At 42.3% G+C, this 60,948-nt stretch overlaps 1 protein-coding gene, 1 non-coding gene and 1 pseudogene across 2 annotated transcripts; all 3 read left to right on the forward strand.

The window, feature by feature from the left end:
* Positions 1–11,281: 11,281 nt before the first annotated feature.
* Positions 11,282–12,641, forward strand: LOC136332257 (acidic leucine-rich nuclear phosphoprotein 32 family member E pseudogene; annotated as a pseudogene).
* A 19,249-nt stretch (positions 12,642–31,890) lies between these two features.
* On the forward strand, positions 31,891–35,808 carry LOC136330194 (insulin growth factor-like family member 4). The gene is made up of 4 exons (XM_066266688.1): positions 31,891–31,942; positions 34,296–34,453; positions 35,304–35,546; positions 35,722–35,808. The coding sequence occupies exons 1-4, from the start codon at positions 31,891–31,893 to the stop codon at positions 35,806–35,808; spliced, it is 540 nt and encodes a 179-aa protein (XP_066122785.1).
* A 1,683-nt stretch (positions 35,809–37,491) lies between these two features.
* TRNAA-AGC (transfer RNA alanine (anticodon AGC)) lies at positions 37,492–37,567 on the forward strand. The gene has a single exon. It is a non-coding gene; the product is annotated as a tRNA-Ala (tRNA).
* The last annotated feature ends 23,381 nt before the right edge of the window (positions 37,568–60,948 follow it).

The following is a 60,948-nucleotide window of genomic DNA, read 5'->3' on the forward strand; positions in this document are numbered from 1 at the left end:
ATTGAGGGTCAGACATGACCGAACTCAAACAATAGGCTCCCCAGTGCCAAGATATTGACAGAGAGTTATCTGGAAGAGGGATTTGTGTGCTCTTGGGAGAACAGTTACTGGGACTGAATCCCACCTCAAGCTTCCCAGGACACATTTGGATTTGCTTCCATATGTCTGCTCTCTGTCTGTTTTGCCATTTTTGTTTATTTTTACAGGATATCCTAAGAGATATCTCCTGGTTTGGTCCCTCTTTGGGACCTCCTTCCTGCTTCTTCTCTGGATAAAGGACTTCTATTTTTAAGGGTCCCTCTCTGATTTTCCTCCTGCCAAGATCTCATTCTTCACTTTTGTTTTATTATTCTGTCTCTATGTTGAGAGCCCCTGAGTGAATGTGTAAATAATGAGCTCAGGTACCTGAGCGAGTTTTCAGTTTGTAGCTCTTCATGAGCACCCCCTTCCCTTTTGTCTGAAAATTCTTTGTCATTTGATTCTCCAGGATATGATCTAACGGGGGACATTTTAGAAAACTGGCACAAACCTTGGTTCATGATCCCTTTTGTAATCTTAGGAAGTTTATTTGTTCTCATATTATTTGTAACAATGAGGGAAGAGCAAAGTAAGAGTCAAACTCCTCTTGAGTGTGTTCTTAAGAATTTCAAAATTGGATTTTCTGATGATTATAGTATAAAACTAAGCAAGGGGAGACTTCAAACTCTTTGTGAACTAGAATGGCCATCCTTTGGGGTAAAGTGGCCAAAATGGGCTCATTAGATCCTAGAAATGTCAGAACTGTATGGAATGTAATAGCTAAGCCTCCAGGCCACCCAGACCAGTTCCCATATATAGATCAGTGGAGGACTCTAATAGAAAATCCCCCTCCCTGGCTGAAAGGCTGTGCTGTCAGAAACAGTCATCATGTTTTGCTAGCAACAGTCCCAAAATCAGAAAAGAAGGTCCCTGTTTTACAAGCTGTTCAGGAAGGTTCAGGATTGCCCCCTCCATATCTTCCTCCTCCATCAGCTCCATTGCCGCAAAGAAGCCTCAGGCTATAACACGACTGTTAGAATCTGTGCTGTACACACATTGCTTCACCTGGGATGATTGCTAGCAGCTTTTAGTTACTTTGTTTACTACTAAAGAGAGAAAAAAATCAAATCAGAGGCTAGAAAAGTTGTCATGCTGGGGAGAAATAGCTCTGAGGAGGACAATCAGGACTGCCTTGATAAGGTGTTCCCCATTGTCCGGCCTAAATAGGACCCTAACACTACTGCGTGATGAGAGGCTTGAACACTTTTCACCAGTTTCTGTTAGCCAGGATCAGGGGAGCTGCTAAGAAACCCAAGAATCTATCTAAGGTGTTGAGGTTATCCAGGGCCCTCAGAAAACTCCCTCAGCTTTCTTAGAGAGACTGCAATAAGTTTACAGGGTCTACACACCTGTAGACCCTGAAGCACCAGAGAATGCTAGAGCAGTTAACTTAGCTTTTGTGTCACAGTCCACTCCAGATATCAGGAGGAAGTTACAAGAATTAAAAGGCTTCCCAAGAATAGTGATTTTCCAATTGTTAGGAATAGCTCAGAAAGTTTATAATAACAAAGACACCCTTGAGAAAAAACAGACTAAGAAAATAACAAAGGTAGTTGTAGCTGCTTTAGAACACCAGAATAAAAAGAAAAGGAAGCCTAAGTTAAGCAGAAGTCAATGCACTTATTATAAAGAAGAAGGACATTGGAAGAAAGACTGTCCAAAGCTGAAAGGAAAGTCACAGCAGACCCCAAGAATTCTTAATCTAAAGGAGAACTAATGGGGCCAGGGCTCCATACCTGTTAGCCTTTACAAGTACGAGGCTACCTGGTAGACTTCCTCACTAACACTAGAGCTTCTCACTCTGTTCTCATTGCCCTCCTCAGACTGCTCTCAGGGGAGCAAGTACTCATATTAAAAGACTGTTAGAAGCTGGTATTCTTGTTCTTTGCCAACCCCAGTGGAATACTCCTTTACTGCTTGTCCAGAAGCCAGGCATCAAAGACTATCATCCAGCCCAGGACTTACAGAAGATAAATGATGGGTTGGAACAATACACCCAACTGTGCCTAACCTCTACACACTTTTAAGCCTATTGTCACCAGACTTGAAACTTTACACAGTCTTAGATTTGAAAGAAGCTTTCTTCAATATTCCCCTGGCCCCTGCAAGTCAGCCCATCTTTGCCTTTGAGTAGAATGACCCAGAGGCAGGCACTTCAGGACAACTAACCTGGACCAGATTACTACAGAGTTTCAAGAATTCACCGACCCTCTACATCAGGACCTGCTCACCTTCCACCAGGAACATCACAGTGCACGTTGCTACAGAACATAGATGATTTTCTTCTAGCTACAGAAACAGAGATAAGCTACTGCACAGCAACTGAGGGACTTTTACAAAAACACTGAAGATTCTGGGGTACCAACTCTGCACCTCTAAGATGACCTATCTAGGCTTCCACATTGGGGGAGGAAGCACACTTTCTCCTCCAGTCATATAGAGGCAATCCTTCTAATTCCAACCCCCATGAGCAAGAGACAAGTTTGAGAATTTCTTGGGGCAATTAGATACTGCAGGTTGTGGATCCCTAGGTTCGTAGAGATAGCCAAGCCTTTATACTCCTATACAGCAGAAACCCAAGAGTTAATTTGGACAGATGAGGAACAAGAAACTTTTAAACTCTCAAAAAGGCCCTCACTGAGGCTCCTGCCCTGGCTTTGCCAGGCATTACCAAACCTTTCCAGCTCTTTTTTCACAAAAGTAAGGGAATAGCAAAAGGAATTTTGACCCAAACTCTGGAGACATAGTGGTACAGGCCTATTGCTTATCTCTCTAAGTGGCTAGACCTTTTGCATCTGGATGGCCAAACTGTCTCTGAGCCATGGCAGCCACTACCATACTAGTAAAGGAGGCAGATAAACTAACCATGGGGCAAGAACTGTTCCTAACAGCCCCACATGCGTAGAGACTTTGCTTAGAGGAACTCCAGAAAGGTGGATATCTAATGCTAGGATCACACAGTATCAAGCCCTGCTTATAGATCAGCCTCACATTAAGTTTGTTCAGATGCAGGCTACCAACCCAGCAAGCCTGATGCCTGATGAAGAACTGAGCATCCCCTTGTATAACTGCTCTAAGTGTTAGACTCTGTTCAAACTACAAGACCAGACCTTACTGATGTTCCTCTATTTAATGCAGAAGTACAGCTATTCACTGATGACAGCAGTTTTGTCCTAGATAGGGTTCAATATGCTAGAACAGCTGTAGTAACTCCTGATGAGACCATATGAGCCCAAGCCTTGCCCCACAAGACCTCAGCTCAGTGGGCAGAACTTATCACTCTCACCCAGGCATTGAGGTAGACCAAAACAAAGAAGGTCAACATTTACACTACAGTAAGTATGTTTTTGCTACTGCCCATGTTCATGCAGCAATCTATAAGGAGAAAGGATTCCTAATATCTGCTAGTAAAGACATTAAAAACAAAGAAGAGATTTTAGCTTTACTAGAAGCTATTTGGTTGCCAGAAACTGTAGCACTTATTCATTTCCCAGGACACTAGAAAGGGGACTCAATAGAGGCAAAAGAAAATCGGGCAGGCAGCAGATAAGGCAGACAAAGAAGTTGCTTTAAAACCAGTAAGGCCTTGGAGGTCCCCAAGATGGCAGCAGAGTAGGCAGATGGACAGACAGACAGCTCCCACCACCACACTATATTACAAATTAATATAGAAACAATCATCATGAAAAACCAACTTTGGACTAAAAGAACAGGTCTCAAAAACCAAGGAGCACAGAAGAATACACACTGATCCTGGTAGGGAGTGCGGAGATGTGGTGGTGGCTCCCCTGCTCCCAAGAGAGAGAAGAGGCTGAGGCTGAGGGTTCAGAATGGCTCTAATTACAAGGAGAGAGGCTCTGAGAGATGAGGGCCTTCAGTCTCAGAACTAGAGACCCAGCCAGGTAACCCAGGAACTGGGGGAGACAGCATTGAGTGAAGAGAAGAGTGACAGTCCTGCATGTGGAAAGCGGCTGGGGTGCCTTAAAGCAACAGAGAAGAAAATATTGCTCACAGCCACTTGCCTGGGGCTCCAGGGGCATGGAGAGCTGAGAGGACTGGCCTGTCTTGCATGAGGAAAAAAGGAAGAGCGAGACAAACTGAGATGGGGAGAGCAGTTCCTGGGCTGACCTGAGTTAAGCTGACTCATTCTCCAGTGTGGAGGCAGCCATAGCTAAGGGAGGGGTACCATCTCCAAAAAGCTCTCCAGCTCCAATCAGTACAATGCTCACAGCTGAAAGGAAGAAGTAAAAGGGAGAGACAGTAACTCAGGTTTCCAGGAAGACCTGAGCTACACCTCCCCCTTCTGATACCCAAAAATGCACCCCGCCCCCAGAGAGCAATTGGCAGAACAAGCCTTTAGTTTCTCAGAGGTCACACCCACCACATTCCTGGATACAGTTCAACTAAGCTCCCTGCTGAGATCAGAAAACAAGCTCCCTGCTGAGATAAGCAAATTAAAAGCAAACTGAAAGCAGGCAAATTAAGACTTTAAAGTGGCTCTACTAGATAAGGAGAACACAACTCAAACAAGCCTACATGTCACACACAGAAACAATGGGAAGACAAAAAAACTTAAGCCGTATAAATCAACAAGAAAAATCCCCAGAAAAAGATCTGGATGAAATGGAAGTAATCAAATTACCAGATGCAGAGTTTAAAATAATGATTGGTAGGATGCTTAAGGATCTCAAAGCTACAATGGATGGACTTAATAAGCACCTAAATAAAGAAATTGTAAGCATCAAAAAGGACACAGAAATCATAAAAAAGAACCAGATAGAAATGACAAACATAATATCAGAAATTAAGACTACACTAGAAGGAATTAAAAGCAGGCTGGATGAAACAGAGGATTGAATCAGTGACTTAGAGGACAAGATAAGCAAAAGCACAGAAGCAGAACAGCAAAAATAAAAGAGGATCAAAAAGTCTGAGGAAATTCTAAGAGAGCTCTGTGACAACGTGAAGAGAAACAATATCCGCATAATACAAGTTCCTGAAGAAGAAGAGAAAGAACAAGGAATAGAGAACCTGATTGAAGAAATTGTAGCTGAAAATTTCCCTAAATTGATACAGGAAACAGTCACACAGATTCAAGAAGCAGAGAGAACCCCATTAAAAAAGAACCCAAAGAGACCTACACCAAGCACATCATAAACAAAATACCAAAGTTAAGAGATAAAGAAATAATACTAAAAGCTGCAAGAGAAAAACAGTCAATCACCTACAAAGGAGCCCCCATACAGATGACATCTGACTTTTCAACAGAAACACTTGAGGCTAGAAGAGAATGGTAAGAAATATTCAAAGTAATGCAGAAAAAGAACCTACAACCAAGACTTTTTTATCCAGCAAAGCTATCGTTTAAAATTGAAGCAGAAATAAAAAGCTTCCCAGGCAAAAAAAAAAAAAAAAAAACCTCAAGGAATTCATTACAACCAAACCAAAGCTGCAAGAAATGTTAAGGAGCCTGCTGTAGACAGAACAAAGTGGGGGGGAGGGAATCTAGTAAAAGAAAAATGTAGTTTTTTTTAAATGGCAATAAACAATTACATATCAATAATAACCTTAAATGAAAATGGATTAAATACTCCAATCAAAAGACATAGGGTAGCTGAATGGATAAGAAAACAGGACCCATACATATGCTGTCTACAGGAGACCCACCTCAAAACAAAAGATATACATAGGCTGAAGGTAAAAGGAGGGAAAGAAATATTTCATGCAAATGGAAACAATAAAAAGCTTGAGTAGCAATACTTATATCTGAAAAAATAGACTTTAAAACAAAGACTATAGTAATAAATAAAGAAGGTCACTACATAGTGATAAAGGGAGCAATTCAAGAGGAAGAGATAACCATTATAAATATCTATGCAGCTAATATAGAAGCACCTAAATATATAAAGCAGACTTTGATGGACATAAAGGGCAAGATCAACAGCAATACTATAATAGAAGGGGATTTCACCCCACTAACATCACTGGATAGATCCTCAAGAAAGAAAAGTAACAAAGAAACAGCAGAATTAAGGGACACACTAGATCAATTGGATTTAATACATGTCTTTAGAACTTTTCACCCTAAAGCAGCAGAATATACATTCTTTTCAAGTGTTCATGGTACATTCTGTAAGATAGCCCACATGTTAGGGCATAAAATGAGTCTCAACAAATTAAAGAAGATTGAAATCATATCAAGCATCTTCTCTGACCACAATGGCATAAAACTAGAAATCAACTGCAATAGAAAAGCTGAAAAACACTCAAACACTTGGAAACTAAACAGCAAGTTATTAAATAACAAATGAGTCAACAATGAGATCAAGGAAGAAATCAAAAATTTTCTAGAAACAAATAAAAATGAGCATACAACAACTCAAAATTTAAGGACACAGCAAAAGCAGTCCTGAGAGAGAAGTTCATAGCATTACAGGCATTCCTTAAGAAGCTAGAAAAAGCTCAAATAAACAATTTAACCCTGCAACTATAAGAACTAGAAAAAGAACAGCAAATAAAGCCCAGAGGAAGTAAATAATAAAGATCAGAGCAGAAATAAATGACACAGAGGCTAAAGAAACAATACAGAGGATCAATGAACCCAGGAGTTGGTTCATTAAAAAGGTAAATAAGATCAATAAACCTTTAACCAGAGTCACCAAGAAAAAAAGAGAGAGGACTCAAATAAATAAAATTAGAAATAAGACTGGAAAAGTAACAACTGACACAGCAGAAATACAAAGGTTTGTAAGAAAATACTATTAAAAACTGTATGCCAAAAAATTAAACAACCTAGGAAAAATGGACAAATTCCTTGAAAAATATAATCTCTCAAAAATCAATCTGGAAGAATTAGAAAACCTAAACAGACTAATTACAACAAAAGAGATCAAAACAGTTATCAAAAAACTCCCAACAAACAAAAGCCCTGGGCCAGATGGCTATACGGGCAAATTCTACCAAATATTCGCCTAACCTGTGGTGGCGCAGTGGATAAAGCGTCGACCTGGAAATGCTGAGGTTGCCGGTTCGAAACCCTGGGCTTGCCTGGTCAAGGCACATATGGGAGTTGATGCTTCCAGCTCCTCCCCCCTTCTCTCTCTCTGTCTTTCCCTCTCCTCTCTAAAAAAAATGAATAAATTAAAAAAAAATTCTACCAAATATTCAAAGAACTAACTCCTACCCTTCTCAAGCTATTTCAAAAAGTTCAAGAGGAAGGAAGACTTCCAAGTTCCTTTTATGAGGCAAGCATAATTCTGATTCCAAAACCAGGCAAAGACAACACAAAGGAAGAAAACTATAGGCCAATGTCTCTGATGAACTTAATGCTAAAATTCTCAACAAAATATTAGCAAACCAGATACAGTAATACATGAAAAAAGTCATACATCATGATCAAGTGGGATTTATGCTGGGGAGGCAAGGCTGGTACAACATTTGCAAATCAACCAACGTGATTTATCACATAAAATAAAGGAAGGGAAAAAACCACATGATAATATTAATAGATGCATAAAAAGCATTTGATAAAACCCAGCACCCATTTATGATCAAAATTCTCTGCAAAGGGGGAATACAAGGAACATACCTCAACATAATAAAGGCCATCTATGACAAACCCACAGCCAACTTCATACTCAATGGGAAAAAATTAAAAGCAATACCCTTAAGATCAGAAACAAGGCAGGGGTGCCCCCTTTCACCACCATTCTTATTCAAAATAGAGCTGGAAGTCCTAGCCACAGCAATCAGACAAGAAGTAGAAATAAAAGGCATCCAAATTGGAAAAGAAGAAATAAAACTATCATTATTTGCTGATGATATGATACTGTACATAGAGAACCCTAAAGTCTCAGTCAAAAAAACTACCGGACCAGATAAATAAATTCAGCAAGGTGGCAGGATAAAAAATTAATACACAGAAATCAGAGGCATTTTTATACAGCAACAATGAAATGTCATAAAGAGAATTTAAGGAAACAATCCCCTTCCGTGTTGCAACAAAAAAAATAAAGTACCTAGGAGTAAATTTAACCAAGGAGGTTAAAGACTTGTACTTGGAAAATACAAAACATTGATAAAAGAAATCAAAGAAGACACAAACAAGTGGAAGCATATACCGTGCTCATGCTTAGAAAGAATAACATCATTAAAATGTCTATATTACCCAAAGCAATTTATAAATTCAATGCAATTTCTATTAAAATACCAATTACATACTTCAAAGATATAAAACACATATTCCAAAAATTTATATGGAACCAAAAAAGAACATAAATAGCCTTATCAATCTTGAAAAAAAAGAATAAAGTGGATGGTATCACACTTTCTTATATCAAGTTATACTACAAGGCCATTATACTCAAAACAGCTTGGTACTGGCATAAGAACAGGCATATAGATCAATGGAACAGAACAGAGAACCCAGAAATAAACCCACACCTTTATGGACAATTGATATTTGACAGAGAAGGTAAGAGAATACAATGGAGTAGTCTCTTTAACAAATGGTGTTGGGAAAACTGGATAGCTACCTGCAAAGAAATGAAACTAGACCACCAACCTACACCATTCACAAAAATAAACTCAAAATGGATAAAAGACTTAAATGTAAGTCATGAAACCATAAGCATCCTAGAAAAAAACATAAGCAATAAGCTCTCCAAAATCACTTGCAGCAATATATTTGCTGATTTATCTACACTGTCAAGGGAAATAAAGAACAGGATAAACAAATGGGATTATATCAAACTAAAAAGCTTTTGTACAGCTAAAGACAATGTTAACAAAATAAAAAAAACCACTATGGGAGAACATTTTTGACAATACATGTGATAAGGAGTTAATAACCAAAATATATAAAGAACTAGTAAAACTCAACACCAGGAAGATAAACAATTCAATCAAAAATGGGCAAAAAAAAATGAATAGACACTTCTCCAAAGAGGGCATACAGATGGCCAATAGGCAAATGAAAACATGCTCAACATCACTAATCATTAGAGGAATGCAAATTAAAACCACAATGAGATACCACCTCACACCAGTCAGAATGGCCCTCATTAACAAAACAACACATAATAAGTGCTGGTGAGGATGTGGAGAAAAGGGAACCCTCCTGCACTGCTGGTGTGAATGCAGACTGGTGCAACCACTGTGGAAAACAGTATGGAGATTCCTCAAAAATTAAAAATCAAACTGCTTTTTGATCCAGCCATCCCACTTTTAGGAATATATCCCAAGAACACCACATCAATGATTCAAAAGTAAAAATGCACCCCATGTTTATAGCAGCATTGTTTACAATAGCCAAGATCTGGAAATGGCCCAAGTGTCCATCAGTGGACGAGTGGATTAAGAAGCTGTGGTACATTTACACAATGGAATACTATGGGGCCATGAAAAAGAAGGAAATCTTACCTTTTGTGACAACATGGATGGACCTGGAAACTATGTTAAGTGAAATACCAGGCAGAGAAAGAAAAATATCATAGACCTCACTCATTTGAGGAATTCAATGAACAATATGAACTGAGGAACAGAATAGAGACAGAGGTGGGATTAAAGGGTCCATAGGGAAAGCAGACAGAGGCAAAGGGGATGATAGGATGGGATCAGAGGAGGGAAAGATGTTGGTGAAATTATATAAATTATATACACATAACACAGTGTTAGAGCAGAAAAGCAAATCCTGGAGGTAAGGGGGGAGAGCAATGCGGGAGGGGGACAAAGGGGATGTTGAGGGGAAGGGGGATGCATTTGGAGGTATACTAGAATCTATGTAAACACAATAAATTAAAATTTTAAAAATCCATAAATAAATAAATAAATAAAGCCAGTGGGGCCTTTAGAAATCTTAGTAACTTTACCAGAATGCTTATTGCCAGAGACGGCTTTTTATAACCAACTAAAGGAGAATTTTGTTGTAAGAAAAAGAATGTCTAAAAATAAAAAAGGGTAGTTAAAGTTGCCAGACAAAAGACCTTTTTTACCTGAAGCCTGGGATAGAGAGGTTATCAGTCAGCTACATCAAGCTACTCATTTAGGCCAAACTAAGCTAATAGAATTATATAAGAAAAATTATTACTTGCCAGGCTTAGAAGCTATTGCAGAAAGCATAGTGTCCAAGTGTCTAATTTGTGCCCAAGTAAATGCTAACTAAAATAGAAAAGTCATAAAGAGAAATGGGGATAGAGGAGCATTCCCTGGTGAACATTGGGAGATAGATTTTACTGAGATAGTCGCCAGTACAGGGATATAAGTATCTGTCTTTATTGATACTTTTTCAGGATAAGTAGAGGCTTTTTCTACTAGAAATAAGACTGCAATAACAGTTGTTAAGAAATTGCTATATAAAATTATTCCCAAATTTAGCTGGCCCATTAATATTGGGCCCAATAATATTGGGCCCAATAATAATGGGCCTGAATTTGTATCTAAGGTCTCACAGCTAGTAGGAAAGGCACTCAACATTATTTTAAAATTACATTGTGCTTACAGGCCTCAGAGTTCAGTTCATTCTTTCAACTTGTCCCAAGCTCTGAAGTCCTAACTAAATTCATTTTAGAAACTGGTGAAAATTTGATTGACTTACTCCCCCTAGTTTTACTAGAAGCTAAATACACCTCCTACTGGGAAAAATTTACCCCGCATAGAATTGTACTAGGCAGAGCGACACCCCATTCTCCCTAGGCTCCCTTGAAGAACCCCTTGGAGACGGAGATGGTGCAAACAAATCCCACCAACTCCTGTAAGTTGACCCTGAGAAGGACAACATGCCCTGCTCCAGCCACAAACTGGAAGCTGGCTGGTCTATGCACGACAGAATCTTAAGGAACCTCACTGGGAGACTTTGTTATAATTAAACTTTAGGAAAGGGGAGAGCTCAGTTCAGGGGAAGGCCAGAGCAAGTCATCTTAAATTTTAATGTATGTACCACTATAGGTCATGCAGAAAGGGGGCATAAGTCCCTTCGCTAAGAGAGAAGCTACAAAGTAAATAAAAAAAATATATGTACTCATAGCTACCCCTGTAAAGTAACCTATAAATATTAATCATGTGTTCGTCAAGCTACTTAGAAGGAGGACACCTCCAAAAAGAAGCATATTTTAAAAGAAAATTGCTTATTGCTAACCTAAGTTGTCACTGAAGGTTAAGATCTTTAAAAATTAAGAGTTCTGGATCAGCAGCCATTGAAGGGGAAGGAACTGCGGGTGTGTGCATGTACGTGTGTGTGTGTGCGCGCGCGCGCGAGTGTGTGGACAAGGAGGTGTTGGCAGCTGAGTTAGTCCAACTCCTTGGACTCCATTTGCTATTCTCTTCTTTCTTCCCCACACCTATCTGGTGGTGGTGGGCATTATATTTGCGTTTCTTTTCATTCATTTCCAAATCTTACAATTTGAGGGTTGTGAGTAGTGGGAGAGGCAGGACAGAAAAACGGAGGAGAGTAGTAGCAGAAGAGCCGGAGGACATGGACATGAAGAAGAGGATTAACCTGGAGTTAAGGAATAGAGCCCCGGAGGAGGTGACACAATTAGTCCTTGATAATTGCCACTGTGTCAATGGGGAAATTGAGGGCCTGAATGATACTTTTAAAAAACTAGAGTTTCTGAGTATGGCTAATGTGGAACTAAGTTCACTGGCCCGGCTGCCCAACTTAAATAAACTTCGAAAGTTGGAACTTAGTGACAATATAATTTCTGGAGGCTTGGAAGTCCTGGCAGAGAAATGTCCTAATCTTACCCATCTAAATTTGAGTGGAAACAAAATCAAAGATCTCACTGCAGTAGAAGCTCTGCAAAATCTTAAAAATTTGAAAAGTCTTGACTTGTTTAACTGTGAGATCACAACTCTGGAAGATTACAGAGAGAGTATTTTTGAACTGCTGCAGCAAATCACATACTTAGATGGATTTGATCAGGAGGATAACGAAGCACCAGACTCGGGAGCAGAGGATGATGCAGATGGAGATGAAGATGATGAAGAGGAAGCTGGTCCACCTGAAGGATATGAGGAAGAGGAAGAGGAAGAAGATGATGAGGATGAAGATGAAGATGAAGCCGGCTCAGAATTGGGAGAGGGAGAAGAAGAAGTAGGCCTCTCATACTTAATGCGAGAGGAGATTCAGGATGAAGAAGATGATGATGACTATGTTGAAGAAGGGGATGAAGAAGAAGAGGGAGAAGAAGGTCTTCGAGGGGAAAAGCGGAAACGAGATGCTGAAGATGATGGAGAGGAAGAAGATGACTAGATCATTCTACGACCAGATCCCCAAAGTTACTGGGTGTGCAATTGATCGATCACATCTTTCTTGTTTCTTCATGTACAGTAGCTCTCTCTACAGAAGATAACATGTACCTTTTTATAGGAAAAGTGTGGTTTTACTACTTTTGCCTCATCATTCCAAATAAGATTCACTAGGCTGTTAATGATTATATTGTATGTAGAAAATTTTCATTGACATTGTGAAATTCATTAGCAGTTTATTTAGAATCTTAATTATTCTAATACAAGCTCACTGTATTGGTTATTTTTAGCCCAAAATTAAAACATGATCACTTTTACACAGGCATAGTATGGTGTATTTCATTCATAAGATTTTAAAGTAACTTATGAATTAACTGAGATCAGAGTTATTTCCTGAAATTCACAGCTGAAATATGAAATAAAAATAGTCTCATGAATGGTAAGTTGGTTATTTTTTTAAGAGGTGAAAAAATCAAAAAAAAAAAAAAGAAAAAAAAAATTAAGAGTTCTGCCCTGGCCGGTTGGCTCAGCGGTAGAGCGTCGGCCTGGCGTGAGGGGGACCCGGGTTCGATTCCCGGCCAGGGCACATAGGAGAAGCGCCCATTTGCTTCTCCCCCCCCCCCAGTTCCTCTCTGTCTCTCTCTTCCCCTCCCGCAGCCAAGGCTCCATTGGAGCAAAGATGGCCCGGGCGCTGGGGATGGCTCCTTGGCCTCTGCCCCAGGCGCTAGAGTGGCTCTGGTCGCGGCACAGCGACGCTCGGAGGGGCAGAGTATCGCCCCCTGGTGGGCAGAGCATCGCCCCTGGTGCGCATGCCGGGCAGATCCCGGTCGGGCGCATGCGGGAGTCTGTCTGCCTGTCTCTCCCTGTTTCCAGCTTCAGGAAAAAAAAAAAAAAAAAAAAAATTAAGAGTTCTAATTAAAAAGAATTACATAGTTTTGATAATAGAAGATATAAGGTATAAATGTACTTTTAAGAAAAGAAAAGGGCCCTGGCCGGTTGGCTCAGTGGTAGAGCGTTGGCCTGGAATGCGGGAGTCCCGGATTCGATTCCCAGCCAGGGTACACAGGAGAAGCACTCATCTGCTTCTCCACCCCTCCCACTATCCTTCCTCTCTGTCTCTCTCTTCCCTTCCCGCAGCCAAAGCTTCATTGGAACAAAGTTGGCCCGGGCACTGAGGATGGCTCTGTGGCCTCTGCCTCAGGTGCTAGAATGGCTCTGGTTGCAACAGAGCAATGCCCCAGATGGGCAGAGCATCGCCCCCTGGGGGGCGTGCCTGATGGATCCTGGTTGGGCACATGCAGGAGTCTGACTGCCTCCCCGTTTCCAACTTTAGAAAAATACAAAAAAAAAAGAAAAGAAAAGGTAAGTTGTTATAAAAGCTAGTTATTTCTGAATAGATAAGAAAGTTCATAAAAACTAAGGGTTTATGTAAATTGCAGAAAGTTTGTGCCTGTTGTAAGCTGTTTGTATGAAGAGAAAAGAAAAAAAATCAGTTTAAAGAACAGAATAAGACTCTATTGTATATTCTAGCAAATGTTATGCCTCAAATTTATTTGTATAAAGGAAATAGTTTTACAAAATAGAAAGGCTTAGATTTACTTTTCCTTCAACAAGGTAGCTTATAGCTTATGTGCAGCATTAACGGAAACTTTTTGTTTCTATAATAATTCTAGTGTAACTAAAGAAAGCCTATTTTTAGTTAGGGCAAACATAGAAAAAAAAAAGAAGAAAGGATTTTGAACAATCAGAGAATTAGTTCCAAAGAATGTTTAATTTGTCACCATAGCTGTCGTCTGCTGAAATTGGTCCTCTTACTTTAATTTTAACTTGTCTAATAGTAAGACCATGTTTAATCAATTTTATAACAAGGCTTGTTTGAGAGAGGATAAACTCTATTAAATTAATAGTAATCAGAAATCAATACACACTAATACAAGAGGATAGCAACAAAAAGAAAAATGAATCAATGATTTGATTAAAATTCAATTAAAACCAGTAGGGAATGAAGTATAGAAAAGAAAGGCTCTTACCATGAATAATGTTTTGGCAAAACTTACTTTCTCTAAAACAAAGAGACTTTTTGCAGAACTTGTTTTTTCTGAAAAGATTCCCTATTCTTGGCCTTGAGGCTAGTTTCCTAGACTGTGGCCTTGGGCTAGCTTTGGGAAGTAGCAGGTGTTCTCAGAATGTTTCTCCTTGAATTAACCCTATGGATCAGGGTTCAGGAACCTATGGCTCGCAAGCCAGATGTGGCTCTTTTGATGGCTGCATCTGGTTCGCAGACAAATCTTTAATAAAAAAATAATGTTAAAAATATAAAACATTCTCATGTATTACAATCCATTCATTTCCAACCGCTCATGTTCATGGTTGCAGGTGGCTAGAGCCAATCACAGCTGTCCTCCGGGACAATACCAAAATTTTATTGGATAATGTGTAACGTACACTGGTCGTTGTATGGCTCTCACAGAATTACATTTTAAAATATGTAGCGTTCATGGCTCTCTCAGCCAAAAAGGTTCCCGACCCCTGCTATAGATAAACATTGTAAGAAAGCTTGTTTCACTGCTTTGTTTTACTGCTGTTCTTCTCTTCCTCATTCCTCAGTCAGTGTACAATTTTCCCGTTAAAAGTCAGCCCCAGCCTGACCTGTGGTGGCGCAGTGGGTAAAGCATCCACCTGAAACACTGAGGTCGCCAGTTCAAAACCCTGCATTTGTCTGGTCAAAGCACATATGGGAGTTGATGCTTCCTGATCCTGCCCCCCGTCTCACTCTCTCACTCTCTCTCCTCTAAAAAATGAATATATTTTTTAAAAAATTTAACAAAAATAAAAATTTAAAAGCCAGCCCCAAACTGTGTCCCTCACTGCATTGATCTGAATGACTTAGGTCTCCATGTGGTCCATGCAGCCAGTTAATTAAAAGACTGCTTTATTTCTTAATTTAGCTAATTGATTGATTCTGTGGCAAGACGTTTCTTATCTCGCTGTTCTGATACAACACATACCATTTTCTGTCCAGAAATCCTCTAGCCAAAAATCCATGAGTTTAGTAGGTATATTTACTACTTTAATGGTCCTAAAAGTATCAGTGTTGGGAAATATCTGCAAGTGTATAATGAATTACTTTTATTCCTGATTCCATAACACTTTCCCCCATCCTCCCAGCTTGCACCGAGAATCTATTTGATGGCCGTCTAGATTTCACAAACTTTCTCCTCTAGGATCCTCCAGTGTCTGTCCACCACCCAGTCCCAAGCCAGTTTATGTCTCTTTGTTGTAGCAGCTCCTCATGGCCACATACCTGTTTCTGTTCTAGTGACATGTTGATTCATAAGAAACCACCAAAAATGTAGTGGCAAGAACAACCACTTCACTGTTTTCCAGGATTCTGTGGGTTAGGGGTTTGGACAGGGCAAAGAGGGAGAGGTGTGTCTCTGCTCTATTATCTCTGGGCCTCAGCTGGGAAGGCATAAAAGCTGGGTGACCCCATGGCTGGGGCTGGAATCTTCTGGGGACTTACTGTGCAGATGTCTGGCACCTGGGATAAGATGACTCAAATGTTCAGTGCAGCCAGGACTCAACCAGAACACTGAGACACAGTCTCTGTGTGAGCCTTGGATACTTGCCAACTGGTGGGGGAGGGAGGGCCTGAGTGGGAGCATCTCAAGGGGCAGCATCTCAAGGGGCATGCTCCATGGGAGGAAGATGAGCACAATGTGATCTTTCAAACCCAGCCTGGGAAGTCATACAGAACCACTTTGCCACATTTTGGGGGGAAATGAGTCATTAGGGGTGAACCAGATCAAAGGGAGGGGAGTCAGATTCCATCTGTTGATGGGGGAGTGACAGGGTCACGCCACAGATGGGAATGTGGTGTAGTAATACCGTGCTCACCTTTGAAAAACACAATCTGATAAGCATACTAAGATAGCACCTCTCCCCTTGCCCTGGGGCTCTGGCACGATGTGTCCACCATCTGCATCTTTTTTTTTATTATTATTATTTTTATTTATTCATTTTAGAGAGGAGAGAGAGAGAGAGAGAGAGAGAGCGGGGAGGAGCTGGAAGCATCAACTCCCATATGTGCCTTGACCAGGCAAGCTCAGGGTTTCAAACCATCTGCATCTTTATTCCCATTTCTCTGTGTGTTTAACAGAGATGATTGAGCACCAAAGATTCTACCAGCTTTGATGACCCCAATATTGCAAGTAGAGTGTGCTTTAATGGAGGGAGAAACCAAGCTTCCCACGTATTTATCATATCAGATCCTGAGATTGGGAGTGGTTATTCCCTGAAGTTAAGTGTGAAGTAACAGGGTAGCACATTGGGCCTTTGAGTGGCAGCTGGTATCTGCATGTTCATCAGGATAATCTGGTTTAATTACACCACTGTGTTCAGTAAAATTGCCAGAGCACTCATACCCCACTATCACTTTTACCACGCACAATTCCCTCTCATCAGACACGTCTGTCCCAGGTACTACACAGAAGAAGGCTTGCATCAGCTTGTCCAAGGATCAACCCCATTAGCGGAGCTCCCCTCTGACTGAGACCAATGCCCAGAACCACACTAATTAGGGCCCCAAACAACCCATAACAGAAGGCAGTCTCAGCTGTCTGAAGGACAGTCACTGTGCATAGTCTACAGCAGGGGTCTCAAACTCGTGGCCCGCGGGCCGCATGCGGCCCGCCCACCAATTTTGTGCGGGCCGCACAAAATTGGTGGGTGGGCCGCATGCGGCCCGCGGGCCCGAGTTTGAGACCCCTGGTCTACAGGGAAGGAGATCTTGGTCGGCAATCTCATTAGTCAACAGAGCCAAATATCAACAGTACAACAATTGAAATTTCTTTTGAGAGCCAATTTTTTTTTTTTTATAATTTTATTTTTTTAATGGGGTGACATCAATAAATCAGGATACATATATTCAAAGATAACAAGTCCAGGTTATCTTGTCGTTCAATTATGTTGCATACCCACCACCCAAAGTCAGATTGTCCTCTGTCACCTTCTATCTTGTTTTCTTTGTGCCCCTCCCCACCCCCTATCCCTCTCCCATTCCCCCCTCCCCCCCGTAACCACCACACTCTTGTCAATGTCTCTTAGTTTCAGTATTATGTCCCACCTACGTATGGAATAATACAGTTCCTGTTTTTTTCTGATTTACTTATTTCGCTTCGTATCATGTTATCAAGATCCCACCATTTTGCTGTAAATGTTCCGATGTCATCATTTCTTATGGCTGAGTAGTATTCCATAGTGTATATGTGCCACATCTTCTTTATCCAGTCATCTATTGATGGGCTTTTTGGTTGTTTCCATGTCCTGGCCACTGTGAACAATGCTGCAATAAACATGGGGCTGCATGTGTCTTTACGTATCAATGTTTCTGAGTTTTGGGGATATATACCCAGTAGAGGGATTGCTGGGTCATAAGGTAGTTCTATTTGCAGTTTTTTGAGGAACCACCATACTTTCTTCCATAATGGTTGTACTACTTTACATTCCCACCAACAGTGTATGAGGGTTCCTTTTTCTCCACAGCCTCTCCAACATTTGCTATTACCTGACTTGAGAGCCAAATTTTTTAAACTTAAACTATATAGGTAGGTACATTCCTTATCGAGGTAGCGCCCGCACATGGTATTTTGTGGAAGAGCCATACTCAAGCGGCCAAGAGCCGCATGTGGCTCACGAGCCACAGTTTGCCAACCAGGGATAGGCTCATAGTGCATTGCAATTTAGTCTAGTTCACACAGACACGAGTGGGAACCTGAATCTGTTTGCCTTGAGAGCTGCACCCAACACCTCTTTTCCTTTCTGAGGATGCTGCATGTTGAAAAGTGAAGAATGGCCAAATAAGTTATCAAAATCTTGATCTATTTTAACCACGCACATTTTAAAATTGATGTGATTACTACAGAAATAACCTGTAAAGTTTGGGGTTCTTTAAAGGGCTTACAAAATTCTGGCTTGATGGTTCCCTACAGGGGGGAGTTGGATGGTGCTGGGACAAGTGCCCAGTTGTAGGATGGACCTGGCCCATTGGTCAACTCTCTCTGTGATGGTAGAAAGCACCTCTTTTTTTTTTTTTTTTTTTTTTTGTATTTTTCTGAAGCTGGAAACGGGGAGAGACAGACAGACTCCCGCATGCGCCCGACCAGGATCCACCCAGCATGCCCACCAGGGGGCGATGCTCTGCCTCTCTGCGGGGTCGCTCTGCCGTGACCAGAGCCACTCTAGCGCCTGAGGCAGAGGCCAAGGAGCTATCCCCAGCGCCCGGGCCATCTTTGCTCCAATGGAGCCTTGGCTGCGGGAGGGGAAGAGAGAGACAGAGAGGAAGGAGGGGGGGTGGAGAAGCAAATGGGCGCTTCTCCTATGTGCCCTGACCGGGAATCGAACCCCGGTCCCCCACACGCCAGGCCGACGCTCTACAGCTGAGCCAACCGGCCAGGGCCATAAGGCACCTCTTAAGCAAAGGAAACCAGTGGGGAGCCCTTTTGAGGTTGTGGGGTCTGAGCCAAGTGCACGTCATGCTTGAATTACCTGGGACAAGTTTAGCTGCAGCTTGGAAACAATAAACCTGGAAAGAGCCAGAGTGGTCAGAACCAACAGTGAGTCCTGGAACCCAGAGCTCTCGCAGGACTTGGTGACTTCAGGCTGTAGCTCCATAATGTTTTTCAGGTTGAAGGGAAAACAACTGTTTACCTCATGTTCTTTTCTTCAACCATGCCCCAACCACCTTTATCCGAATTTCTCTGCTCAGGGGATGAGAGAAGAAACAACTTGTTTACCATTCCCCCAACCCCCTTTATCTGGTCATCCAGTTTTTTTCCGACCATTCTCTAACCCCCTCATTCAGGGGTTAATGATATCCCCATCTCTCCCTCCCTCTTCATGCAGCCATTTAAACTAGCCAATCGGGAAAGAGTAAGATTGTTTGGTCACCACCCCAGCCAATGAGGCAAGACCCAGCCTAGGGCCCATATTAGGGATAAAAACAGAACCCAAACCCCCTGCCCATGCACTTGCTGGCCGACTTTCACTGCTGGCAGCAAACCCTTCTGTAGAAGTTATTAAAGTTGCCTTGCCGAGGTATTTTGTCTCCATAAGTCTTGCTTAGTTCCACTTCTAACAAGGTGAGGGGACTTGGAGAGCCTTGGGTCCTGGTCAGGAATCTGAGGGCCTCTCCAGAAGCAGCAGCACTGTCTCTTTTTAGAAGCATGGTGCCCAATATGGTAGCCACTGGACACACGTTGCTATTTAAGTTAATTAAATTTAAACAAAATTAAAAATTCAGTGTCTCAGTTCTACAAACCACATTTCAAGTGTTCCATAGTGTCGATGTGAGAAATGTCTAAAGCTGTAAAAAACTTTTTTTTAGAAAAATTTATAAGAGTTTATTTGAGCCAAAGTGACAACTTATGCTGGGAAGCAAGATTTCAAGTCCTCTGGAGAAGTACCGTTTTTGCAGTTTCAGATATTAGCGAGTGAATGTAAGAAGGATTGCATGGAGGTGGTAGAATGCAAAGCAGCGTCTGGCCTGTGGTGGTGCAGTGGATAAAATGTCGACCTCGAATTCTGAAGGTTGCCGGTCTCCAGTTCAAAACTCTGTATTTGCCTGGTCAGGACACATATGGGAGTTGATGCTTCCTGCTCTTCTCCCCCACTTTCACTCTCTATTTCTCTCTCTCTCTCTCTCTCTAAAAATAAATAAATAAATAAATTTTTAAAAAGAATGCAAAGTAGAGACTGGATGACTCAGTAATTACTTCCTGCATCTCAAGGATATGTTAACCCAGATGCACAAGAACAATGAACAGGGTTGGCTTAGAAACCTTTCTCTAAAGAAGTCATAGGCCTGGGATGGTACTGCTCACTATGACCTGCTCAGTTAGAAATTTATGATTTATTACATCACCCCTTTTTTATCCACAATAGCCACATGTGGTTGGTGGCTACCACATTGAACAGTGTGGATATAGAGCATGTCTGTCACTGTAGAAAGTTCTAGTGTTAAGTCTAGGCAAGATGCCTTCAGAGGAAAATTCAAAGAGTCTCTCAATGACTGAGACAATAAAACTAAAATGAAGCTTCAGATTTCCCAGCTCTGTGGTTCTTCCCTGTAATGAAACCCAGTGTATACAAGCATCACCTGGGCCTCTTCCAATCACTGAGCAGTATTGCCTCCATCCAGACCACAGTCCTAAAGAGTTTGATTATGTCCTTTAGGATTTTAAAATGTAGTCGGCTAAGACATCATTGATTCATATACTTTAAAGTGGTAAACTTCTGAGTGCATAAATTATATCTTAAGAGGTACTGGGGTGGGGGAGAAGGAGGTTATAGGGGGATAAATGGTGAAGGAGGAAGACTTGACTTGAGGTGGTGAACACACAAGTGTATGAATGGTGTGGTTTAGAATTGGGCACCTGAGACCTGTATAATCTTGTTAACCAGTGTCACCCAAATAAATTCAATAACAAGGATTTTAAAAAGTACTCAATACACTGTGTCTGTAAAGTCATGGTGCACTTTTGACCAGTCACAGGAAAGCAACAAAAGACAATAGAAATGTGAAATCTGCACCAAATAAAAGAAAAACTCTCCCAGTTTCATACTATTCAGTGCAGTTTGATGTGGGCTCACGCACAGATTTTTTAGGGCTCCTTAGGAACTATCCTGTATAGCCTCTACAGACTCGTCACTGATTGATGGCCTACCAGAACGGGGTTTCTCCACCAAACTGCTGGTTTCCTTCAACTGCTTATCTCACCGAGTAATGTTATTCCTATGTGGTGGCACTTCATTATAAACATGCCGATATTCACGTTCCACTTTGTTCACGGATTCAAATTTAGCAAGCCACAGAACACACTGAACTTTCCTCTGTACCATCCACATCTCAACTGGCATGGCCATGGGCTGCTCTACTGTATACACGGTGTTATGTCATCATCTGCACATGTGCACATGCTGCCACATCATCCTACAGAAACTGGGAGGGTTTTCCTTTTATTTGGTGCAGATTTCACATTTCTGTTGTCTTTTGTTGCTTTCCTGTGACCAGTCAAAAGTGCGCCATGACTTTACGGACACACTGTATAAATTTTTTAAGTAAAGCAAAATCACTAACATGTCAGTTTGTCTTTCTCTCACTGTGTCAAGAAAAGCCATGTGGTGCATGCAAAAGTCCTTTGGGAAACAAGGAACAAATAAAGGCAGGGAATAAATGAAGATATACTTAAACAGTAAGTAACTGAAGGGACTGAGATATTAAACCACTGTACCCTGCCATAGTTTTATGGCTTCTCTCAGAGGACACAGGACTTGTGGTTCAGAGACAAAGGACAGGTTCCTACTGTCAGCAACAGAGTAACCAGAGTGTCAGCATTTGCACCTGTCCCTGGAGCCCTGCTTCCCACAGGACGGATACCAGCACACACATTGGATTTTATCAGAGGAGATAAACCCCAAAGTTAGGACATCTGAGTTTTTCATAATGGGCAATAGCCCTGCCTGGTCTTGTCCTCAAGGAAGATCTTGTCATTATTGCATAGGACACTAAACAAATCTATTCTGTGCTCTGGTTGGAGACATTCTCTTGATCTTCCAATGCTATTATTCACTGTACAAACATCTTTGAAAATAATCTGGAAGAGAAAACAGTGCTTCACTGAAGACACGCTAAAATGCTAAAATGCAAAGGACCAGTCGAAACTGTTACCAACACTGACAAATACAGAAACAGTAAATAATTGAGAAAATAGAGGACATATTTGTGATCCAGGGAGGTGACTGCCTTGCTGCAGTGATGACTGTGACAGTCCTGAGTGTGAGAGCAAACACTTCAGTGTCACAAGAATGTGACCTGGTTTGGAATTTTATGGCTCAATAATGTTGGGTGACTCTCCACTGCCTCCAGGATGAAACCCCAACTTCCCAGCATATCCAGCAAGGTCACAGGACCTGCCCTGCTCCCCACTCTGCACCCCCTGCAGCAGCGTTGGCCTCCATCCCCCAGCCCAGCACAGTCTCTCCTGCACGTCCCCACAAGGGCTCCCCAGCCCAGCACTGCACAGCTCTGCCTGCAGCCCCCCCCCCCCGCCCTTCACCTGAAACCTTCCTGAGTCAGCACTCAGTTCAGGCAGCTCCTCTGCCCACCTCCCATCCTGCTGCCACTCTCCCCGTGATACAGAATAAGTATCATTCTATCTGTCCCCACAGCTCTCCTGCTGATTTCTGTCATAGCGCCTATAATGCCGGGTGGTGACTTCCCTCATTTGACCAACCTTGATTCTTTTTAAAATTTCAAAGACAGGCCCTGGCCCATTAGCTCAGTCAGTTAAAAGCTTTGTCCCAAAGGGTGCTGGTCGATCCTCAGTCAGGGCATTCACTGGAAGCAACCAAAAAGAGTACAGAACTGAGTAGAACAACAAATGCTTCCTTCACCCTCCCCTCTCTCTCCCTTCCTTTCTCTGTCTTTGTAAAAATCAAGAAAAATTAAGCCTTGGCTGGATAGCTCTGTTGGTTGGAGCCTCGTCCCGGAGTGCGAAGGTTGCCAATTGGGAGTCTCTGGTCAGAGGACATAAAGGATCACCTTGATGTTACAGTCTTTCTCTCTCTTCCTGCCTCTTTCAAAATATAAAATAAAACAAAAAATTTCAAAGACATGCATATATAGGGTATAACTTCCAGCACATTTTTTAAATAAAAGTCTCCCTGCCTTCTTCAACCTCCATCCCCACTTGCACTCCTGAGCCCTATCCTGTTACCAGTTTCTAGCTGTGGTGCCTCCGTAGTTTTGTTGTTGTTGTTGTTTTGTTGTTGTTGTTGTTGTTTTGCAGAGTCAGAGAAAGGGACAGATAGGGACAGACAGACAGGAAGGGAGAGAGATAAGAAACATCAATTCTTCGTTGCGGTTCCTTAGTTGTCCATTGATTGATTTCTCATATGTGCCTTGACCAGGGGGCTACAGCAGACCGAGTGACCCCTTGCTCGAGCCAGTGACCTTGGGCTCAAGCTGGTGAGCCTTGCTCAAACCAGATGAGCCCGCGCTCAAAGCTGGCAACCTTGGGGTCTCAAACCTGGGTCCTCCGCGTCCCAGTCCAACACTCTATCCACTGCACCACTACCTGGTCAGGCTTATAGTTTTGAGTAATTCCCTCTTGCCGCGGACCAGCCTGGCTAGTAATTGTCCAGATCCTGAGTGAGAATGGTGCGAAATGAAGAAATAAACTCAGAAAGAAAAAAGATGGGATCAGGAGGTCTCTTTGCAACACAGGTAACTTGCGAGAGCAGAGCAAAGCCCCCCCACCCCCATCTGCTTTATTATATAGTGCAGAGCCATATGCAAATAAGGAAGTCTCCATACAAAATCACACATCTCCAAGGCAACCCAAGAATTGTCCCAAGTACAGAAAACCCTCCACCCTACATAACTGAAATCAACCAATATCAGAACAAACAAAAAGTGAGAGGAAGGGCATGTAAATTGCCTCTAGCGGCCTAACCTGTGGTGGCGCAGAGGGATAAAGCGTCGACCTGGAACACTGAGGTTGCTGGTTCGAAATCTTGGGCTTGCCTGGTCAAGGCACATATGGGAGTTGATGCTTCCTGCTCCTCCCACTTCTCTCTCTCTCTCTCTCTCTCTCTCTCTCTCTGAAAATCAATATATATATGTATGTATGTATGTATATGTATATATAAAACCTTAAATTGCCTCTAGCAACTTAATCAAACAAGTGAGGTGGGGGGATGGGACGAGTATAAATACTCAGCTTCACAGCCAATATGGAGGTGTAGGGAAAGAGCTTAGCCTTTAGTTTAAGCCTTAAACTGTGAGGGCTTTGCCAGCTTGGAGTCTCCCACACCCTCTCATGACTTCAGGGATCTGACTCCACCACTTACAAGCTGTGGGACTTTGTCACATGACTTAAACTCTCAGTGCTTTATTGTCCTCTTCAGATACAATGAGATCACACCACTCCCCATGCTGGGACATATAAGTATCGAGTAAAGTAACACGTTCATAGACACCATGGACACTGGGGATTCAGGCATATTCCTCATGATCCAAATTGAGTCCATTCTGGAGACATGTTGGATACATGTTTTAGAACATAGAAAATTGGATTCTACTATTTTAATTGGAAAAAAATAATGATTCATTTGTACCTCATTTAACGATCTCAAGTGATTGTGCCCAAATATCACCAAAAACACTCTTTAGAAGTCTAACAGTCCATCAAGGGTTGCCACTTGATATAAAGAGTTGGAAATAGTTACTATACTCAGATGTCAACATTTAACAACATATTGACTATAGGCACCTAAAGTAAGAACAACATGGTGTGATAGCAGAAATGCATTACCTTTTCCTTCTACAAATATGAAGAGAGAGATCTGAAGTGTTGAAATCCATGGGAGTCCGAAAAGACCAGAGTAACAGGCTTTATTGAAAGGAAGAAAGAAACACTGCCGGGCACTTCTTCAGGGAGAAGGGCACCGGTACAGACTAGGGGGACAAATTTTATAAGACTTGGGAGAGCCTGAAGGGGTACTGAGTCATAAATTCTGATATGTTCCCTTTTATGGTTTTATGGGTTTGGCTTCCTGGAACACTCCTTCTCGAAGTGGTTGATCAGCTTTCTGGAACTCTTCTGCCTCAAGGGCGATTATCCAGTGAGTAAGGGTGAGGTCAGGCAGCCAGGTGGGACAACAAAAGGGCAGTTGGAAGTTCTGGTAAATTCATGTATCTATCATGAAGATACTAAGCTGCTGCTTTGAAGATGGAGGAAACCAAGGAATGCAATGTAGAAGCTGGGGGAGCCAAGGACACAAATTCTTCCCCAGAGCCTCCAGAAGGAACCGGCCCTACGGACACCTGGACTTCAGTCTGGTGAAACTGATCCCAAGACTTCTGCCTGCAGGACTGTGAGATAGTTAGTGTGTGTTGTTCTAAGGAAGTGAGCTGGTGGAAATAAGCCACAGCAGCCAAAGGAAACTAATACAGATTGCCACCTTAAAAAGAAAAGGAAAAACAAACAAACAAAAAACATGCAGAGGCCCTGGCCAGTTGGCTCAGCGGTAGAGCGTCGGCCTGGCGTGCGGGGGACCCGGGTTCGATTCCCGGCCAGGGCACATAGGAGAAGCGCCCATTTGCTTCTCCACCCCCTCCCCCTCCTTCCTCTCTGTCTCTCTCTTCCCCTCCCGCAGCCAAGGCTCCATTGGAGCAAAGATGGCCCGGGCGCTGGGGATGGCTCCTTGGCCTCTGCCCCAGGTGCTAGAGTGGCTCTGGTCGCGACTGAGCGACACCCCGGAGGGGCAGAGCATCGCCCCCTGGTGGGCAGAGCGTCGCCCCTGGTGGGCGTGCCGGGTGGATCCCGGTCGGGCGCATGCGGGAGTCTGTCTGACTGTCTCTCCCCATTTCCAGCTTCAGAAAAATACAAAAAAAAAAAACATGCAGAGTGAGATAAGAAACACCTCCCCTCCTTGAACTAAGAGGCTTCGAGGGCATTTTATGATTTAGGCCAAGCGTTCAGAGAGATTTTGTAAATATGATTTTTATACTTGTTTGTGATTTACAATGAGAACTAGGCAACACCAGCTCAAGATGACCCATCACATTCCTGCTTAGGAAACGCTATTATATTGCAAATGGAGAGGTTTTCATACTAGAAAGTTTTGAGGAAGGAGGAAGGAGATATCTGAACCTGAACCTACCCCCCTTCCCCACACCTGTGAGGAAGAAGATAAACAAGTAAGAAATGCAGGGGGGGGAGGGAGATCTGAGAAGCCCCTTCCTCTCCCCTTTCTTTCAGTTGCTGAGACCTTAATGGGCAATTTACAAACACTTAGCCTCTGATATCACCCAAACCCCCTCCCATCCTGAAGTCATGTGATTGATGTGTGTACCTCTAGACCAGGGGTCCCCAAACTAAGGCCCCCTGAGGCCATTTATCTGGCCCCCACCACACTTCCAGAAGAGGCACCTCTTTCATTGGTGGTCAGTAGGAGGAGCACAGGATGTCACTCATGTGAGAGGTCCTGTGAGAGAAGCAAAGCGCAGCATTGCTCACGTACAGTACTACTTCCAGTGACGCGGGACCCATGCATCACAGCTCCGGAAGTGCGTCATATCACTTGTTATGGCTAGCAGCGACAAATATGGAACCAGACATTGACCATCTCATTAGCCAAAAGCAGGCCCATAGTTCCCATTAAAATACTGGTCAGTTTGTTGATTTAAATTTACTTGTTCGTTATTTTAAATATTGTATTTGTTCCCGTTTTGTTTTGTTTTTTTACTTTAAAATAAGATATGTGCTGTGTGTTGGGGTGGGCTAAAGGCAGGCAGAATCCTTGTAGCCTGGGGCTTGGTTTTGGGATTAAGTCTTTCCCACCCTTTTTGATGTGGGGTGGTACAATCCAATCATGCCTCAGAAAGTGACTCTGTATTAGAGACTTCCCTATTTTGTATATTGGATTAAGGGTTTTGAATCTACACTATAAAATAGGGGTAGAACAGGAGCTTGCGCTCTTGGTTCCTGAGATTATCATTAGAAGAGAGAGGAGAGGAGAGCAGAGAAAGGCCACGTGGAGGAGGCCAGGAGAAGCAGCCAAGATGGCGGAGTGCTGAGTGAGATGCCAGTTTGTGTAGAGTTTGTATCTGGGATAAGGAAGGAGATGGGGAACTGAGGAGAATAAGGCTGGTGAGCTAGAAACCTTTGATTCTAGGAAACTCGGATAATTCAGTGGCTTTGTGAGCACTGAATGTGACTGGGTTTTGGAGCCCAGTGTGTATTTTTACTTGCCCGCCAGGTGCAAGCTAGAATTAAAGACTATGGCCCATCAGTTCTTGGCTCCGCTGTTTCTTTACCGACTGTCCGAATCCAATGCGAACCTGCATGGGCCAGGCTGCTGTGATGGTGGCCCTGGCTGCGGCTCCTGGCTTTACATGCTGTGTGCATAGGGATTTGTTCATAGTTTTTTTTATAGTCCGGCCCTCCAACGGTCTGAGGGACAGTGAACTGGCCCCCTGTGTAAAAAGTTTGGGGACCCCTGCTTAAGACAAAGGAATCACAAGATTCATGTATGTGAACTTGTGTTCTGTAGCAGTGATTTTCAACCTTTGTTTCTCACACACTCATAAACTAATTACTAAAGAAAAAGGGGCCCTGACCTCTTCTTCTTTAGTAACTAATTTATTTGTGCCATGAGATGAAAATGGTTGTATTTAGTCAGGGGCACTGACCTTAGTAATTAGTGTGTGTTTGTGCCATGGACAAAAAAAAGGTTGAAAAGGGTATATAAGATGTAAGAAATCTAATTTTGCAGAGCATGTGTCTTGGAGGCACTAGCCCCATGTGCTCCTCTGGCTTTTTTTAATAAAAATTCTCTTTTCCTCTGTTGGTCAAATAAGTTTGAAAATATGATATATATGTTTGCTTGCTTATAGTTTGCATTGGATATGAGGGACAGGCTATAAGCAGACAGGATCCTTATAGCCTAAGGCTTAGTTTTAAAACTAAGCTTTTCCCCACACCCTTGACTGATTGCATGATGTGGGGTGGTGCACTCTCATGAGGAATCCCATTATGCCTCAGATAAGTGACTTTGTATCAAAAACTTCCTTATCTGTATATTGGATTAAAGGTTTTGATTTATACACTATAAAGTGGGATAGACCAGAGCTTGCTCTCTCTCTCTCTCTCTCTCAGTTCCTGATATTAGCATTAGAGGAGAGAGCAGAGAAAGGAGAGCAGAAAAAGGCCACGTGGAGAAGAGAAGCAGCCAAGATGGTGGAATGCTGAGGGAGAAGCCAGTTTGTGCAGAATTTGTGCAAAGAGAAGGAGATGGGGAACAGAGGTGAATGAGACTGGTGAGATACATACTTTTGATGCTAGGAAAACTCGAATGAGTCAGTAGCTTTGTGAGCACTGAATGAGTGGATTTTGGAGCCCAGTGTGTGTTTTTACTTGCCCACTGGGTGCAAGCTAGGATAAAGATGATGGTCCACCAGTTCTTGGCTCTGTTGTCTCATTACCAACTGTCCAAATCAAATGCGAACCTGCATGGGCCAGGTGGCTGTGATGGTGGCCGTGGCTACTGACTTTACATCCTCTTATACAGTTATCTGAGTGTCTGTTCTCTGTTGATTCACTTTCCTGGAACACAATAATAAAAATTAATACAAATGAAATGCATTTCAGTTACTACCGATGTTCTCTAAATTGGATCTGACTAATTAGTGTCACCAAGCACTGTGAGGTCGGTTGGCAATGGGGGAAGGTCATGTGGGGAACCAGGCCTGGGAACTTTGGCTGTAACTGCCCACACTTATACACACCAAAAGAAACTTCCCAGGAGCCCTTTGAAAAAGAATGACTGTCAAACCCTGGCCATTTGGCTCAGTGGTGGAGTGTCGGCCTGGTGTGCAGGAGTCCCGGGTTTGATTCCCAGCCAGGGCACACAGGAGAAGCACCCATCTGCTTCTCCACCCCACCCCCTCTCCTTCCTCTCTGTCTCTCTCTTCCCCTCCCACAGCCGAGGCTCCATTGGAGCAAGGTTGGCCCTGGCGCTGAGGATGGCTCTGGGGCCTCTGCCTCAGGTGCTAAAATGGCTCTGGTTGCAACAGAGCAACACCCCAGATGGGCAGAGCATCTCCCCCTGGTGGGCATGCTGGGTGGATCCTGGTCGGGCACATGCAGGAGTCTGTCTGACTGCCTCCCCGTTTCCAACTTCAGAAAAATTAAAAAAAAAATTTTTTTAAAGAATGACTGTCTGTCAGTTCTTCTATCAGTTCATTGATTGTCTGTCAATGAAATTTCACCACATCACATCAACCCGACCACCCTAATGACGCTATAAATTACCCCCAAACAGGGGAGGCAGCACGACTTCTCTGGCCCCTGTCTCCTGGACCATAGAACCTCGTACAAGAAGCTTTTGCTTATCCACAGTTGGTAAATACGCCTTTTCTTCTTCCTTGGTGGGGAAAATACCTTACGTTTAGTGCCAAAACCTGGGAGGAGTTTGAAGTCTGCAAGGACTGCTCCTCTCCCCTTCCCTTCTGAGGAAGAACCAGGATCTCCAACTTTCCACCCACTTCGGCACATGGTGCGGTAAGTCCCCTGTCTCCAGGCTCCCCTCAATTCTTTCCGCCGAGACTCCCTGTCCATAATCGCAGCTGAGTCAGGGACCTCTTATCCGTTCTGAGTGTGTGTGTGTCCATGGAGACATCCCGGTCACTCCCACTCTACCTAATGGTCTGGTGATGAAAGCTTGAGTTGCGGGATGCCAATTCTCATCTCTGATCACTCTGACAGCTGAGGGCGGCCATGGGGGGCACAGGAATCTAAACCTGACTCAAAAATACTCCTGGAGTGCCTTATCCAGAATCTCTCCCTCCCTAAAGAAAAAGAAACTGATCTTTTTCTCCAATGTGGCCAGGCCACTATACCCACTGAATAATTGAACCAAGTGGCCTTCTGAAGGGACTTTCAATTTTAACATCCTCACCAATTTAACTATCACCAAAAAAACTGGGAAATGGTTGAAAATCCCTTACATTCAGGGCTTCTAGTATTTGCACTCCCATCCTAATCTCTGTGTTGCCTGTTCTACTGCGCAGGCTCTTTTTGGCCAGAGAAACCTCAGCTAAACCCTCCACTCCTGATCTTTCCTCTTTCACCGACTTCCAACTCTCTACCCCTCTTGCCAGACCCCCAGGGGCACCCCTCTCTCGGGACCTCTTTTGCTCCGGTCTCTTCCCTCCAGGAAGCCCCCTCCCCTGCCAGCCAGGAGCCCCTCCCTTCTCCACTGTGTTCTTAAGCCCCTCCTCCATCAGGCCATCCTCCACCAGCCATTGGCCCTCACGCAGGTTTGCAGCATTCGTGACCTCATGGCCCAGCCCCAGTCTTCTTGCAGGAAGGCCTGGCCCTGTCCTGCCTCTGGCTCTAGCGTTTCTGGCTAGATCTGGGTGCCAAGCTCCCCAGGAGCTCTCCTCCTCTTATTCTCAGCCCCTAAACCCCTATCTGAGACCTGATTTAAAGTTTTTAATGGTTGGGAGGAAAAGGCCAAGACTGCTCGCCAGGCCCACATGCAGCAAAAGGTAACTCTCTAAACCCAGGCTCTTGTTGCAGCCCTGAGGCCCGCAGAGCAACAGGGACAAGGCACAGGAGGTCTCTAACCCAAGTTTGGACCGCAAAGAGGAACCCCACCAGGATCTTGCTTTAAGTGTGGCAAGGAGGGTCACTGGTCCCGGCAGTGCCCCTGCCCGTGGCTGCCCACTAAACCCCACCCTGACTGCAAGCAGCCCAGTCACTGGAAGAGCGATTGCCCCTTTTGGGCAACAGGCTTTTCCTCGCACCTGTACGTGGAGGACAAGCCACCTAAATGGGAGGCCAAGCCAGCCAGGCAGGCCCATCACTCGAACTCCTAAGCCTCATGGACAACTGATGCGGCCCGGACTCAAAGACCCTCATCACCCTCGCCGAGCCCCAGGTAATACTGCAGATAGCGGGTAAGTCCATCTCATCTCTTGTAGACATGGGACTACCTTCTCTGTTTTGCCATCACACTCTGGACCTCTAGTTCCCTCACAGATCTCGGTTATGGGAGTGGACAGGACCCCATACGGTAATATTGACTACTCCTACTACAGCCAAGCTCCTAGGGAAAACACCTTGGCATCATGTCTCTCACCTCGAGCTTGCCCCCATACAGGACTGCTGGCAATCGGAACCACTGTGCCCTACCTGTCTCCGGCTCACCAAAAGGTTGGGCCCAGCAGATCCCCCTATTGCTCCTATCCCTCCCACCAGGAACCTGCCACCAGAGAGAGTTAAAGCAGGGAGCAATGCTCTTCAATGAAACTGGCATGATAGAAGAATACATCAATGCCCTCAACCATCTACAAGAGAAACTGCACAAGGATCTCTCTTCCTACAACCTGCTTAACTCCTGGTGGCAGCCACCATCCTCACCTGGGCTGCCCCTATCCTAAATCCTCTTCTAATTATCAGCATATTACTCATATTTGCTCCTCTTTTTTAAATTCTTACAGGGCCGCATCCACGAAGTTTCTCGAGTCACAGTCAACCAGATGTTCCTACCCTCTTATACATGACTCCCCTCAGAGCCACCACCTTCCAACCTCCCTTTCCCGTGATGCCCCTAACCAGCAGGAAGTAGCCAGATGAATAGTGGTGCCCTATCTAACATAAAAGGTCAGAATGTGAGGTCAGTTGGCAATGGGGGAAGATCACATGGGGAACCAGGACAGGGAACATTGGCTAGAACCCCCCACATCCATGCACGCCAAAAGAAACTTCCCAGGAGTCCTTTGAAAAAGAACGACTGTCTGTCAGCCAATGAAATTTCACCATGTCATATCAACTCGACCACCCTAACGACACTATAAATTACCCCCAAACAGGGGAGGCAGCGCGACTTCTCTGGCCCTGTCTCACAGACCAGAGAACCTCGTCCGAGAAGCACTGTACTACATAAAGCTTTTGCTTATCCACTCTTGATAAATATGCCTTTCCTTCCTCTTCAACGATGAAAATACCTTACAGGTACCAACAGATGCACCAGTGGGATCCATGCAGGGGTAACCCCTTGGGGAGGTGTAAGAAAGATGAGACATAATGCTCACCAGTTTCAAACAAGCACAAGACACAATCCAGTCAGAGGAATAGCTGCCATAAGATGCACCATCCTCCAGCTGGGACTCCTGACAAACCTCAAATTTTCATATGCTTGTACATTTCAACACTTTTTTCCTTTATTTTATAGTTCATTGTGTTTACAGGGTTTCAAATGTCCCACTCAATATAACACCATGTACAGCCCTCATCGGGCTCCCTTGCCCATGCAACATATCTTCCCAGCCCTATTTCTCCCTCCATGCTAGCCTCCACCTACCTTTGCTCCCCCTTTCTCTGTCTATTGCTGCCTTGTTGTCTGCATGTATGTGTTATGTATACGTGTTTTCAGGCTAACCCCTTCACCTTATTTGATCCCATCCCTTCTTCCTCTTTCCCTCTGACAGCTCTCCATCTGTTCCCTGTGACCCTGCTTCTCTTTATATTTTGTTCTCAGTTTATTGTGTTCATCAGATTCCACATATAACTAAGATCATATGGTATTTGTCATCTCTAGCTGAGTTATTTCATTTAGCATAATAATCTCCAGGTCTATCCATGCTGTTGAAAAGGTAAGATTTCCTTCTTTTTCATGAACATGTAGTATTCCATTGTGTATACGTACCACCGCCTTTTTTACCCACTCGTCCACTGAGGGACACTTGGGCTGTTTCCAGATCTTCACTACTATAAATAATGCTGTGATAAACATGGCAGTGCATATCTTCTTTTGAATTAGTATTTTTGGATTCTTAGAATATATTCCTAGAAGAGGGATAGGTGGGTAATAAGGCAGTTTCATTTTTAATGTTTTGAGGAATCTCCATACTATTTTCCACAGTGGCTGCACCAATCTGCATTCCCACCAGCAGTGCAGGAGAGTTCCCTTTTTCCACACTTGACCAGCACTTGTTGTTTATTAATTTTTTAATGAGATCTATTCTGGCAGGTGTGAGGTGATATCTTATTGTGGTTTTAATTTGCATTTCTCTAACGGTTAGTGACATTGAGCATATTTCCATCTGCCTATAGGCCATCTCTATGTCTTCTTTGGAGAAGTGTCTATTTTAGGTCCTTTGCCTATATTTTAATTGGATTGTTTGTCTCCCTGGTGTTAACTTTTATAAGTTCCTTATAAATTTTGGTTATTAACCACTTATCAGACATCTTGGTGAATATGTTCTTGCATACAGTGAATTGTCTTTTTTATTTTGTTAATGGTGTCTTTTGTCGTGCAAAAAGCTTTTAGTTCGATGTAGTCCCATTTCTTTATTTTGTCTTTTATTACACTTACCTGAGGAAATATATTGGCAAAACTATTTCTATGAGAGATGTCTGAGAGTCTACTTCCAATCTTTTCTTCTAGGAATATTATGGTTTTGCAACTCACATTTAGATGTTTTATCCATTTTGAGTTTATTTTTTGTGAATGGTGTAAGTTAGTGGTATAGTTTTTTTGGGTTTTTTTTGCATGTAACTGTCCAATTTTTCCAACATCATTTATTAAACATATTTTTAGATTTTTTTATTAATTCATTTTTAGAGAGAGAAGAGAAAGAGAGAGAGAGAGAAGGGGGAGCAGGAAGCATAAACTCCCATATGTACCTTGACCAGGCAAACCCAGGGATTCAAACCAGTGACTTCAGCATTCCAGGTCAATGCCTTATCCACTGCACCACCACAGGTCAGACTCCAATACCATTTATTAAAGAGACTGTATTTACTTTATTGTATATTCTTTTCCCTTGTCTATCAACTCACTTGTTGATGGACATTTGGGTTGTTTCATGTTTAGGGCTATTACAAATAAAACAGCTATAAATATTCATGCAGTTTTTATGTGAACCATAGGCTTTGTTTTTCTGGGATAAATGCCCAAAAGTGTGAGTGCTGAGTCATATGGTAAATGAATCTTTAATTTTATAAGAGACTGCTGAACTGTTTTCCAGAACACAGTTTCTCGACATCTTTGTCAACATTTAGTATTGTCCATATTTTGCTAATTTTAAGCATTCTAATAGATGTGAGGTAGTATTTCCTTGTGTGCTGTTAACGTTCAGGGTCTCATGAAGAGGAGCCACAAAGGAATGAGGCAGCAACAACAATACCGCCAGTGGAGGACCCCAATCTCTCCAGGATTGAGGTGCCTTGGAGAGATCAGTTATCCAATTTATTAGGCAGAAATATGTCATCTTGTGTAAGAAACTAACCAGCAGAATACAGTGTACAGTTTTATTATTTAGTTTGGCAAAACTGATTGGATTGATCTTCCCCTTTCTGAGGCGTAACACCATCTGTTGTCTGATTCCTGACCTGCAGAAAGCTCCGATTGGACTAAACACCATGCCCTTGGGCCTTCCCTGGACATGACTGCTTTCAGTCACGGGTGCTTGGCCTTGACTTCACTTGCTCAGGATGGGAAGAGAAAATCATTCAGTGCTTTGGCTTTCCTCCCACACTTTGGTCTTAGTTTGCAGGTAACTAAAGGCTAATGATTTTGAGCATTTCATGTGTTTGCTGTCTGTACATCCTCTTTGTAAAGTGCTGCTCATCCTTTACTGTCTGTTCTCATTCTTTGTTTTCTTACTATATATTTTGAGAAGCTTCTCGTGTTCTTGCACATCCTGGTTATCTACTTTTCATACACTTGCACACTCATGATACAAGTTTTATATAAGATATATGATGTGCAAATATTTTCCCCAAAAGTTTTAAATTTTGACAGAGTGCAATTTATCAATGTTTTCCATTATGGGTTGTCTTTCTGATGTCTTGTCACCAGGCCACTAATATTTTATCCATTGCTTCCTTCTAGAAGACTTACAGTTTTAGATTTTAAATTTATATCCATTTTGAGTTAAATTTATATAAAATGTGAGGTATAGTTGTAGACTCTCTTTCCCCTTGGGAGATACTTAATTCTGAATCTACTATTTCCCCCATTGAATTGCTTTTGCATCATTGTCCAAAATCAGATGACCATATTTGTGTGGGTCTATTTCTAGCCTGGATTGTTCTCCTGATCTATGTCTGTTCATTTGCCAATGGTACACTGTCCTCATTACTTTATCGTAATTATTAAAAATTAGGTAGCAAGTCCTTCAACATATTTTCTTTTCAAAATTGTTTTTGGTATTGTAGTTGTTTTGCTTTATATATTTTAAAAAATATTATTAGCTCTGGCCTAATAACTCAGTTGGTTAGAGCATCATCCCAAAGCACAGAGGTTGCTGCTTCAATCCCCAGTCAGGGCTCATATAGGAACAGATCAATGTTCCTGTCTCTCTCTCCCCCCTTCCTCTCTCACTAAAACCAATAAATAAAAAGTTAAAAAAACCACCCAGGTGTGGAGACCAGATCTACAATCCCTTGGAGCAGTGCTGTGATGAGGGGACCATCCTGGCCTTGGACCAGATCCGCCTCTGTGGCCCCAGCTGCCCCTTCTGGCCCTGCTTCCAGCACTGCTGCCTTGAGTCCGTGGGCTCTCAGAGGCAGGCCGTGGTGAGGTTTAAGGTCCCAGGCACGAAGTCCACCTGCTTGTCTGGCCCCCTCACCAGGATCTGTGCCCAGGTAAGAGTCCCGTTCTGGCTGGAGGTGGGGCAGGGGGTAGAGTTCCATTGTCTGTGTTGTACCCAGATATGCAATCTCTGCTCGGTTCCTCATCACCCCATCACCCCATCTCTGGATAAACATGTGATCTGTTTTCTCTCCTTCTTTCTCTCTCTCTCTCTCTCTCTCTCTCTAGGAACACCTGCTCGGCAAACCCTTTAACAGAACTGAATTTTTTTGGACCATTCTGGGCAAGACAGACACAGGACACTCAAAATTGTGATATTTGGGAGGGGGAAAGTTGTGCCTGACCTGTGGTGGCACAGCGGATAGAGCATTGACCTGTAACGCTGAGGTCACCGGTTTGAATCTCTGGGCTGGCCCAGTGAAAGTACATACGATAACAACAGGCAAGTAATGAAAAATTAAAGTGAAACACTATACTGATCACTCCCTCCTCTCTCCCAACCCCATCTTCTCTATATAAAATTATATATATGCATGCTTGATTAGTGGTGGACCCAGGGTCAAAACCGCAAGGTCACCAGATTGAGTGCAGGATCATCCGGCTTGATCCTATGGTCGCTGGCTTAAAGCTCAGGGTCACTGGCTTGAACCCAAGGTCACTGTTTTGAGCAAGGGGTCACTGGCTCAGCTGAAGCTCCTGGGTCAAGGTACGTATGAGAAGCAATCAGTGAACACCCAAGTGCCACAACTATGAGTTGATGCTTCTCATCTCTCTCCCTTCTCTCTCTCTACAAAAAAAAAAAAAGTGATATTTGGCCCTGGCCTCATAGATCAGCTGGATGGAGCATCATCCCGATGTATCAAAGTTGGTGGTTTGATTTCCAGTCTGGGCACATACAAGAATCAATCAAGCCCTGGCCGCGTGGCTCAGTGCTAGAGCGTCAGCCTGATATATTAAGGTGACCAATCGTCCTCCTTTAGGGAGGACAGTCCTTTTTTTGTAAATTACATCCTCCCTCAAAAAGTGTCCTCCTACATGTCCTCCTTTTTGATATTGGAAGACTAATCTGTAAATGTCCATATTCGATCAATACAGAGTTGATCCATTGTGTGTGATGTGACGTATTTGTATCTAAATGGGTATTTTTTTCTTACAATTATTATTAAAAATTAATAGGCATGTAAGCATAATTATAATATAAAATATCACAAGTTTTTATTATGCATTTATCATATTATAGTATATTATTGTTGCAATGAATACAATGTTTCTTTTATTTAAGATATTATTTTCTTCCATATATTTTTGTCCTCCTTTTCATTGTAAAAAAGTTGGTCACCTTAGATGTATAAAAATCCCAGGTTCAATTCTCAGCCAGGGCACACAGGAGAAGCACCCATCTGCTTCTCCACCCCTCCCCCTCTCCTTCCTCTCTGTCTCTCTCTTCCTCTCCCATTGGAGCAAAGTTGGCCCGGGTGCTGAGGATGACTCCATGGCCTCTGCCTCAGGTGCTAGAATGGCTCTGGTCACAACAGAGCAATGCCCCAGATGGGCAGAGTATCACCCCCTGGTGGGCATGCCGGGTGGATCCCAGTTGGGCACATGCAGGAGTCTGTCTGACTGCCTCCCCATTTCCAACTTCAGAAAAATACAAAAAACAAAACAAAAAAAAAACAGTAAATGCTGCCTAGCCTGTGGTGGTGCAGAGGATAAAGCATCGACCTGGAATGCTAAGGTTGTCAGATCAAGACCCTGGGCTTGCCTGGTCAAGGTATATACGAGAAGCAACAAGCAATCAATGAACAACTGAAGGGAAAGACCCTAGACAAATATGAATGATAGTTAACTTCAGAGCAGGGGTTATTTGGAGACAAGAGATCTCAGAGTGTGTTAACCATAACGAGACTGGGCTGGGGTTACTTGAATGCAAGTATGCAGAATTCTTCTTTGAAGAATTCCTTCAAGAACCAGACATCCTTTATGATTGATAAACTCTGAGCCCTGGCCGGTTGGCTCAGCGGTAGAGCGTCGGCCTAGCGTGCGGAAGACCCGGGTTCGATTCCCGGCCAGGGCACATAGGAGACGCGCCCATTTGCTTCTCCACCCCTCCGCCGCCTTCCTCTGTCTCTCTCTTCCCCTCCCGCAGCCAAGGCTCCATTGGAGCAAAGATGGCCCGGGCGCTGGGGATGGCTCTGTGGCCTCTGCCCCAGGCACTAGAGTGGCTCTGGTCGCAACATGGCGACGCCCAGGATGGGCAGAGCATCGCCCCCTGGTGGGCAGAGCGTCGCCCCCTGGTGGGCGTGCCGGGTGGATCCCGGTCGGGCGCATGCGGGAGTCTGTCAGACTGTCTCTCCCTGTTTCCAGCTTCAGAAAAATGCAAAAAAAAAAAAAAAAAAACTCTGAGACTCTGACTCTTCTTGTGTCCTTGATCATGAAGGAATCAGTAGACATGCAGGATTGGGGGTGGTATGGTTGGGAAAAAGGCTTTTGAGCTTTCTGGTTTTATCTGCTGAGCTTTTGCTTTCTGGAACTCAACAAATATGCAGTGGCGCAGTTTCTCGGGGCTGATTCCGCCTATGAGTTTCAGCCCTCTGCTCGTACTATGTACTTTCATCTGACGTGCCTTATTCCTTGTGAGTCCGAACCGTAAAAGAAATTGTAACAAACAACTAAAATAAAGCAACTATGAATTGATACTTCTTGCTCCCTACTTCATCTCCCTCTGTAAAATCAAAAATAAAATCTTTAGAAAAGATAAAACAGTGAATGCATCGATAAGTGGAACAACAAATTGATGTTTCTCTCTCCTCCCTCTAAAATCAATAAAGTTTTTAAAAATTTTTAAAGATATTTGCAGCCCTGGCTGGTTGGTTCACTGGATAGAGTGTCAGCCAGGCATGTAGGCATCCCAGGTTCAACTCCCATCAGGGCACACTGAGAAGCGACCATCTGCTTCTCTTCCCCTCCCTCTTCCCCTTCTCTCCCTCTTCTGCTCCTGCAGCCAGTGGCTCAGTTGGTTCAAGCGTCAGTCCTGAGTGCTGAGGATAGCTTGGTTGATTCGAGCATCGGCCTCAGACAGGGGTTACCAGGGGATCCCAGTCGAGGCGCATGTAGTAGTCTGTCTATCTCCTCTCCTCTCACTTAAAAAAAAAAGATATATTGGCTGGTCAGCAATCTTATAACAGAAGGTTTTTAATAAATATAACTCATTTTTCCATTTTGAAGACCATCATACTGTCCCAACCTTGTACAAAATCTGTAGTTAATCTCCATTTTTCACATACTTTTTTTACATTTGATAACCATTTTTACATATCCTTAAATACTTCATTGTATCTAACATGGCTAGATAAATAGTGGTATACTTATTAATTGTTTTTAGATAGCCTTGCCTTAACCAGAGAAAGTAGTAGAAGCTTTAATTCTACTTCTTTCTCCCTCTAGACTCCAAACAATTTTTGCATATATGTATGTATCCCAGTGTTTTTTATTGAAGCTATTGGAGTGACACTGGTTAATAAAATTACCTATGCCTTCACTTATATGTGAAATCTTACCAACAAAGTAAACTAACAAACAAAATAGAAACATACTTATAGATACAGAGCACAGACTGACAGCTGTCAGAGGGGAAGGGATTGGGGGCTGGGTGAAAAAGGTGAAGGGATTAAGAAAAAATAACTTATGAACACAAACAGCATGGTGATTACTAGAGGGGAGGAAAGGTGGGGAAGGTAGAAGCAGGTAAAGGGGATGAATGGTGATGGAGGGAGACTTGAGGGGGGGATGAACACACAATGCAACATGCAGATAGTGTATCCCAACTCTTAATAAGATTACACGTTAATTAGCATGCTTGTACAGGTGAGAATTTAAAGACTTCATGGAGGAAATAGTTTTTAATGTTTTTTAAATTTGAATTCTACCTTGCTCCAAAAGAAATTTAAAAGTTTATTTAGTACCTGTAGCTTAATGCAAGAGTGCATCCTAGAGAAGTTTTCTGTAGATAATTCTTAGTTAAGTGTCTCATGAGTTTAATGTTAGTTAATTGATGATAAATAAAAATATTCATACATATATTCATATATAAAAGTTCAAACACATACATATAACCCATCACCAAGGCCAGCTGAACTGCCTCTTTATCCATAATTTTCTTAACCCTTAAAATTTCTATAAACTGAAAACAGAAAGCACATAAGTGCTGAAATTGTACTGGCTTATTTCTAGGGTGTTTTTTTGTTTTGTTTTGTTTTGTTTTTATTATTGCTTTTAACTTATGGTGTTTACATAGATTCTAGTGTTACCCTGAATGCCTCCCCCCTCCCCCCTATTCCCCTCAACATCTCCCTTGCCCCCCTCTGGATAACGTTCCCCCTTCCCTTCAGGTTTATCCCATCCTATCATCCCCTTTCCCTCTGTCCTCTTTTCCTCTGGTCCCTTTGATCCCTCCTCTGTCTCAATTCCGTTCCTCAGTTCACATTGTTCATTGGATTCCTCAAATTAGGGTGTTTTTAAGTTGAAAAATATTCTGGATATTTCTGTCTCTGTGTCTGACTTATTTCACTGAGCATAATACCCTCTAAGTTCATCCATGCTATAGCAAATGGTAAGATGTCATTCTTTTCTATAGCCAAGTAAAATTGCCTTGGATATATGTACTATGTCTTCTTTATCCAATCCTCTATTGATGGGCACTTAGGTTGCTTCTATTTAATCCTGCAATGAACATAGGAGTGCATATATTTTTTTAATTTTTATTTAAAAAAATTTTAATTTTTTAATTTTTTTTATTTTAATGGGGTGACATTAATAAATCAGGGTACATATATACAAAGAAAACATGTCCAGGTTATCTTGTCATTCAATTATGTTGCATACCCATCACCCAAAGTCAGATTGTCCTACATCACCTTCTATCTAGTTTTCTTTGCGCCCCCTCCCCCTCCCCTCCCCCTCTCCCTCCTTTCTCCCCCCCCCCCGTAACCACCACACTCTTGTCCATGTCTCTTAGTCTCGTTTTTATGTCCCACCAATGTATAGAATCATGCAGTTCTTGGTTTTTTCTGATTTACTTATTTCATTCCGTATAATGTTATTAAGATCCCACCATTTTGTTGTAAATGATCCGATGTCATCATTTCTTATGGCTGAGTAGTATACCATAGTGTATATGTGCCACATCTTCTTTATCCAGTCTTCTATTTTTTTTTACAGTGATTAAAGCCCTTAAGCAAACTCTTGGCCAATACAGCAAGAATCCATAAAAGAGTAGTGTCCTTAACATGTTCACCAAGTCCAAGTTGGCACCAACACCATTCCAAATTCCTGCAAATGCAACCCAACCCCAGTTCAGTCCATTAGAAGCTGTCACAAGGAGCAGGAGTCCAGGAAAAGTCCACATCCAGGAAAAGTCTGCATGGCACTGGAATTATTGTCACAATTCTATACTTTGCAGCTCACATCCAAGTCCCAATGACCGCTGCTTTTAGCTGGTAATGATTCAGGTAGACTTGAAAAGCTATCTGCAGCATGTGTGGAGATGGAGCTTCTGTTCTCCTCTGCCTGGAGAGATGAGATCAGGTTGCTTTTCTCTGGAGCTCTGCAATTGTGGCGTGGTAAAGAGAACCTTGGGATACACTAAGCTGGGTGGCAAAGGTAAATTCATAATAGAAGTTGGCAAAAGGGGGAAAGAGAGCTCTAAATTAGGAATAGGTCCCAGCCTGAAATATGAGTGGGACATTGAGGTAGGAGGAATAAAGGAAACACTATATATTAAACAAAGCAGCAGAAAATAGGACTATAAACACCCACAACAGAGATCTTCAAGGGAAGAATAAAAAAAACTGACTATTCAGGTAAGACATAGTTAAGTGGCCCTTGTGCAAATGAGATCAGTTTACCTGCTTCTTGGAAGAAATACCCTAGGCTCATCCACAGTGTCGTAGATGGGGCCGACGGCCCTGGGCACCTTCAGCCTTCAATGGCAAACCCCAGCATTCTGGGCAAGGTTAGGTCATAGGTGGCTGGAGTAGGGCTGAAAGAGATTGAACCCTCCCTTAGAGGAGCAAGAGGGAAGCCTACCTTCCAGTGTCCCTTTTTCCTCACAGCAGAGGCATGTAAGCCTGGCAGGCTTTAGCTCAATGACCTTCCTATTCACTATTGAAGCAGGACCCAGATGGAATTCTATGAGACCCCTTTAGGGCATTGGAGCCTTTAAGGGTGTATCCTAAAAGCTGGTAGTTCACCTGATCTCTATTGGGCTTTTTCTGTCTCTTGGTACCTTAAAAGCCATGCTCAGAAGATCTTGCTGAGGGGTTTGAGGATCCCCATCTGCCTATATAAACCTTTTCTGTATATCTGGAGCTATTTGGAAAAAGACAAAACAGTGTTATCAGCTGGATCAAATAAAAGAAGGTAGAAGTTTGCAGGAGAAAAAGATTTGGCATCTCCTGTTCATCAGCATTCAAAAGAAATTTAAAATTTTTTAAGTAAAAAAGCATGATATGGTAGACCCATAGGAATTCCAGGATATGACTCCCCCCTTTTAAATTTTTTTTAAATTGAACTTAAAATATTTGCTGGGTACACTTTAATAATACCTTGACTTTGCCTTGGCCGGTTGGCTCAGCGGTAGAGCGTCGGCCTAGCGTGCGGAGGACCCAGGTTCGATTCCCGGCCAGGGCACACAGGAGAAGCGTCCATTTGCTTCTCCACCCCTCCACCGCGCTTTCCTCTCTGTCTCTCTCTTCCCCTCCCGCAGCCAAGGCTCCATTGGAGCAAAGATGGCCCGGGCGCTGGGGATGGCTCTGTGGCCTCTGCCTCAGGCACTAGAGTAGCTCTGGTCGCAACATGGCTACACCCAGGATGGGCAGAGCATCACCCCCTGGTGGGCAGAGCATCGCCCCTGGTGGGCGTGCCGGGTGGATCCCGGTCGGGCGCATGCGGGAGTCTGTCTGACTGTCTCTCCCTGTTTCCAGCTTCAGAAAAATGAAAAAATAATAATAATAATAATAATAATACCTTGACTTTAAAGATTGTAAGAAATAGCCATAATTCGAAAGGTTTGACAAAATACAGTAAATGCTTTTGCTACATATGCAGGAGCATTGTCAGTTTAACCAGTTTAGGAAATCCAATAATAGAAAAATGCATACAGACAATGAGCTATAACATGCTTAGCAGCCTCTCCTGTTCTGACAGAGGCTACTATAAATCCAGAATAGATATCCACTGTAACATGGACATAGAAGTTTACCAAATGAAGGTATATGAGTAACATCCATTTGCCAAAGTTGTCCTGGTAGGAGTCCTTGAGGGTTAACTTCAAATGAAGGGACAGATTGTAGTATAGGACCCCTTGGACAGGATTTACCTATCTGCCATGCTGCTTCCCAAAAAAGTTGAAACTGTTTAAACAGGGATGCAACATTCTGGTGATGAATAGTATGAGACTGAATTGCTCAATCTGTCATGGTTGCTCCAAATAATTTTCTTTTGGGTAACTTGATTGACAAGGGAATTCCCTTGTGCTAAAGCTCCAGGGAGCATGGAGTGAGCTCAAGTATGTCCTATAAAACATGGAGCTCTATGTTGACATACAAGTCTTTGAAGAAGGAGGAACTGCTGAAATAGTTCATCAGCAGTTGTCCCTAAAACAGCAGTCTTTATAGTGAAAACAACCATAAGTAAATATTTGCTGTCTGTATATAGATTAAAGGAGGAATATGGCAAATGCTGAAAAGCCATTATAATGGCATATAATTCTAGTCTTTGAGCTGATTTTAAGTTGACTGTTTCAGTATAAAGTTGCCCATTGATTTGCAAAAGCGATTTGCCATTTAATGGAAGTTTCCCAGAGCCATTGTTGTTAATCCTTTGAAAAAAGGAATAACAATAATTTTGAGGCTCAAAACCTATAAGCTGTAAGGGTTGCCTATGCCCCTTGATGATCCAGGAGGCGACAAGATCAAAATATGGAAGTGTATTCCATGGGCTGTTAGATGGTTCAATGTGCCCAAACTGTAGCTGCTCTTGTACCAATTGAGCAGCTGCCCTAAGTTTCTCCTGAGAAAGGGACCATTGGTCTACCCATACAGGATTATCTGATTTCCAAGTAATTGGGTCTGCACAGGCATTATTGGGGTGGCAGGAGCTACCAAGGCCCCTATGCTAAATTTTGCTATCCTAATCTACACCTTCTGGTATTGGATGCCACTTCTATGGGGATGAGAATTCCTCGCTGTTCTTTCCCTAGTCCCTTAGTGGGCAAAAATCCCCGATCAAGCATCTGAGTACAGACTAGACCATTAGGACTGACAAGCAATGCTCCCATATTTTTCAAAACATCTCTACCTCACAAATTAACTGGCCATCCAGGGAGCACATAAGGCTGAAAAAATCCAGAATGACCTTCTTAATATTCCCAATGTAAAAAATTAGAACTTTGTTGAGGGAATTTACTCTGCCCTATACCTTGTAATTCTGTGGTTGCTGCATAAGTGGGCCAGGAAGAAGGCCAATGTAGCTTAGCAATAACAGATACATCAGCTCCAGTATCTAAAAGTCCTTTAAATTTATGCCCTTGTATTGTTAGTTCCATTTCAGGGTGTTCCTGACCTATTTTTTTTTAATCCAATTGGCAAAATCAGAGGAGCCAAATCACCAATTTTCTTGGGGCCCCTTTTGTAGGATGTGGCCTGAGAAGCAGAATTAGCATCCTTATACTATTCTTCTAACTGCCTGAATTAGCCGTGAGACAAATTCTTTTTTTTAATTAATTTTAATGAGGTGACATTGATAAATCAGGGTACATATGTTCAGAGAAAACATCTCTAGGTTATTTTGACATTTGATTATGCTGCATTCCCATCACATCACCCAAAGTCCAACTGTCTTCTGTCACCTTCTAACTGGTTTTCTTTGTGCCCCTCCCTTACTCCAACCCCCTTTATCTCCTCCCCCCCCACCCTGTAACCCCCACACTCTTGTCCATGTCTCTGAGTCTCATTTTTATGTCCCACCTATGTACGGAATCATATAGTTTTTAGTTTTTTTCTGATTTCCTTATTTCGCTCAGTATAATGTTATCAAGGTCCATCCATGTTGTTGTAAATGATCTGATGTCATCATTTCTTATGGCTGAGTAGTATTCCATAGTATGTATGTACCAAAGCTTTTTAATCCACTCGTCCACTGACGGACACTTGGGCTTTTTCCAGATCTTTGCTATTGTGAACAATGCTGCCATAAACATGGGGGTGCATTTCTTCTTTTCAAATAGTGCTATGGTGTTCTTGGGGTATATATATAACAGTGGTATAGCTGGGTCAAAAGGCAGTTCTCTTTTTAATATCTTGAGGAATCTCCATACTGTTTTCCACAGTGGCTGCACCAGTCTGCATTCCCACCAGCAGTGCTGGAGGATTCCCTTTTCTCCACATCAGCGCCAGCACTTATTCTGTGTTGTTTTGTTGATGAGCGTCATTCTGACTGGTGTGAGGTGATATCTCACTGTGGTTTTAATTTGCATTTCTCTAATGATTAGTGATGTTGAGCATTTTTTCATATGCCTATTGGCCATCTGTATGTCCTCTTTGGAGAAGTGTCTATTCATTTCTTTTGCCCATTTTTGGATTGGATTGTTTGTCTTCCTGGTATTAAGTTTTACAAGTTCTTTATAAATTTTGGTTATTAACCCCTTATCAGATGCATTGTCAAATATATTCTCCCATTGTGTAGTTTGTCTTTTTATTATGTTCTTATTGTCTTTAGTTGTGCAGAAGCTTTTTAGTTTGATAAAGTCCCATTTGTTTATCCTGTCTTTTATTTCACTTGCCTGTGGAGACAAACTGGCAAACATATTGCTGCGAGAGATGTCTGAGAGCTTACTGCCTATGTTTTCTTCTAAGATGCTTATGGTTTTATGGTTTACATTTAAGTCTTTTATCCATTTTGAGTTGATTTTTGTGAATGGTGTAAGTTGGTAGTCTAGTTTCATTTTTTTGCAGGTAGCTGTCCAATTTTCCCAACACCATTTGTTGAAGAGGCTGTCTTTACTCTAATGTATGCTCTTACCTCCTTTGTCAAATATCAGTTCTCCAAAAAAGTGTGGGTTTATTTCTGGGTTCTCAGTTCTGTTCCATTGATCTATATGCCTGTTCTTATGCCAGTACCAGGCTGTTTTGAGTACAATGACCTTATGACTTGATATCTGGAAGTGTGATACCTCCCACTTTATTCTTCCTTTTCAAGATTGCTGAGGCTATTCATGTTCTCTTTTGATTCCATATAAATTTTTGGAATATGTGTTCTATATCTTTGAAGTAAGTCATTGGTATTTTAATTGGTATTGCATTGAATTTATAAATTGCTTTGGTAATATAGACATTTTAATGATGTTTATTCTTCCTAACCATGAGCACAGTATATGCTTCCAATTGTTTGTATCTTCCCTGATTTCTTTTATCAATGTTTTATAATTTTCCATGTACAAGTCTTTAATCTCCCTGGTTAAATTTATTCCTAGATACTTTATTTTTTTGGTTGCAATGGTAAAGGGGATTGATTCCTTAATTTCTCTTTCTGACAGTTCATTGTTAGTGTATAAAAATGCCTTTGATTTCCTAGTATTAATTTTATATCCTGCCACCTTGCTGAATTCATTTATCAGGTCTAGTAGTTTTTTTTACTGTGACTTTAAGGTTTTCTATATACAATATCATATCATCTGCAAATAATTATAGTTTTACTTCTTCTTTTCCAATTTGGATGCCTTTATTTCTTTTTTTAAAATATTTTTTAATTAATTAATTTATTTTTATAAGGACAGAGAGAGAGTCAGAGAGAGGGATAGATAGGGACAGACAGACAGGAACGGAGAGAGATGAGAAGCATCAATCATCAGTTTTTCATTGTGATTGCTTTCTCATATGTGCCTTGACCACAGGCCATCAGCAGACCAAGTAATCCCTTGCTTGAGGCAGCGACCTTGGGTCCAAGCTGGCGAGCTTTTTGCTCAAGCCAGATGAGCCCACGCTCAAGCTGGTGACCTCGGGATTTCGAACCTGGGTCCCAGTCCGACGCTCTATCCACTGTGCCACCACCTAGTCAGGCTTATTTGTTTTTCTTATCTGATTGCTGTGACTAGGACTTCTAGAACTATGTTGAATAAGAGTGGTGAAAGGGGGCATCCCTGCCTTGTTCCTCATGTTAAGGGGATTGCTTTTAATTTTTGCCCATTGAGTATGATGTTGGCTGTGGGTTTGTCATAGATGGCCTTTATCATGTTGAGGTATGTTCCCTGTATTCCCACTTTGCTGAGAGTTTTGATCATGAATGGATGCTGGATTTTATCAAGTGCTTTTTCTGCATCTATTGAAATTATCATGTGGTTTTTCTCCTTCTTTTTCTTTATATGATGAATCACATTGATTGATTTGCGAATATTGTACCAACCTTGCCTCCCAAGAATAAATCCCACTTGATCATGGCGTATGATTTTTTTCATATATTGCTGGATCTGGTTTGCTAATATTTTGTTGAGGATTTTAGCATCTAAATTCATCAGGGATATTGGCCTATAATTTTCTTTCTTCATGTTGTCTTTGCCTGGTTTTGGAATCATAATTATGCTCACCTCATAAAAGGAGCTTGGAAGTCTTCCTTCTTCTTGAATTTTTTGAAATAGCTTGAGAAGGATAGGAGTTAATTCTTCTTTGAATATTTGGTAGAATTCACTTGTGAAGCCATCAGGCCCAGGACTTCCTTTTTTGGGAGTTTTTTGATAACTGTTTTGATCTCATCTGTTGTAATTGGTCTGTTTAGGTTTTCTGATTCTTCCAGATTAATTTTTGGAAGATTATATGTTTCAAGGAATTTGTCCATTTCATCTAGGTTGTCTAGTTTTTTTGCATACAGTTCTTCATAGTATTTTCTTACAATATTTTGTATTTCTGTTGTGTCAGTTGTTATTTCTCCACTCTCGTTTCTAATTTTATTTATTTGAGTCCTCTCTCTTTTTTTCTTGGTGAGTCTGGTTAAAGGTTCATCAATCTTGTTTACCTTTTCAAAGAACCAGCTCCTGATTTCATTGATCCTCTGTATTGTTTCTTTAGCCTCTATGTCATTTATATCTGCTCTGATCTTTATTCTTTCCTTCCTTCTACTAGTTCTGGGCTTTACTTGCTGTTCTTTTTCTAGTTCTTTTAGATGTAGGGTCAAGTTGTTTATTTGAGCTTTTTCTAGCTTCTTGAGCTATGCCTGTAATGCTATGAACTTCCCTCTCAGGACTGCTTTTGCTGTGTCCCATAAATTTTGAGTTGATGTGTGCTCATTATCATTCATTTCTAGGAATTTTTTAATTTCTTTTTTTTTTTTTTGTATTTTCCTGAAGTTGGAAATGGGGAGATAGTCAGACAGACTCCCACATGTGCTCAACCGGGATCCACCCGACATGCTCACCAGGGGGCGATGCTCTGCCCATCTGGGGCATCGCTCTGTTGCTACCAGAGCCATTCTAGTGCCTGAGGCAGAGGCCACAGAGCCATCCTCAGCGCCCGGGCAAACTTTGCTCCAGTGGAACCTTGGCTGCGGGAAGGGAAGAGAGAGACAGAGAGGAAGGAGAGAGGGAGGGGTGGGGAAGCAGATGGGTGCTTCTTTTGTGTGCCCTGGCTGGGAATCGAACCCAGAACTCCTGCATGCCAGACCAATGCTCTACCACTGAGCCTACCAGCCAGGGCTTAATTTCTTCTTTGATCTCATTGTTTACCCATTTGTTATTTAATAACATGCTATTTAGTTTCCAAGTGTTTGAGTATTTTTCAGTTTTTCTGTTGTAGTTGATTTCTAGTTTCATGCCATTGTGATCAGAGAAAGTGCTCGATATGATTTCAATCTTCTTAAATTTGTTGAGACCGCTTTTGTGCCCTAACATGTGGTCTATTCTAGAGAATGTACCATGACCACTTGAAAAGAATGTATTTTCTGCTGTTTTAGGGTGAAAGGTTCTGAAGATCTTTATTAAATCCAGTTGATCTAGTATGTCCTTTAAGTCTGCTGTTTCTTTGTTAATTTTCTTTCTTGAGGATTATCTAGTGATATTAGTGGAGTATTGAAATCCCCTACTATTATAGTATTGCTGTTGATCTCGCCCTTTAAATCCATCAAAGTCTGCTTTATATATTTAGTTGCTCCTATATTAGGTGTGTAGATATTTTATAATAGTTATATCTTCCTGTTGGATTGCTCTCTTTATCATTATGTAGTGACCTTCTTTATCTCTAAATATAGTCTTTGTTTTAAAGTCCATTTTGTTTAATATAAGTATTGCTACCCCAGCTTTTTTTTCATTTCCATTTGCGTGAAATATTTTTTCCATCCTTCTATCTTCAGTCTATGTGCATCTTTTATTTTAAGGTGTGTCTCTTGTAGACAGCATATGTATGGGTCCTGTTTTTTCATCCATGCAGCTACCCTATGTCTTTTGATCTGATCATTTAATCCATTTACATTTAAGGTTATTATTGATATGTAATTGTTTATTGCCATTTTATTCTTTAAAAATGTATTCATCTTTTGCTATATTATTTTTCTCCTTTGATCTGTTTACAACAGGCCCCTTAGCATTTCTTGCAGCCTTGGTTTGGTTGTAGTGAATTCCTTCAGTTTTTTTTTCTGAAAAGCTTTTTATTTCTCCTTCAATTTTAAATGATAGCCTTGCTAGATAAAGTAGTCTTGGTTGTAGGCTCTTGTTCTGCATTACTTTGAATATTTCTTGCCATTCCTTTCTGACCTCAAGTGTTTCTATGCAGAATTCAGAAGTTATCCTTATGGGGGCTCCTTTGTAGGTGATAGTCTTTTTTTCTCTAGCTGCTTTTAATATTTTCTCTTTATCATTTAGCTTTGGTATTTTAATTATGATATGTCTTGGTGTTGATTTCTTTGGGTTTCTCTTTAATGGAGTTCTCTGTGTTTCCTGAACATGTGAGATGTTTTCCTGCCTTAATTGAGGGAAGTTTTCAGCTATGATATGCTTGAACAAAGTCTCTATCCCTTGTTCTTTCTCTTCTTCCTCAGGAACCCCTATGATGCAGATGTTATTTCTCTCCATGTTGTCACAGAGCTCTCTTAGAGTTTCCTCAGACTTTTTGAGTCTCTTTTCTTTTTTCTGCTCTGCTTCTGTGCCTTTATTTATCTTGTCCTCTAACTCGCTGATTTGATTCTCAGCTTCATTCATTCTGCTTTTAATTCCTTCCATTGTGTTCTTCATTTCTGATATTGTATTTGTCATTTCTGACTGATTCTTTTTTATTATTTCAATGTCCTTTTTTATATTTGCTATCTCCTTATTTAGGTGTTCATAATGACCATCTATTGTTGTTCTAATATCTTTGAGCATCCTAACAATCATTATTTTAAACTCTACATCTGGTAATTTGGTTATATCTGATTCATTTAGGTCCTTTTCTGGGGATTTCTCTTGATTCATTTGTGTTGCATTTCTCTGTCTTCTCATTTTCTCTGTGTAAAGGAAGGTTTTGGCCACTGGAGTCCACTGGGTGTGGCCTCTGTTCCCTAAGTATGGTCTGTCTGCAGGCCCACCATCCCCTCTGCTGTTGCTGCCTAGGGTGTTTGGGTATGGGTGTTGCCAGTTCCTACCCACTGGGGTTGTTGCTGTGGTTTCCACCTCTCCTTCATGGGAGTAGCTGTGATCAAGTGCTCGGGTGTACAAGCCTTGGTGGCCTTGGCCTTTGCCCGCCCCCGTGGGTGGTATTATGCTCGGCCCTGAGGGCAGTGGCGAGCACCTTTGCTCAGCTGCGGGTCTCCGCCTGTTTCTGGGCTTTCGCCCTGCCCTTGCAGGAGGAGCCCACTTGTGGGACAGCTGCAAACCTTGGCTCCACAGGCCAGGTGGGACTGCGTGCCCATGCTCAGTAGCGGGACTCTGCCTGTTCTGGGTTTTTGGCTCCACCCCCGTGGGAGGAGCCAGCTCCCAATTCGGGCCAAAAGCCTCGGTTCCCAGGTGGGGCAAGGCTGTGCTCCTGCACCCTTGCTCAAGGGCTGGTCTCCACCTCTTCTGGGGTTCCTGCCCTTCCCCTGCAGGCTGGATTACAGGAGGCCTGCAGCTGGGCTTGACCACTTTTGCATGCCCTCTCCTCCCCAGCTGGGCAAGACTGAGCTCACACCTGGGCCTCAGTGGTGGCCAGTCGGCTTCTGCCCTTGCCGAAAGAAATGTGCTTCCGTTTTCCACTGCTGCCCACCCTCCAGCGAGCCCTCAGCTGTGTGGGTGGGGGTGCTGCTGCTCAGACCCTAACATTCACTACTGCAGTCCCGAAAGCTTCCTCCTTCTAAGTGATTCTGCTCTGAGTGCCGTGGGAGAGCTTGTTTGGCTGTTGTCCTGCTTCCCTTTGCTGGTATTGCTGTTTCCAGGGGAAATATTCACTTCAGATATGGGGAGTGACTCATCCCCGGGGGTTTAGGGTGGCTGTCTCCCAAAATGTTTCTCCCTGTGCCTCCTAGATTACACTCTCTTTCTGCTACACCAGTACTCTTCTCTCTCCCCATCCCCCAGAGCCCTGAGTGAGTGGTTGTGAGAGAGGTGTTCTGCATGGTTCCTTTAAGAAGAATCCTGCATCTGAGAAATCAGTCTCTTTCTCACAAACAGTATCCTGACTTGTTTCCAGCTAAATACTGTCCATACGCCTCTTCTAGGCTCTGGGGCTGCAGGCTGGGGCTTTGTTCCTGGGACTCAGGACCCTCTCCTCTCTGCTAAACTCACTTCCCGCCGCACGAGTCTCTCCCGGCTGCTGTTCACTCCAGGGAGCTGGGCAGCCCTCTCCACATTTCCACTTTTTTTTACCAGTCTCAGTGTGGCTTCTTCAGTGTTCCTTGGTTGAAGAGTCCTCTTAGTTTAGTCCAAAGTTGGTTTTTCCAGATGATAGTTCTTAAAATTAGTTTGTAATCCACTTTGGTTCTGGAGGTGGATGTTGATACATCTGCCTACTCCAGCACCATCTTGTCTTCTCCTGGCATATATTTTTTTCAAATTAGTATTTTGGGTTTCTTCAGATAAAGCCCCAGAAGCAGATCAAGTGTTTTTATACTTTTAATATTTTGAGGAAACTCCATACTGTTTTCCACAGTAATATTGAAGGACCACAATAATTGGAAAATAAAATAAAATATGAATTCTAGATAGGTTTACTGAAACAAAATTACAGACATGTGTCAGATAAGGACATTTGGGTCAACAACAAACTAAATATATGATTATGGTCCTATAAGATTATAATGGAGCTAGAAATTTCCTGTTGCCTATGACACCATAGCACAACATATTGCTCACCGTTGTGGTGATTCTGATCTAGACAAACCTACTGAACTGCTAAGGATGTTCAAGTGTACAGGGGGTCCTTGGGTTACAACACAGTTCTGTTCCTATGACAGTAACCCAAATTTTGGTGTAAGTCAAAACACATTCTAGCCTAAGTCACTTATCTATCCTAACACAGTTGTAAAATCATAATCTAGAACAAAAAAACACAAACATGCCACGTTACTTGCCTATTCTTTCACCACGTGCAACCAAACTATGTTTGCCCACACAGTCTGAAGTACGATGCTAACTGCGTAAGCTGAAAGACTCTCTTCTCAATTTTTTCAAAGGTTTTATGGGAGTGAGCATCATAAACTAGAAACATCATATGTCTAGACTATCATAACCCGAGGAACCCTGTAGTATAATACAATTGAGTACAGTTCATAATACTTGATGCTGATAATGTTTACTTTGTTACAGCTTTCCATATTTACTAGACTATAGTTTTTAATCATTATTTCAGAGTGCATTTACTCTTTCTACTTATAAAAATAAAGTTTGCTGTAAAACAATATGGCAAGTTATAGCAGCAGCATTATACATCTTGTGTTACTGCGCCTCCTTCTTTTAACTTTTTTTTTTTACTGATTTTAAAGTCAGAGGGAGAGGGAGAGGGAGATAGGAACATCAGTTATGTATGCACTCATTGGTTGAGTCTTGTAAGTGCCCTGACCAGGGATTGAACACACAACCTTGGCATCTCGTGTCAACGCCCCAACCACCTAAACTACCCAACCAAGGCTACTGCATCTCTCGATTACATTATTTGCTCTTGTGCTTGATTTAATCCTGTGTTGTTTTGTACAGTAACATGCTGTAGAAAACTGGGTTCTTGGTGGAGAGGACATTTTATGAGGAGAGTGCTATTTTAGAGAATTACCTACATCCTCTATTCAGGGGCCATTGGAAAATCTATCCTAGTCTGTCTGAACATATGAGTTACCTGGAGCTCTCCTGTTTGCTTCTGATTCTCACTTCACACCTGTCTGGTCAACCACACACCATCTTACATGGCAGCCTCAACTCAATTGACAGTTAGGGGGATCTAGGCTCCCAATTTTTCCCACACCAGTGAGTTCCTCCCCCAATAAGCAAATGTCACAGTGTGTTGTAAATGCTGCACACTTTTAGGGCTTGAGGGTGGCAGAGGACTAAGATGGGCAGAAACCCAGCCCTCCCCACATCCTCACTGGTGCTGTCTCCCATAACTAGCACAGCTCTACAAGGCCCTCCCTCTGAAGCGATAGGGACCTCAAAGCTCTTGGGTCCAGGAAAATAAAAATCCTCTCCATGATCCAGTGACTTCAGCTTCTAGGAGCCATTTGGCCAAAAAGTTCGGGGATGGAGGGCAGAGTGCAGGGCTAGCTGCATAATCTGCAGGGAACCATGTAAAATGAAAATATGGGGCCCCTGGTTCAAAATGCATGAGAAATTCTATTAAAAGTACTAAAATAAAGTGTTTTCTTTAAACTATTTTAGTACAGGGGGTCCTTGAGTATGACAGTCTTAACATACGATGTTTTGAGTTTACAACGCTCACTCCCATAAAAACTTTAAAAAATTGAGACGTGTTTTGGCTTATACTATTGGCATCATATTTACAGACTATGTGGGCAAAATAGTTTGGTTGCACACAGCAGAAAAATATGCTGTATTCTTTTTCTGTGGCTTAGTTGTGTTTTTATGTTCTATACTATAATTTCACAACTGTGTTAGGATAGGTAAGTGGTTTAGGCTAGGGTGTGATTCCACTTATACCAAAATTTGGGTTACATCACTGTCATGGGAATGGAACTGCGTCATAACCTAAAGACCCCCTGTACTTATAAAACATAATTGGGGAACTTCTGCTTCAGGAAGAATGAAGTAGACACACTTTTTCTTATTCTTCTAAGTAAAGCTAAAAGCCCTGGCCATCATATAGAAAACAAACATAAAAAGACTCTGAAAGGTGGAGAGAAGGCATGACACAGTGGTGAACTCCCTAGGCTTTTTGCACATCCTACACCCTGAGATGGCACTGAAGAAGCCAACAACTCAGAAACACCACGGAGAGACCAACAGACACACACACACACACACACACACACACACACACACACAGTCTTCACTCTAAAGAACCAGGAAGGGGCAGCCTAGAAATACATTCACTTTTTTATTTTTTTTTTATTTTTTTCCGAAGTTAGAAGCAGGGAGGCAGTCAGACTCCCACATGTGCCCCACCTGGATCCACCTGGCAAGCCCACTAGGGGTCGATGCTCTGCCTATCTGGGGCGTTGCTCCTATGCACCCTGAGCCATTCTAGCACCTGAGGCCGAGGCCGTAGAGCCATCCTCAGAGCCTGGGACAACTTTGCTCCAATGGAGCCTTGGCTACGAGAGGGGAAAAGAGAGATAGAGAAAAAGGAGAGGGGGAAGGGTGGAGAAGCAAATGAGCACTTCTCCTGTGTGCCCTTGCTGGGAATCAAACTCTGGATATCCACACACCAGGCCAACACTCTACCACTGAGCCAACCGGCCAGGGCACATTCACTTTCAGACAATCATTTCTCTACTCCAGGAAAATATCACCAAACACTGGCCCCACTCCATCCCTGCCAGCAAAAGCCAAGTGAAAACCCAGACTTCTACCCTCCCCTACCTGTAAGGAGGAGTCCCAACTCCCCCTCGGGGATGTTGTTAGAGAAGACCAAGGGGAAGCCTTGTCCACCACTATGGTGTCAATTTTTCCTACTATAACAACAACAACAAAAAAAAACTTTGTTCATGTGACATCTTGATTGATAAGATTTTCTAGCTTGTTCATCTGCAAAGGTATTACATCATTAAAATGTATACTTTAATGACTTCATTTTCAGTTTATATAAAATGCAAAATCATAAAACAGTTGTGATAATATATAATTTTTAGAGTTAGCATTCTCTTTATCTCTTACTATATCCTTTGTTTTAAAGTCCAATTTGTCTGATATAAGTATTGCTACCCCAGCTTTTTTTTCATTTCCGTTTGCATGAAATGTTTTTTTCCATTCTTTTACCTTCAATCTATGTGTGTCTTTTGTTCTAAGGTGTGTCTCTTGTAGACAACATATGTATGGGTCCTGTTTTCTTATCCACGCAGCTACCCTATGTCTTTTGATTGGATCATTTAATCCATTTACATTTAAGGTTATTATTGATATGTAGTTGTTTATTGCCATTTTCTTCTTTAAAGGTGTATTCCTTTTTTTGCTATATTCTTTTCCAACTTTGATCTGTTTACAACAGGCCCCTTAACATTTCTTGCAGCATTGGTTTGGTTGTAATGAATTCCTTGAGTTGTTTTTTGTCTGGGAAGCTTTTTATTTCTCCTTCGATTTTAAACGATAGCCTTGCTGGATAAAGTAGTCTTGGTTGTAGGTTCTTGTTCTGCATTACTTTGAATATTTCTTGCCATTCCCTTCTGGCCTCAAGTGTTTCTGTTGAGAAGTCGGATGTCATCCTTATGGGGGCTCCTTTGTAGGTGATAACTTTTTTTTCTCTTGCAGCTTTTAATATTTTCTCTTTATCGCTTAGCTTTGGTATTTTAATTATGATGTGTCTTGGTGTAGGTTTCTTTGGGTTTCTCTTTAATGGAGTTCTCTGTGCTTCTTGGACTTGTAAGAGTTTCTCTTGCATTAATTTAGGGAAGTTTTCAGTTATGATATGATTGAACAAAGTCTCTATCCCTTGTTCTTTTTCTTCTTCTTCAGGAATCCCTATGATGCGGATGTTATTTCTCTTCATGTTGTCACAGAGCTCTCTAAGTGTTTCCTCTGACTTTTTGAGTCTTTTTTCTCTTTTCTTCTCTGCTTTCATGCCTTCATTCCAGTTGTCCTCCAACTCGCTGATTCGATCCTCTGCTGTATCCATCCTGTTTTTAATTCCTTCCATTGTGGTCTTCATTTCTGATATTGTATTTGTCATCTCTGACTGATTCTTTTTTAATATTTCAATATCCTTTTTTATACTTGCTATTTCTTTATTTAGGTTTTCAAACTGCCCCTCCATTGTTGTTCTAAGATCCCTAAGCATCCTTACAATCATTATTTTGAACTCCGCATCTGGAAGTTTGATTATTTTCATATCACTTAGCTCATCTCTCAAGGGTGTCTCTTGTGGTTTCATTTGGGTTGCACTCCTTTGTCTTCTCATAATGGTGTTTTATTTGTAGAGTTGCTTGAGTCTAGGCTTGGTGTTTTCTGCCTCCTGTTTTCAGTTGTGTTATTTCTAGGTCTTCTTGGCTTGGTATCAGCTATTATTTGTAATCCACTTTCGGATTTGGGCAGCTTTGAAGTCTTGATTTGTTTGTTTTCTTAACAGGTGATAGTCTTGTTAACTGATCTCAGCAGGGGGCTTCCTTGAAACTGTAACCAGGAATGCTGTGGGTGTAACCTGAGACGCTGAAGGTCTCTTCTACCAACTAATCTCACTGGGGGCAGGGTTTTTTCTCAGCTTCAGTAGGGGGAGGTGTATCTCAGATCTCCATGGAGACCTGAGTTACTGCCCCTCCTCCCCACTTCTTGTTTTCAGCTGTGTCTTGTTGCGCTGATTGGAGCTGGATAGATGTCCGGAGATCTCTGATCCGGAAGCACTTCAGCTCTGTTTTGTGAAAGGTTCAGTCCCTCCCCCAGCTATGGCCGCCTCCAGCACGAATGAGTCAGCTTTTTTATTTCGTTTCTTGCATACCTTAGCCCCTCACAGTCTGTCCCTCTCCTTGTCCTTTCCACTTGGGAGATAAGCTGGTCTTTTCAACCCACCTTGCTCCCTGGTCGCCAGGTAAGTGGCTGTGAGCAGTAGTTTCTGCTCTTTTTCCTCTGTGAAATCCTCTCTGGGCTCTCAGCCTCACCCCCCCCCCCCTGCTGTTCCTGTAAGCAGAGGAGATTCAGGCACTCCTTACCAGGTTTATTGTGTCTTCCTCTTTGCTCCTTGGTTTTTGAGAGCTGTTCTTGCAGTTCAGTGTTGGTTTTTCATGCTGATTTTTCCTAAATTGATTTGTATTCCAGTTTGGGGTTGAGAGCTGGGCGTCTGTGCGTCCGCCTACTCCGCTGCCATCTTCAAAAGCCTTAGAGTTAGCATTCTCATGATGCAACTGTTACAGAGATTTTAAGAGTGATTTATAATCTCTGACAACATTGCGGTAAATTTCTGATAAATTAGTTCTAAATGTAAATTTTAGTAGTTCCAGAGCCGATGAGTCTCTCAGAACAATTTTTCTAAGACTTAACTTTACAAATCAGTTTTGTGTAAGAATGGATTAATTTATTTATTTATTTTTTTCATTTTTTCATTTTTCTGAAGCTGGAAACGGGGAGAGACAGTCAGACAGACTCCCGCATGCGCCCGACCGGGATCCACCCGGCACGCCCACCAGGGGCGACGCTCTGCCCACCAGGGGGCGATGCTCTGCCCATCCTGGGCGTCGCCATATTGCGACCAGAGCCACTCTAGCACCTGAGGCAGAGGCCACAGAGCCATCCCCAGCGCCCGGGCCATCTCTGCTCCAATGGAGCCTTGGCTGCGGGAGGGGAAGGGAGAGACAGAGAGGAAAGCGCGGCGGAGGAGTGGAGAAGCAAATGGGCGCTTCTCCTGTGTGCCCTGGCCGGGAATCGAACCCGGGTTCTCCGCACGCTAGGCCGACGCTCTACCGCTGAGCCAACCGGCCAGGGCCAGAATGGATTAATTTAAATGTAAAAATACACAATGGTATTTTGATGTTTCATCTCATATTCCCTGTAATTTGGGGAGTTGTCTAAGAAGACAAATGTGGCTTCCTGATTGATATATTGATATAATTCAAAATCTTATGTCTTTCATCACTATATCTTCTATTACAAGGAAAAATTAATTTTTATTCTTCTTTTTTTGTTTTTATTTTTTATTATTTTTCTATTTTTTGAAAAATTAATTTTAAAATTACCTTCCTCGGTAATAATTAGCTCATCATTGATAAATGCATACACTTGTGCAATCTACCACCACGATCAAGATACAGAGCATTTCCATCACCCAAAAGAGTTCCCCTTCGCTTCATCATACACAACCCTTCCTCCCAAACCCAGACTCAGGCAAGCTCACACTATTTGTCACTACTGATTAGAATTAGATTATGTTTGTCTTTCAGAGTTTCTTATAAAGGAAATCAAACTACGTTGCATAGTTTTGTACCTACCTACCTTCAAAGTATTTTGCAATCATCCATCTTCTGCTCACATTAGTAGTTAATTTCTTTTTGTGTAGCTTTATTAGTAATTCATTCCTTTTATTGTATGGATATCCACAATTTGTTTCTTGTGAAACAATCATATGTGTGCTTTTTGAATTTGAATGCTGGGTTTTATTGTTTAAAAGAAAGAGTAAGAACACTGAGTAATCAGAACAGTGTGATCCTGGTATTAAGGATGGACATGGAAGCCAATGGAATAGAACTGAGAGTCCAGCAATGAATCCGTGTAGCTATGACCAATTGATTTTTGAGAAGGGTGCCAAGATCATCCAACGGGAAAAGAATAGATCTCTCCCACAAGTGGTGCTGGAACAATTGGATAGCCACGTGCAAAAAGAATGAAGATGAATTCTCACCTCATACTATATAAAAAAGTTATATATTTAAATTATGTCATCTGCAAACAACATGTAAATAGACTTTTATTTTTAACCCAGCCTGGCATTTTTAGTCTTAAATTTAAATAATTTTAATTTAATTATCACAAACTTAGTGGTTTAAAACAACATAAATTTACAGTTCTGGAGGCTAGAAGTCTGAAATCAAGGTGTTAACAGGGCTGAGTTCTCTCCAGCTTCTGGTGGATGCTGGCATCTTTGGCCTGTAGTTACATTGCTCCAGTCTCTGCCTCTGTCTTCACATGTCTTCTCCTCTGTCTTTAGTCAAATATCTCTGATTCCTTCTTATAAAGACACACATGACTGCCTGACCTGCAGAGGCACAATACATAAAGCATCGACCTGGAACACTGAGGTCACTGATCCGAAATTCCAGGCTTGCCAGTCAAGGCACATACGAGAAGCAACTGCTATGACTTGGTGCTTCCAGCTCCTCTCTCACCACCCTCTTTCTCTCTCTTATATCTCTAAAATCAATGAATAAAATCTTTTTTTAAATAAAAAGACATGCATGATTGTACTTAGGGATCCCCTGGACAATCCAGGATAATCTCCCCATCTCAAGAGCCTTGACTTCATCACATCTACAAAGACCCTTTTAGGAGATGGTGGTGGTGGCGGTGGTGTTTTGCTACACTGCTCACAAAAATTAGGGGATATTTAAAAATGAATATGAAGCAATAAAAGAAAAGAGACATTTTATTTTTTTATTAAACAAGAACATCAGAAAAGCAAACTAGTCAAAGAAAGTTGTTTGATTATGCAAATAAGATGCAAAACCAACTTTTATTTCATTGGTGAAAATGCACTACACAAAAGGCTGAAAGTACTAAAATATCTGCATGTTCTCTGATCTTGAAAGTGCACATCCTGCAATTTCCTAGCCCTTGCAATGCCCCTGCAACACGATTTGCCCGAATGCAAAGCCTGGAGAGCCATAGGACATCTTGAAGCTGATCAAACACAGACAACAGTGGCAGCAGCACTTGGAACATCCCAAAGTGTGATTAGCAGACTGTGGGATTGCTTTCAAGAGACAAGCACAATACAAAGAAGATGAGGGCAGGGTCACTCATCTGCCACAACAGCAAGAGATGACAGCTACTTGACCCTATTGGCAAGAAGAAACAGGCAGAGCAATGCAACAGAGCTGCGAGGACAGTTTTTTGCTGCCACTAGACAAGGGACATGCACTCAGACTATATGAAATCAGCTCCATTGTGTTGGACTGCATGCCTAGCAACCAATGGTATGCATTCTGATATCTGCTGAACACTATAGAATCCGTAGGAGGTGCGCTGATGAGCATCGTCATTGGACCCATGATGAGTGGTCAACTGTACTCTTCTCTGATGAGTCATGGTTCAGTCTGAAGCCTGACAATCATCGTGTCCTGATCTGGCATGAACAAGGAACATGGGAGAATTCACATTTCATGCAAGAAAGGGACTCCTTCAGTAGTGGTGGAATCATGGTGTGGGCTGGCATCAGCATTGGTAATTGTACCGACCTCCACGTCATCAGGAACAGATCACTGACTGCTGTCAGATATCGAGATGAGGTCCTGAACCGTATAGTGGTGCCCTGTGCTGGAGCAGTTAGAAACAACTCTTTTCATGACAATAATGCAAGGCCTCACCTTATATAACTCGTCAACAACATGCTTCAGGAGGCAGGAATCGAATGCATGGACTGGCTTCATGTTTTCTAGATCTGAATCCCATTGAACACGCTTGGGAAGCACTGGGAAGACGTCTGGCAAACCGTCCAATGCCTCCCACAGCACTTCTTGAGCTGGAAGTTGCCCTGGAGCAAGAGTGGCAGAGGATCCCACAAGAAGTGCTGGACAGTCTGATCCTGTCCATGCCCCATCGCTGTCAGTGTGTTTTGGCAGTCTTGGGTGACCATACACCCTACTGAACAGTCAATGTGTGGCACTCTCGTCCAGTTTGACATGCTTCTGTTCACCCCCACCAATATGTCACTTGCTACTCAATCACAATAATTGAGTTTGCATCTCATTTGCATAATGAAACCACTTTCTTTGACTTGTAGTTTGCTTTTCTGATGTTCTTATTTAATTAAAAAAATCAAATGCTTTTTTTTTTACCACTTCATATTCATTTTGAAGTATCTCCTAATTTTTGTGAGCAGTGTATATAAAGTAACATTCACAGGTTCCAGGGATTAGAACATGGATATTTTTGCTCACACTTTTTAAGCCTACCACACCTATTATATATTTTTTTCATTTCTTTAATGTTTATTTTATTGATTTTAGAGAAGGGAAAGGAGAAAGCAATGTGGAGACAGAAACATCAATCTGTTCCTATATGTGCCCTGACCGGGGGTTGAACTGGCAACCTCTGTGCTTTGGGACAATGCTCTAACCAACTGAGCTGTCCAGCCAGGGCCACGCCCATTATATTACACACTACAT

Source organism: Saccopteryx bilineata, chromosome 3 (genome assembly GCF_036850765.1).
Source record: "Saccopteryx bilineata isolate mSacBil1 chromosome 3, mSacBil1_pri_phased_curated, whole genome shotgun sequence".
Classification (NCBI taxonomy): Eukaryota; Metazoa; Chordata; class Mammalia; order Chiroptera; family Emballonuridae; genus Saccopteryx; species Saccopteryx bilineata.

Coding starts and splice junctions, on each gene's coding strand:
- LOC136330194 (XM_066266688.1), top strand. CDS start 31,891: ATGAAAATACCTTACAGGTACCAACAGATGCACCAGTGGGATCCATGC. Junction 34,454..35,303: donor ACTTTGGTCTTAGTTTGCAG/GTAACTAAAGGC, acceptor ATAAATAAAAAG/TTAAAAAAACCACCCAGGTG. Junction 35,547..35,721: donor TCACCAGGATCTGTGCCCAG/GTAAGAGTCCCG, acceptor CTCTCTCTCTAG/GAACACCTGCTCGGCAAACC.